Source organism: Vombatus ursinus, unplaced genomic scaffold (assembly GCF_900497805.2).
Source record: "Vombatus ursinus unplaced genomic scaffold, bare-nosed wombat genome assembly UNPS02014801.1, whole genome shotgun sequence".
Classification (NCBI taxonomy): domain Eukaryota; kingdom Metazoa; phylum Chordata; class Mammalia; order Diprotodontia; family Vombatidae; genus Vombatus; species Vombatus ursinus.
This window is the reverse complement of record NW_020954579.1, coordinates 14,641,158-14,710,961: the sequence shown is the minus strand read 5'-3', so window position 1 is coordinate 14,710,961 and position 69,804 is coordinate 14,641,158. Positions and strand designations below refer to the sequence as shown.

Below are 69,804 nucleotides of genomic sequence, written 5' to 3'. Positions count from 1 at the left end.
CCCACTTCTCAACTCACCACTGACATCCTTTCCAAGAATGCCTTTGGCCCGCTTTACTGTCACCTTCAGGCAAAACAAGGGCTTCTGGAAGGAGGGAGTTCGAGGGGGAGGCGCTGAGACCAGGAAATGGCTAGAGCCACCCAAACTCCCTCCCCCAGATGCTTCACCTCTCCCACCCCCCTTGCCTCCCTTACCTCAAGATCCTGAACTTTTCGGAGCACCTGTTGATGTACCTCGGGCTTCATGTGAAAGGCCTAGGGGGTTGGGGGAAGGTGGCCAGGGAAAACAAGGACATGAAGAGAGGGAGGGGAGGGGGAAGATGGTGGAGGCAGGGGATTAGCCACAGGGGAATTAGGAGACTAAGAGGAAAAACAGCCTTGAGTCTGTATCACTTTGGTATGGTGATGTGATGTACAAGTTCCAAGGCCAGGGTGGGGGGATGGGTGGGTGCAGGCGGCAGAGGGAGACACTGGGAAAGAAGGAAGGACAATGGGTCTTATGTCTCACCTCCTGTAGATAGCTCAGCAGCTCAGAGGATTCTGCCACATGTTTAGGCTCAGGTTGGCCTACCCGGTGCAGGACCGTATAGAGAGCTTCCTCGTAGAGCAGAGCCTGCTATAAAGTACCGAGGAAATCTAGTTCAGATACTCCGCAGGCGGCTGAGGTCCCTGGTTCCGCCTTATAGGATTCCTGAGGACCCCAATCCAACTAGCCCAGAACATTACTTCCAACTTAGTTCCTCCAACCCATCCCCAGTTCCAACTCTCTGAAGCCATTGCCCACAGCAGGAACAAGGCACCCTTTGAAATGGACTTTCCCCTGATGCCACCTGTACCGTCCACCTCTACCCCCAGCTATAGAAGGGCCTCCAGAGGACCTGGGGCTCTCCTTCAGGGCTCCTATCCTTTCTCTACACCCCTGGCTCTTACCTCCTCTGGGGAGAAGTGATGAGATGGAGTTTCCATCTAGGGAACAAGGACAGGAAGACCCACCATGTGAGCTCTGTGCTATGGCAAGAGCTGGATATAACAAGGATTAGACAAGGTCCACCCAGTGCTATCCAAAGGATGTCAGCACCTCCCATACAGCCTGAGAAATGGTTGGCCCAGGGTACGGCCTGTCAGGCAGCAGCTGTGAGAATCTTTCAAAGAAGGGAGCGTGAGGTCCTAGTGCTACTCACCCGCCGACACAACTGTTGATTTTTCTTCCTCCCCCCTCCCTGAATGGCACCATCTCCACCCCTCCCAGGAAGGGGCCAAAGCCAAAGTCAGGGTAGAGGAGCCCAGCTACCTCTTCACTGGCCTGGCCATGCCTCAAGCCTTCGAGAGGCTCACTGTGAGGGTCCATTGGGCTTCAGGGGTGCCTGCCCTCAGCTCTACTCTGTAGAAGCTAGAGATATATGCCTGCTTTGTTCTGCCCAGTTCCCCTTTCTGCACCCTGCCCCCCCCTTCCCCACCAGCGTACCCCAAGAGGAAACCACACTACTTATCTAACCTCAAGTACTGCCCTACTAACACATCAGCAACGGAAGTGTGAGGCCTCCTTCTGAGGACAATGTGAGTCTTGGGAGTAGTCAGGAGCTTAGGTGGGAGGAGGCTGGGGAGATAAATATGCTGAGGGATGGAATGAGCCAGCTCAAGCCCCTGGGTGTGTTCCTCTCCAGGGCACTGCCCGCTCTTAAGCTAAGGCGGTAGAAAGAGCTGGGGAAGGAGGGCATTCTCGCATGGGCAGGGAGGGGTTTGGAGTCTCTGGCTATTTACTCAGGTTTTGCTTGGTCCAGCTACAGAACTGTAGGGCCCCCTTCCAGCCACACGTTAGGGGAATTAGGGTCCTAGGTTTTAGAAAACACCAATAAGCACTAGAGAACCCACGAGCAGAACTCAGCTCCCAACACTGCCCTTTCTCTCCCAACTTTCTTCACTGGGATTAAGGAGTCCCAGACAAAGCTTCCCTTCTGCTAATGGGCCATCACCTTGGAAGAGAACTCAGCTGTTACCCAGTACTGTTTCCTGGAGCCTGGGAGCAGGGGCAGGGAGGGATGGGGACTGAGACTACAGATCAGTCTTCTCTTCCTCTGTCTCCCCTCTCATCCCCTGACCTTCTCTCCTCAATCCGAGCCCATGGGGGTGGAGCCAGCTAATGGAAATTTTATATCAGGGCATCATCCATATCTGAGCACAGCACCCTAGTCCACACACAAAGCTCCACCTCCTTCCCACCCTGGCCTAGCCTCTTCCCCCAACAGTTTTTCATACCTCTTGATTAGTTTGAGGGAGGGTTTCCAGCAAAAGACCTTTGGCCTTCTGGCGCCTTATCTTGATGGCCTGGCGCAAGAGAGGAAGACGCCGTAAGGGTTGAGAGAGGGGTGTCGCCATGGTGGCTACTTCTTCTCTTTCTCTCTGATAGGAGAGACTAGCCAGTAACACTGGGTTGTGCAAAACTGCTCAGGGTACCGTCACCCCAAGTGGGGTAAGGCTGGATGTATTTGGTGAGAAGGAGGCGGGGAAAGGAGGAAGAGAGGAAAGGAAGTCGAAGGGCCTTACTGGGTTTCACCATGCCTGCGTCTAGAGGTTGGGCCCTCAGGTCCTTTTCTTCTTCCTCTAGTCTGGATCCCTCCTTCTGGACTGTCCCTCCCTCTTCTAGGAGTCAGAAGCTGGGCCTCGTAGGAAGTAATCTGCTGCAAGGCACTTTGGGAAGGTCTAGCCACACTACCCTATAGTGTAGGTGTCTGGGTGTGTTTGGCCAACCAGCCTTCTTTCCCTACAAATCAGACACGGATCCAGGGAGGATGGTCTAGAGATGAGAAGCACAGATCTGACCTTCAGGTGTTCTCCTGGGAGCTAGTGTTTCACTAGCTCCAAGAAGCCCCAGGACTGCTTGAGGAGAGAGGGGGAAGTCTCTGCACCTTACCAGAATAGGTAGGTCTCCCTACACTAACAACCACGTGCAGGGCATACCTGGGAGTTTTATACCTAGCCTAGCCTGAATGTTGACATTCCACTGGGGTGATACCCCTGGCTCCACCCAAAGAAGCAAAAGAGAAATCTTCTTTGTTCTTAACCCCAGCCCCACCCAAAGCCAACTTTCCCCTTTCAAATGCACTAATAGGTGTGTCCCAGTCTGCCTTTTTTCCTCCCCTTTCCAGATACATTGGGAACCTAGTATAGGTACTGTCTAGTACGGGGATAGATGCATTGGAGTTGAGGGCAGAGGCTAATGTGACCACGTGTTTGTGAGAGTATGGTAAACTGATGACTAAGTTCATGAGAGTTGAAGGGGTAGAGAAATTGAGGGGCCTGAGTATTCGAAGTAGATAGTGATTGCTATGGGGAAGCCAACCATGAGCAGGCCACTGATCTTCTTGAGGACGGAGAGTGACTTAAAAGTCCATAGATAATTGCTGCAAGGCTCTGGACAGGATAGAGGGTTTTTGGCTTTTTTTTTTAATATGTGAAATCATGCAAAATATATTTCCATATTTGCATGTTACAAAAAACAAACAACCCCCCCCAAAAAAAACCCAGGAAAAATGAAGAAAGTGGGAGAAAAGCACTCAGAGTTCATCAGTTCTCTCTTTGGAGGTGGATAGCATTTTTCATGAGTCCTTTGGAATTGTCTTGGATCATTGTATTGATTAGTCTTTTACAGTTGCTCATTGCTACAATATTACTGTTACTGTGTACAGTGTGTTCCTGGTTCTGCTCACTTCACTTTGCATCAGTTCATATAGTCTTTCCAGGTTTTTCTGTCATTTCTTTTTTTTAGTTCAATTTATTTTATTTTATTCAATTGCATGTAAAGATAGTTTTCAACATTCTTTTTTTTTTGGATTGGGGTTAAGTGACTTGCCCAGGGTCACACAGCTAGTAAGTGTCAAGTGTCTGAGGCTGGATTTGAACTCAGGTCCTCCTGACTCCAGGGCCAGTGTTCTATCCACTGTGCTACCTAACTGCCCCTTAATATTCATTTTTGTAAGATTTTAAAATTTTTCTCCCTCCCTCCCTTCCCAAGACAGCAATCTGAAATAGGTTATACATGTACAATCATGTTAAACATATTTCCACATTAGTCACATTGTGAAAGAGAATCAGAACAAGAGGGAAAAACCACAAGAAAGAAAAAACAACAAAGTGAAAATAATATGCTTCAATATGCATTTAGACTACAGTTCTTAGTCTGGGATGTGGCATTTTCCACCACAAGTGTTTTGGAATTGTCTTGGATCATTGCATTGCTGAGAAGAGCTAAGTCCATCATAGTTGATCATCATAAAATGTTGCTGCTACTGGGTACAATGTTCTCCTGGTTCTGCTTACTTTACTCAGCATCAGTTCATACAAGTCTTTTCAGGTTTTTCTGAAATCTGCCTACTCATAATTGCTTATAGAGCAATTGTATTCCATTACATTCATATACCACAATTTGTTTAGCCATTCCACAATTAATACGCATCCCTAAGTTTCTGATTTTTTGCCACAACAAAAGAGCTGTTAAATTTTTGTACCTATAGGTCCTTTTCCTTTTCTCTCTTTGGGATACAGACCTAATAGCGGTATTTCTGGGTCAAAGGGTAAGCAGTTTTATAGCTCTTTGGGCAGTTTCAAATTGTTCTCTAGAATGGCCTAATCAGTTCACTGATCCACTGATAGTGCACTTAGTGTCCCTATTTTTCCCCATCCTCTCCAGCATTTGTCATTTTCCTCATCCCTCATGGTAGCCAGTCAATTTGCTAGGTGTGAGGTGGTACCTAGGTTGTCTTAATTTGCATTTCTTTAAATAGTGATTGAGAGCACTTTTTCATGATTATTGATAGCTTTGATTTCTTCAGCTGCCAGTTCAAACAAGTTGAAGGGATTCTTAATGGTGACAAAGGGAAGGTCTGAAAATTGCAAAGAATGTGCCAACTCCTGTTTCTGGCCCTAGATGTCTGGGGTTGTTAGAGAAGTAACAGTCAGCCTTGGAAAAAACTGATGAGATATGGTGTATGCAAGAGAATGACAGGACCATTTACCATGGTGGGAGGGCAGCTCTTGCCTCAATCCTGACTAATCTTGGCCATCTCCCATGGCACAAATCCCCAGGCTGGGCTTCTAATCCAAGTTGGGGGTGACGAGGGGAATATAACCTTCCAGATACCCACCCACAAGATTATGGAAGCACTAAGTCCAGGAGAAGGACGGCAGTGCAAGTCTGTGTACCATCCCCCATACCCCATGTCCCAGGGATGTCAGCATAGGCAGCACAGATCTGGCAGCTAGGGTGCAACTCTGAAGTCCAGGACTTTTGGCATGCCCTATGCTCAAAGACAAGGAATTAAGTTTATGGGAGTAGGGAAGTTACAGTACACACAGGGCTGAGCAGTTTTCAGAGAGCTGGACATTAACATAAGTCTACAGAGATTTGGTGAATTGGCCACATTAACAGCCCAGAGCCCCATGGTCCTGTTATACTGCAAAGCCCTCTGTAACTAATGAACCTCACAGAGGGGCAGAAGGATTGTGCCTGAGAATTTAATTCCACTTAGGAGTCCAAAGTACATTAGATGAGGAACAAGCAGACTGGCTTTCTTTAGCCCAAACCACATCCACAGCTGCATTCAACGTTTTTTCATTGATAGCTCTCAGCCTGGGATTATATTGCAAAAGGAAGAAAGGATTATCTAGAAGACAAACTGTAATGCTCCCACAATTCTTCAGCCCTTGGCTCTTACAGACTTCTGCTTGGGGCATTTTCTGAGCTGGGCCATTTTGGATCAAAAGCAGGGCTCAATCCTGGAGCAACAGAGAGGAAAGGTGACAGCATGAAGCCTGGTGAGAACTGGCACTTCCCACAGAGGAGGACTCACCCAGGCTCCCTGGAGCTCCTAATACATGGCCCCAGGTAGGTCAGGGATCCTCGCTCAGGCATCACACACACAGGTAGACAGGAAGGTCAAGCTACTTCATCTTTACTAGGTCAGTTTTGGCAAACAAATCAAGGTGCAACAGGGTTTATTTCACATTAATATATTAACTGGATTTTTGTTCAAATAAATAGGGAGTTCTCTTTTAAATAATGATCTTCTCACACTCTGGTCAGTCCAAGAGGAAATCAAAGGAAATTACTGCATCCAGGGAAGAATCACCAATCAGGCATGAAGCTTAAAGTGAAGAGATGATAACTGAATTGGGACTGACAACGGACACCTTTTTACTCAGGACTAAGCCAGGCCCCAAGATTCATGGAACACTTGGCCCCAGGTACACCCAATTTCCACCTAGCCAGGAGCCCTAAGGAGGGTGAGATAAGACGTGCAATCTTCAGCGCTGGGCCTAGGCAGCCCCTCTGGGCACAGGAGGGAACCTCAAGACCCCCCAGAAGCATGAGTTAGGAATACAAGGGAGCAAAGTCAAGCAGTCATTTGTATGTTCTCCTCTGAAGCTGAACAGTCTTCCCTTTATTCTCCCTCCACCAGTCCTAGGTATTGCAGTCTCACGATCAAAAACCACAACAAAGTGGTGGGGATATAAAAGTAAAGCTAGTAGGAGTATGAACAGGTGTGACACCCCAAAAGGGATGGGAATGGAAAAGATGGGACTCTCGAGGGCATGCCACCACCCAGTCTTATGGACTTCACAGCTGGAGAGAGTTTAGGGTGGGGATGGAATGCTGGGAGGGACTAGAAGGGGACCCTTGTGGGGATGAGTTCAAGCCACCTTCCCGGGTCTGGAAGATAGATACCTCTGCTGATCTGGGCTGGGAGGAGCCACAAACACAGTCCAAAATGAATTACAAAATAAGAGTGCTGGGTAGGAGCTGAGGAGCTGGTCAGGAACAGTCCCCTCCTTTATGGGAAACTGTGTTAATGCAACAGGAGTAAAATGGAAATGGCAACTTGAGTGGAAAATCCCACTGACGAAGGTGGAGGAGAGGTGTCAATGTCTCATGGAACTCTCCCAGGCTACCCCCCCCCCTTCTCTTCGTGCCTGTTACTGCTAACTACACACAGGCCTAGAGGAAAGGCCAGGTTTGACAAAAGCTTCCCCACCAACTCCAAACTCAGCTCTGGGGGAATAAGGGAGCAGGTGAGTGATGAGGAGACTGCAGGTGCATCTACTGGGTCTTCTTGTCTTCTGGGGGGTAGTATGGAGGTGGTGGGGGCTGGTCCTAAAGAGAAGAAAAAAAGAAATGGGACCAACTCCAAGAGTATAGAAGAAACTTCAAATGATCTCCTTCCCCTAACCCTCCCACAATGGTTTCTAGCTAGTGGTTTACCCAGAGAGGCTGCTGCCCTCCAACCCTCCCCCCACCCCACACTCACCGTGGGCATGTAGACATTATGGGGATTGACAGGGTTGTAGTAGGCGCTGGCAGCAGCTTCGGCAGCTTTTGCTTCGGCTAAAAAGAAACACACACATATCCCAAGCATGACTGGGTTATCATCCTCTCCCTTCTCCAAGGGAAGGAGCTCCTACAAAAGTGGGGTCAATAGTTCCTCTAAGCTTCACTGATTTTAATGTAGAAGCAGTTGCTGGTAGCCCTTCCCTTCCACTCCACCCAACTCCACCTGACACAGTGAAGCTGGAGCTGGATACCCTGGGAATTACTGATCTCAGGGGTCCACTGGTCCTCGAGAGGTCGCACTCAATCACAGAGAGGGGGGCGGGGGACGTCTACTTTTACTTTGTCAGGTTCTTTCCCACCTTCTAGGGTTCTCTAGAAATACCTGGAAGATGTACCCTCCTACTGGGGAACAATGCCCCAGCACTGCTAGCATGTCTGAGCTGCGTCTGGGGCACAATGGGTCCCTTACCTGCAGGAGTAGATGGTACATCAGGGCCACCAACGGGTGGCTCCATGGGTCCAGGATATGGAGGCGGTGGGGGCTGCATGTACCCTATGGCTCCATCCATCATGGGAGGTCCTGGATAAAACTCTGCTTGGCAAAACAAGAGCCAAATAACCACTCTGGACAGACGGCTCTCTACGGTAAACACCTGACCACTGAGTCGAGTCACGCATACAATTCAACTATCCTGTCAGCACACCCAGACAAATTTGAAATTTCTCTGTTAAACCTTAAATAAACTCCAAATTTCTAAACACACACATACGCCCCCACACCCCTCCCTTTTATGCAGGGACCAGCAGAAGCAAAACAGACTCACCAGGTGGAGGTGGCGCATAGGGATAGCCTGGAGGGTTTGGGTACATTCCATTGGCAGCTGGCATAGGAAAAGCATAGGCTCCATTGGGCATGTAAGAGTACCCATAAGCTCCATTGGGGACTTCACCTCTGGAGGCTGTAATCACAGAATAAAAGGGACAGAAGCCTTACTCAATCAGAGGACAACAAAGAGTAGAGGCTCCGATGAAGGGAATAAATATCATCCTCAGAATTTATAATTTTCAATCAACTCTTTTCTTTCTTTTACCTCTTAGAATGTAGTTCAGAGTTCCTGTTTCCTATATTTGAGATTCTGAGATCCTACCCCGCCCAGGATGCACTGATACAAACCCAGCCAGTCCTAACAAACCCTCTATCTTTGGTACCCAGCTTTTAGAGTCTACACACCTTGGGCAGCCACCTGTAGCATTCGCTGTCCAAACTCAATGGCGCCCCCTGCTGCAAAGGTCAATTTGTATACAGCTGATCCTTCCCAGCCACCTGGGGAAAGAAAGGAGGGAAGGGGGGAGGGGAGAGAGAGGGAGAGAGACTATGAACAAATAACTAGGTAGAAAGAAAGCTGGGCTGTATCTGAAGAGATGATTATTTGTCCTCTCTGGGACCCTGTCCAACTTCCCTGGAAGCCTGCAGAGAAAGATTTGGCTCAGCTGTGCAATCTGATCAGCACTTGTCCCTCCCTCATTGCCAAGACTGCGCCTGGACTCTGGCCCACACCAGGCCCCGGCTTAGCCGCAGGGCTGCCTTCTTCCCCCTGGCTCTGGCCATCAGAACAAAGAGCTTTTCCTGCAACAACAGAGCCCCAGGTGCTAAGATCCTTACTGGGGCACTCCAGTCCTTGCAGACAGAGAAATTTATCATTAGGCCAGTCAGGGGAATATGGAGAGAGGCAGGAAGCCAAGATCCAACAACAATGGAGACAGCTCTGCTTTGCCTTAAAGGCCAAGAGAAAGGGGCTCTCACCTCAGGTCTAGGCCTCAAAAAAGCCAACAATAACAGTGACTTCACGAGGCCAAGAGTCTTCAGGTACAGGGCACAGCTGTCAATAGCAACATTCTGCAAGTCAAAAGAGACCTAAGTCTTGCAGAAGGTTCCCCCAGCCCAGCTGACCAAAGAGAACCTGAGGGGAGACCACAAGGTGCCCTGAGGTCTAATAACAGGCTTCTGAGTGGCAGGACCTGCTCAGGTGAGGAAAACCAAATGAAAGCACAGTTTGCTAGAGCCAGAAGAGGGAGACTTTTAAAGCCCTCTCCCCTAGAAGACCTCTCTGCATCTAAAAAGGGCTCCTCTTTTGCACCCAGGCTAGAACACAAGGTCTCCTCTCCTAAGAGCATTTAAGGTTCCTTTTCACAGCTGAAAGTTTAAAAAGATAATCTCCAGGGACAGATGGAAAAATTTTGTTCTCATTGGCTTAAAAGACCCAAGATGTCATTTAAAATAGTAACATTTTATAGCTCTTAGAAAACAAATGTCCTTCTCTAGCCTACAGATCTCTAATTGATCAGTTAACTTCTCATGTTTTGATATGGGAATTAAATAATTAAATACAGAATTGGGAAATGCCCTGAGGGTAAGAAGGAAAAGAAGACAGAAGGGAGGAGCCAATACTCAGGCAAGACAAATGTCCCCAAGGCAACAGCCAACTGCAATTAAGAGTTCCTTCCAGGTAACCTTGTCCAAGGCCTCTCAGTATAACATACCTCCTGCTTCTGCCTTCACTGTTCCCCTGATGTAATTTGCACCAAACACAGGCTGCTTGATCTCATAGTCCTTCATTAGGTAAAATGGCATCATGAATGACTGCATGGAGTCCTTTCCCTTGGACAGAAAAATAACCTGTGGGAACAGACAATGAATAGCATCACTGGAGAGAACCTGAGGCTGTTTTACTAGGATTTCCTAAATTTCCAAAGATTTTTTCTGTTGTCAGCAAATGTACTCCCAATTTCAAAGGAGCCTCCATCAGTCTGCTTCATCATACTAGAGTGAACCTCTGGGGGTGATGGTGATGGTGTGTGTCTGAGAGTGAGAGTGAGAGAGTGAGAGAGAGTGAGAGAGTGAGAGAGAGAGAGAGAGAGAGAGAGTGTGTGTGTGTGTGTGTGTGTGTGTGTGTGTGTATGCAGTATAAAAAATTCTTATCTGAGGCGTCTACATTCACAAAAATTTCTTATATACTGGCTATGAGACAGACACTGTACTAAGCAACAAGGACTCAAAACTAGAAATGCAATAGTCTGTTTTCAAGGAGCTTATATTCCGTGGCAGAATACAAAACATACACGTGACCATATAAACAAATAAACAAAATACATGTGAAGAAATTAATTATGTGAAATGTGCAAGGCAATACACGCCCTGTAGGATGTGGCACTTGATTTGTCTTTTTTTTTTGGCTAGGCAATGGGGTTAAGTGACTTGCCCAGGGTCACACAGCTAGTAAATGTTATGTGTCTGAGGCCGCATTTGAACTCAGGTCCTTCTGAATCCAGGGCCAGTGCTCGATCCACTGTGCCACCTAGCTGCCCTGAGGATGTGGCACTTGAGCTGAGCTTTGAAGGAATTGAGGGAACTGAGAGGGAAGGGCATGCCAGGCCTTGGGGAGAGCCTCTGCAAAGGCCCAGAGACAGGAGATAATGGGAGACAGAGTGTGACATGTGAAAAATAGAAATAAGACAGTTTGGCCCAAACCAAGCATGTAAAGGGAAATAACATGTAATAAAGACAGTTAGGCTGGATTCAGGCTGTGTCAAAGAGGGAAGTTTGCATTTGCTCATACAGGCAAAAGAGCTATTCTTGTGCAGGGAAATGACACGGTCAGACCTATACTTCAGGAATGTAAATTTGGCAGCACTTTTGGACCATGGATTAAAGTGTGAAACTTTAGGCAAGAAGGCCAATTATATATGAAACAACAAAGCAACATATTTCTTGAGAAAGGGCCTATGGAAAACATTCTTACTAGACTAGATATAAATACAAGATAATATGAATCAGACACTTTTGAAAAGTATAAACTAATATACATTTCTAGATTACGATGATGCCATGGCACCTAAGTGTTTGGGGAACAGGGTATGGAGAAAAGCTTCTCGGAAAAGTTGAAGTAAACGTTGCATGTTACAGATATAGGGAAGAACATAGGCTGCTTAAGGGCCAAGGTGAACTTCCTAACCTCCTGAAAGCGAAGCAAACCACTCCAACCTCTCAACTGTCTTCCAGCCATAATATTCTGGGGCAATCAAGCAAATCACCTGGTAAGTCCAGAGTTTTAGAAATATATCTAAAATCCCTCTGTCTTGATGTGCCTATTTGTTTGGATGAAATTCAAGATGGTGACTCTGACCTATCAATACAGGGCCAGTTTATATGAAATCTTCTCCCCTACTCTGTTAAGCCATGACAATTAAGAATAACACAATGTCCCTTCCAAAAGACAACACAATTATGCCTCTTAGGCAACTAAAGGGAAGGAGTCTTTTCTAGGGAAAACCTTGTGCTTTCTCTGGGGCTAATGAAGCCCCAGTTTATTAAGCCTTTGGGAAGCAAGCAAGCCCCATTTTTGCAATCTGGTATTTCTCAGTCTACGAGGCACTGCTGGTCTATTTTCCTGGCTGGGACATTTGTTGCTGTGTCACCATATTCATCATTTTGTACATTTTGCAGAAGCTTCAGGCTAACAGTTGCTTTTGTTGAAATCAAAATGAAAAATACTCAGCCTACTCTAGGTCTATGTCAATCCAGCAGCACTAGCCACCTGCACACAAATGGAAGATGGCAGTGTGGGAGTTTGTAGAAACTTACTCAGGAGCTGTTAGTTCAGCTACCTGGAGACACTGGAGACTCCCAGGGTCCTGGAAGGAGCTTATGACAAAGAAACACCATGGGAGATGGGAAAATAAAGTCATTAATGTTTCAGGGACCTGTGTCAGTGTTGCTAGAAACCTGAGTCACTCTCCTAAAATGTCAGGCCTAAAAATGACAGGTAACTTACTCTGTAAGGAGTCAAATAGAGGCTGCCTTTCTTGGTTCCTTTGAAGGCATCTGTCATGTGATCCATGTCACTGAAGGAGAGCTCCACATGATCATAGGTCATTAGAATGCTATAATGGCAAGGGAGAAAAAAGGTTATGATAAGGGAGATTGGAGATATGGCTTGAAGTCTGGATAAAAAGCTGTGTAATTCCTACAGTCTCTCCTCTTCTCCCTCTACATCCACTCCCCCCCACCCCCACCACTACCCCTCAACAAGTGGTCTGCAGAATCCCAAACACACTGCAACCAGCTCTGTCTGGACTAAGTGCCAGATGAGGAAGGGAAATTCCAGTTTGCAAGGTTAAAGCTGACATCACCAAAAACAACTCTTTCACTCTCATCTTCAAAGGCAGCCCGGAGTACAACTTATTGTGTTTATTATAAAAATATTATATTATAAGAGTAAGGATTGGACTAGATCAGAGGTGGGGAACCTTCGGCCTCAAGGCCACATGTGGCCTTCCAGGTTCTTGGGTTGGGCCTTTTGACTGAGTCCAAATTTTACAGAACAAATCCTTTTATTAAGGGGATATGTTTTTTGAAGTTTGAATTCAGTCAAAGAGCTGCACTTAAGGACCTTGAGGCCACAGGTTCTCCACTCCCAGGCTAGACCATCCACGAAGTCCTTTCCAGAAACTCTGTAATTCTATGAAATACCTAATTGCAGGTATGACCACTTAAAAGAAAATGTAAATGAGAAATTATGAAATGATGATTAAAGGATTCATTGAAGATTCCTTTAAATAATAAAAGTACAAAGGAGGTTCAAATTTTAACTTCAGTTTATATACCAATTTCCTGGAATGAAACTAAAGAATTTATGCGAAGCAAGGCACATCCTTATTTAACAGTCACAGAGCATTTAGAAGTGTGGGAGGCAAAGCTAGAGATAGTCCTTGTCCTAGAAACTCCCACTGAGAAAGAATGAAAAATAGTCACAAGAGATGATACTGAATGACAGCAACAGTGTTTCCTTGTTCCAAGAGCCTGTTTGGACACAAAAAGGTCACAAACCAATGGGTATCATGGGATATCTCTGATTACAAGGTAAAAATCAAATAACATTCACAGGGGCTGGGTCTGTCTTCCTCCCACTCCAACCAATTAATCTCTGAATATGCATTTATTAAGCACTTACTATGTGCCAGGGACAGTGCTAGATGCTGGGTATATACAGACAAAAATGGAAAAAAAAAAAGTTCCTGCCCTCAAGGCATTTATATGTACATATCAATTTACAAAATTATTGAGATAATTTGAATACTAACAGATTGGGGAAGGGACATTCAGGAAAGACTGAATTTCTGTTGACTTCTGAGGGAAACAAGTGATTCTAAGAGAAACTGGGGGGGGGGGGGGAAGGACCACCATGTAAGAGCATGCAGAGAGGAGTGTCCCGGATGAAAAACCTCAAGACCTATGCTGAAAACCTTTCCACTTGAAAGAGGATGGGTGGAATAGAACATGAAAACAAATGCAGGCAGAGAAAATAGGTTAATTACTAGAAACAGGATGAGCCTGTTAGATACTGTGTAGGTAAGAAGGTGAAGAGGTCATATTTTTCAGCTTTAAACTCTAAGCTCACACTTGAGCAAATTTGCTTCCCAAGAGTTCTGGTCCCTAAGTATTTCTTTCCTGTTAACTGGCACAGTGGTCCTTTTGACTTTGTGGGGACCCTGAGGCTAGCAGAAGGCAGGCAGCACGACACACGTGAGGAGTAGCATCCTCTCCTATGTTCAAGTAGGTGGGGGGGGAGAAACGGTACTGAACACAGAACCTGGGGAGGGGCACTATCTTTTATTGCAATATCATTTATTGCATGACCACCCTAGCCTCCTCCCAAAAGGAGGGAGTATTCGAGGAGTTTAATGAGCATCCATCCACATGATGAACGCAGTGGGTAAAGTCTTAGCTACCTCTCCCTAGCAGTGTAAAAAGTTGTGGGTTTTAGAGAAGAAAAGTGGGGGTTTGTGTTTTGTTTTTTAATAGGATGGTGGGTAGGAAGCCAGGAGTCTCCCAGTCTTTCTCTCTCTCTCGTCAATTTCCCTTTTCTGGGTTTCATAATCCTCCCTCTGAAAAATGAGGAAGTTGGACCAGACGACCCCCAATGTTGCTCCCAGCTCAAACGTCATTCTCCCTCGGCTACATCAACAACCAGGCTTTGAGGGTGGGGAGGGGAAGGTTGCCTCAGCTGGGCCCGCAGGTGGGGGGGGAGTTAAAGGGGATTCTAGCACCAAATGGGTAATGTCCAACCCTAAGATTCTCGGACATCTGTGAGGCCACAAGACCCAGTCCAACTTTCTACCACATCTCCTTCGGGGATACCCTCCCCCCCAACCTGATGCTGTCCTTGGTCCCTAATCCCTCCCCAACTACCCCCACCAGGAAGCTCTCTCAGTTCCCTCCCTCCCCCGCGCTGCTGCAGTCCTAGGCCCCTCCTGCAGCTCCCTGGTGGGGTATGTGTTGGGGGGGCGTCTAAGATTGCCCGCCCTCCCCTTCCCCTCCCCTGGCCGTTACTCTCCCCGCCCCTCCCGGGTGTTCGTTTCCCTTTCTCCCCTGTCCCCACCTACCTCGACGACTCGCCTCCACCCCAACCTTCCCCCCTCCCAGTGGCGCCACTCACTTCTCCGTGTTGTTGACAATCACTCCGCTTTCCGAGTGGTTCCTGTTAAGCGCCATGGCCGGGTTGCACAGACGCCCAGCTCCTCAGCCTCGGAGAATAGTGCGCCTGCGCTCTGTGCCCAGCCTCCCGTGTCGTCGTTCGGAATTAAGGTCCAGCCAATCACAGGGTGTGTATGTGGGGGGTGGGGAGAGGGGGGAACAACCACCTGACCCTCGAGTCACGTGAACGCGCTCGCCACTCGTTTCTCTCCCCCTCCCCCCTTTTTCCGCCTTCTGTCTCTTTCCTCCACCCCCAAGACGTGCTCTGCTTGTAAGGGCTTCATCACAAACAAGTCGGAAGACTGCAATTCCCGGCGTGCGATGCTCTGGCCTCGCCCTTGACTTAAGGAGCTGATGAACTTCCGGAGTACCAAAGAGGTGTGAGGCCTAGAATTCTTGGGTTAGAAGGATGCACGGAAGGAATTGGGAATTTTCAGTTCCACGAAAAGAAAACTAGGGAGGAAACTACCATCCCCGTGCCCCAAAATCTCAAATGGTTCCTTGTTTCTTGTAGGGCAGGGGTTCTTTTTTTTTTTAATTGTTTTTTACAACACCAGAATTTCAACCACTGGTTCTCTCCTTCCTTCCTCCCAGGGACCAATATAATAAATACTGTTTTTTAAAGAAAAAAAGATGAGACCTCACTCCCCCCCCCCAAAAAAAGAAACAAGCAAAATCAATACATCGAAAAAGTCAGAAAGTATATGTAAGTATCTGTAATGCAACATTCTCAGGGATTTTGCATCCTTGCAAAGGAGTGGAGTAGGAGATGTAGGACGAGTTCTCTTAACTTTCTGTGTATGATGTGGACCCTTTTGCACTGAGGAAGCCCTTGGACTCCTCAGAAGAGTGATTTTAAATTCATAAAATGAAATACGTAGGATTATAAAGGAAATCAATTATGTTGAAATGCAGTTATCAAAATATTTTTTAAATCAAGTTTGCTGACCCCAGATTAAGAATCCCTGTTCTAGCATAAAATAAAAAAAATAAAAAGTTCATCAAGCTTTGTGGTTAAATCATGTGGCAATCATCCACTGATTTTATCTTTTCAGGAAGATTAAATACTCTCTTTCATGAAACCTTTGGTCCAGCTAAACAGACCTCCTCCTATTTCTGTGCCTTAGCAGAGTTGATGGGCTCATGGTCCTGGAATAAGGGAGATCTGGGTTCATATTCTGCCTCTCTGGTCCTCAGTTTCCTCATCTGCAGTATGAGAGTGTTGAGGTTTAGGGGTGCTAGGACGCCCAGTCTCCCAGTTCTTTGTTACCCTTAATTGAGCCTAGAGGGCTACTGTCTTCCCTCTGGATGGCCCTCAGACACTTCCCATCCTTGATCCTATCTAGATCCCATTCAACCTCCCAGTCACTCCCATCAAGATCCTCCCTAGATCCAGTCACCCCAGCTTACTGTCCACTTCCATCAAGATACCCCTTCTCCCAGACCCGTCCTCCAGTCACCCCAAACTACTTGGCCACTCCTAGATCCCTCCCACAGTCTTTCTGTATATAAGATCCATCCTAGCCACCATTTAGGGGCTGTGACTACCTCATGCCCGCTGGTCTTTACAAGCGTCACAAATGTTTAGATTCCTTAAGAGGCTGGCCAATATGGCTGATCTTTAATAAACCATGTCTTTGGTTGAAAGAAGGTTTGGGTCAAATTCATTCAGGCAGGACCTGCATGTCATGATTTTGGGGTCCCAGCACCCCTAAGCCTCCAAACCTCAACAGTTGTAGGAAAATAATTCTCTAAGGGTGTGTTTAGTGATTGTTGTTCTGTTTGTTGAAGCAAACTGTAAACTGAACATTTACCTTACCTTGAACTCTTGTAACTATGTTTTATCATACTAAGAAATGTTCCTTTTTCAAGATTCCTATAAATTGTAACTTCAAAATGACTTCTTGTAGAGAGCTATCTAAGGGCATGAGGAAACTGTCAGTTTGAACATTTCTTTCTCTAAGCAGAAAAAAATGCTTAGATTAGAATAATCTTAATAAAAAACTGTTTCTAGAAGACTTGTGCCAATAATGCAGAGCACAATACAGAATTTTCTGTTAGAGAGCTCATATATCCTTTTTTCTGGTTCAGGATGTTGTCTATGGAGGCCCAAAACTCTCTCACAGAAAGTCACTTCCCAATATAAGAATTCCCTGAAGATTAAGTCCATTGTGAGGTCCCTATCTCTCACTGAAGGCACACACCTCTTCAATCATGGAAGTAATCTTTAGTTGAATCTCCCCACTGAGTTGAGACTCTGTTTCATTCCCTCAGATTTAATCCCTCCATTATACTGTCTTGATATACTCCTATAGCCCCACTTCTTTTTGAGATGTGTAAGTATGATATAGGGGTAGGTAGGTAGCCCAGTGGATACAACACAAGGTCTAGAGTTAGGAAGACTCCTCTGACCTCAGACATTTACTAGCTGTGTGTCACTGGGCAAGTCATTTTATCCTGTTTGCCTCTGTTTCCTCTTCTGTAAAATGAGCTGGAAAAGGAAACGGCAAACCACTCCAGTATCTTTGCTAAGAAAATCTCTAATGCGGTCATGAAGAGTCAGACATGACTGACCAACAACAAAAGGAATAATGCTCTCTTAATTTTTAAAATCATTGACTTGGCAGGGTTACATTACTCGTTCTTCTCTACTGCCCACTTTAGTCCACAGTGATTGATTTCTGCTCTTCTACCTTCACTTCTATTTCTTTGTAGTTCCACTTTCATCTTTGTCCCATTTTGTATTCTTAAAACTTTGATTGACTCCTTTTTGTTCTTTCTTTTTTAAGCCCAAAACATAGGGTAAATTATGTGATAAATTATTTTATTACTTATTATTTCCTTGGCAATTGTGCTTATTTTCTTTTTTCGTGTTAATATTTTTTGGGGTGTTTGCAAGCCAAACATTCTGGTCATGTCTGATTTTATTTTTAGTTTTGTTTTTGCTAAGCAATGTTGTTAAGTGACTTGCTCAGGGTCACACAGGTAGTAAGTGTCAAGTATCTGAGGCAGGATTTGAATTCAGGTCCTCCTGACTCCAGGGCCGGTGTTCTATCCACTGTGACACCTAGCTGCCCCTCTGATTTTATTTTTGCTCAAATGCTTCAAATACCTCTCTATGTGTACAATATTGATATTTTTTTCATTGATAATTTGGCTCAGGTATGCAGGCTATGTCATTTTGTGATGCAGCTTGGGCTTCTTTGCTTTTTGGAATATACTATTGTTCAGTCATTTTAGTTGTGTCTGACTATGACCCTATTTGTGGTTTTCTTGGCAAAGATCCTGGAGTGGTTTGCCATTTCCTTCTCTAGCTCATTTTATAGATGAGAAAACTGAGGCAAACAGGGTAAAGTGACTTGCCCAGGATCACACAGCTAGTAAGAGTCTGAGGCTAGATTTGAATTCAGGAAGATGAGTCTTCCTGACACCAGGCCTAACATTATATCTACTTCACCACCTAGCTGCTCCTGGGATTTCTCATAGTTGCCCAATAATCTTGTATTATTGGAATTTCCAGACCTTTATATTGAAAGATCTTGTTCCTGGCTCCTATCATAATTTGTTGTTTGCCATTGGAATTGTTAAAAATATTTAAAAATATCAGCTATGCGCTTTGGTGTTTGAGGTTTTTTTCCCCCCTTAGCTTTTGTTTGTTTATTTGAGGCAATCAGGGTTAAGTGACTTACCCAGGATCACACAGCTAATAAGTGTCTGAGGCCAAATTTAAACTCATGTCCTCTTGACTCCAAGGCCTAGCTGCTCCTTTCCCTTCTTTGGAATCCATTTATGGGTTCTTTCAATTGGTGCTTTGTTTTCTACATTCAAAATTTCTGGGCAGTCTTTTTATATCATTTCCTGCATTGTGGTGTTCAGTTTTGTTTTGTTTTTCATTTGTCACATTTTTCTGGGAGCAGTATGATCCTTATGTTATCTTTTCAAGGTCGACTGGTTTAGCTTGTGTAGAATTCATGTGTCCTTTTGTGATTTGCTTTTCTTCTAGATTTTCCTCCATTCCATTATTTTTGTATTCCAAATTTGTTCATCTCTAATTTCTTTAGAGATGCTTTCCATTGTGGATTCATTTTTTCTAATTTTCAAATGAAGTTTTAAAATTCTCTATTGATCACTGTGTTCTGACATATTCTTAATTTCTTCTTCTATAGTTTTTCTTTCTTTTTTATGCCATTTTAGCATTTTGTTATTGTTGTTGCTAAACCATGCTTTCTTGGGAGTCCACATTCTGCATTTCATCAGTCATTGATTCCCTTTTCTTTGTCTTGTGATCTTTGTTGAGAGTTTGTGTTCTCTTTGAATGTTCACTACTCATCCTTCCTTCTGGTTTAAGTATCTGTCAATTTGTCTGCTTGTATTGTGGGCTTTTATTAAGAGTTTTTCTCTTTGAACCTTTGGTCCTTCAGCCTTTTTTCATATTCTCCCATCATTTACTTTCTGGCTCCTCCTCCTTTGCTGGTGAATTGTTATTTCTTGTTTATCCTTCTTTCTTGAAGAGGACCAAGGGACTTGGCCTGGACTTGCAAGTGAATTGGATTTAAGTGAGGCAGAGCTGTGCAAAGTCATCAGCCTCACTCTTTCCTCCAGAGCCATCAGAGTCCAATGACAAGACGCAGGTCAAACTGGTAAATCTATCCTCAAGACTGGCCCACAAAGTTATCTCAGACTACATGAGTTGAGTTCACCAGCCTGTCCTTTCTCCAGTACCTTCCGGTGGGACAGAAATGTTTCAGTACTGTTTCGATCAGGCCCAGCGCCGTGGTACGTGTTGACCCCTGCCCCAATTCCTCCCTCAGAGCTCCCCCTTTTCTTCTCACAGTTTAGCAGAACTGCCATTTTTTGAAGTTTGAGGTGGGCACAGAGGGTTTTTAGTCAGTCTTTGTAGCCTTGGAAGACCCTAACTTATGGATGGGCCACAGCAAGATGGCAGCACCTCCTCTTGTGGTAGAGAAGAGTGAGTGTCTGCTGCTTGTTGTATCAGGAGCCAGATGGCAGCTTGATGTGCTAGCATAGTGTCTGCATCAGGGGTGGCGGTCCCAGAGCTAAGCCCGCCCTTCTAGGAACATAGAACTTCATGGGGAAGGGGTGTTGAGTGAAAACTATAAGGATTTTACTTTGTTGGAGTTCTTGTTTCTCTGTCCAGTGATAATTATTCCACATCTGGTGCATGATTCCTTTTTTAATTTTTTTTAAGGGTTAGAAAGTTAAAGAGGTCTGGGGAAAGCAATTAATATTGCCATCTTGTTGGTCACATGACCCATAAGGTTGGCTGTGTCATTTTAACAGCAGCTTCCAAAAGTGTAGTAATGTGAATATAGTTAATGTTCTGAAGTGACCGCCCAACTTCATCCTAACTGATCAGTTGGGTCTCCAGAGATTGGTTACTAGGTCCTCTAAGGGCTCTTGAATTACTTCCTGAGGAACTGTATTGAAGTTATGCTGACTCAGTGATCCATTGTTCCCATCCTGCTTGTTAATCACTGTTGGGAGAGCCTCTGTTGGGGGGAGTCGTCACCCAGTCTACAGTATTTGTATTATCTGCTATCTGTCTCATACTAGGTCACTCCTAACTATTAGCCTGCACATACAGGCAATTGGGGAGTAGCTGAGATGCAATGTTCCATCCCCATTTGCTGACATGGACCTATCCAAATTGTCTTTATGTCATTATGAAAGTTATCAATAAAAGCTGACTCCATCTTGAATCCCTTGCTGATCCCCAGTGATCAGCCTGTCAATGTATTTTAATAAACTCTTTTAATTCTTTTTTCCCTGAATTTTGTCTTGTCATTTAGGGCGAAAGCCTGAACAAAGAATTTTCCTTTTGACAGTTGGGAATATCTTTTTTTTTTTTAATGAACTTACTTATTTTTTGTTTTCAACATTCATTTCCATAAGATTTTGAGTTCCAAATTTTCTCCCCATCTCTTCCCTTCCCCCACCCCAAGATGGTGTGCAATTTGATATAGGCTCTACATATACATTCATATTGAACCTATTTTCATATTAGCATGTTGCAGAGAAAAATTAGAACCAATGGGAGAAACCATGAGAAAGAAGAAACAAACAAAAAAAGAGAGAGAGCAAATAATATGCTTTGATCTGCATTTAGACTCCACGGTTCTTTTTTCTGATGTGGACAGCATTTTCCAAAATGAGTCCTTTGAAGTTGTCTTGGGTCTTTGCATTGCTAAGAAGAGATGAGTCTATCAAAGTCAGTCATCGCACATTGTGGCTGTTACTGTGTACAATTTTCTCCTGGTTCTGCTCACTTCACTTAGCATCAGTTCACGTAAGTGTTTCCAGGTTTCTCTGAAGTCCGCTTGCTCATTATTTCTTATAGCACAATAGTTCACAACTTGTTCAGCCATTTCCCTACTGATGGGCATTGAGGATGTCTTTCTAATGCTATATATACCTCAAGAAGGCTCAACCGTGTGCTTCTTATCATGATTATCAGTTGAAAATCATGCCAGTCATCTAGTCAGCTTTTAGAAAGGAGTATTTACTAATTGTATAGTTGATACAAAACACTCCCCCAAAGTATATGGCTCACTCTTCTACAAGTATCTATAGAATCCAGGGGGAAATGAGCTCGGGCTTAGAGATCATATGTGGCAAAGAGGTAACTCATCTCCTGGTTGCTAGGAGTCCTTTTCTCCCATTTGTGGGGTGATGAAAAAGTTCACTTTTGGCATGATGTAGCTTCTTCACTGGGCTCTTTGCCAGGTGACGAATCTGTATCCAGTCTGACCTTGGCTCCCACTGCAGATGCTATTTGCTAGCTGCTGCTGTCCTGGCACAATGTTTAGGTGTGTATGGGAAGATGTGAATTTCAAAAGCATTTAGACTTCTGAAGCTTGCAAGGTCCTTCTCCTGCAGATATTCAATTAACTTGGGTTCTGAACTGGTCTTCTTTTCTATAGAAGACCCAGAGGACATGACTAGATTTCTTTTGCCACTCCAATTTATCCAAGAACTTTTTACTTTTAAAGTCTTTGATTTGATTGGTTAATTGAGACTTGTTTTCACTTCATTAAGGCATCTTATTTTAATGGGGTGGGGTGTCTTGATTGGTTTGCTCAATCTGTTTCACCCTCATACAAATAAACAACTAAAGAAATAAAATATCCAAATGTCAACTGCATTGTGCAACCAAATGGGAAAAGATATCTTTCTTCCCAGCCATATCTCCTGTCACTGGGTTGGATAGAAAACAGGAAGTAAGTAGTCAGAAAGGTAAATAGAAGACAGCTTTCCAATCTCCAGGGATGGCAGTGAAGAAAAGTGGTGTTCTTCACTTAGGTTAAGTATCTCATTGGCCATATGCCTGTTTTTTTTGTCTCGATCTGCTCTCAATTATTTGGCTTCAGTCCCTGTCTTGGCCTCATTCTCCACTGTCCTCTCCTTGTGTTCTTTGTGTGTCCACAGTTGGATGATCTAAATGGAGTATTGGAAGGCCCAATGTTGATGCTTCATCAGTCACACATGGCAGCCTCTGTTTCTATCTTGCTCCTCCATGTGGCTTTATTTGTGGAAATTACTTCAAGGGCAAAAACCATGGGAACTTGGAAAACTCTAGGTAGCAGATACTTCCACCCTACCAAGTCTCAATGGTAATGACTCAATAGGAGGGGCAATCTGTGTTGAGACAAGAGTATAATAATTACAACAACACCTACAATAACTTTTGTATAGCATGTTAAGGTTTGCAAAACACAGTATATAAAAACATTTTTAAAAGAATTTTACCTTCCTCCTCTAAGCTGAGGGAAGAGATAGGTTAATTATAGTTGTCCAACAGAGCTTATATATTGGATTTTGTTTAACTACATTGCTTTGTTGTATGGGAGGATTCCATTCGGGTGGGAAGGATTTTGGTAAAGGACAGCAATATCTTTTTTCTTTTTTCTTGTAAACAGTATTTTTTTCCAATTACATGTAAAGATAGTTTTCAACATTCATTTTTTCTTTTTTTTATTCATTTATTTTAATTTATCAACAATCACTTCCATAAGCTTTTGAATTTTAAATTTTTCTCCCCCTCCCACCCCACCTCCCTCTCTAAGTGCACAATCTGATATAGACTATACATATACATTCCTATTAAACATATTTTCACATTAGTGATGTTGTGAGGAAGAGTTAGAACCAATAGGAGGAACCACAAGAAAAAAAAATAGCAAATAGTATGCTTCAATCTGCATACAAACTCCATAGTTCTTTCTTGGGATCAACATTCATTTTTCATAAGATTTTTGAGTTCCAAAGTTTTCTCTCTCCCTCCCTTGCGTCCCCCCTCCCCAAGACAGCAAGCAATCTGATATAGGTTATACATGTTCAATCAGTTAAACATATTTCTACATTAGTCATGTTGTGAAAGAAGAATCAGAACAAAAGGGGAAAACCATGAGAAAGAGGAAAAAAAAACAAAAAAGGTGAAAATAGTATACTTCAATCTGCTTCAGACTCCATAGTTCTTTCTCTGGACATGGATAGCATTTTCCATCATGAGTGACAGTAGCACTTTTTAAAAGCATCAATGAAACATTTAACTTTTTTTCATTTTAGTTTTCAACTAACAAGCATGTCTTTCCTCTCTCTCCCATCTTTCCCCCAAGGCAGGGGGGTGGTGCTAAGGAATTCCAGGTGTCAGAGTTGTGACCCTTTGATACACAAATCAGAAGGCATTCTTGGTGGTAAGCAGTCCATAGTTCAAGGCTTGATAAGGCAATGTCTCCAAAAACAGGATATTCCTAGAGAGAGCCCCATAACTAAAATTAGGAGAGTCTCTAGAGATAAGCTTGTCTCCAAAAAACACAAAACAGGATATGTCCATAGTCTCATAATCTGCAGTCAAGAAAGTCTTTGAAGATAGGGATGTCTCTTGAAGGTCCATAAACCACCAAAGGCTCAGGGTCTGCCTCAAAACTGGTATGAGCTTAATTGGTTTCAAAGTTGCTGATTTTCTGCACATCCAGCTAGGTTTACTCTAGGTCCCTGCAAAGGATTGTTGATATGTCAAGCCAATACAGCTAATCCTCATGCAGTTTTTCTGGTTACCTGGATAATGAGGGATGGGAGTGAGGAGGAGTGGGCCTCAAGCAAATTAAGGTATCCATTTTCCCAATATTCTTAGTCAAACAAAACAAATTTCCACATTATCCTGAAATAGATGCCTCATTCTGCATCTTGACTCTTACATCTCTTCTTAACCAGGAGGTGGCTAGCATAATTCATTATCAGTTCTCTCTCACTATAGTAAGTTATTTGCATTCATCAGAATCTTTTAAAGTTGCTGTCTGTACAATTTTGTTATCGTAAATTGTTCCCCTCATTCTGCTCACTTTACTCTGCATCAGTTCATACAAATCTTTTCAGGTTTTTCTGAAACCATCCCTTTCCTCACATCTTATGGAGCAATAGTATTTCATTACAGTCACATATTTGCTTGGCTACTCCCTGGTTGATGGGCACCTCCTCCATTTCTAGTTCTTTGCACTTCAAAAAAACTTCTATAAATCTTTTTGTATGGGTAGATTTTCTTCTTTCTTCAATCTCTTTTGCAGGTTTTACAGAACATATCTTTTTATTAAGGGGATTTATTCTGTGAAGTTTGGATTCCGTCAAAGGGCCGCACTTGAGGACCTAGAGGGCCAGAGGTGGCCTTGAGTCTTCAGGTTCCCCACCCCTGCTTTATGGTATAGACTACTTGTGGTATTGCTGAATCAAAGGGTGTGCCCAGTTTAGTGACTTTTGGGGCATAGTTTTAAATTGTTTTCTTGAATGAGAAGACCAATTCACAGCTTTACCATTACTGTGCCAAACAGTTTTTTTTTTTAATCAGTCCTTGGACTTCCTCAAAGAAAACAGGTCAAGATCCCTCATTCACTGCTCTAAAATTCACATCTCTTGCTAAGTGTGAATAAAACACATGGCTTACTTCAGTCGATGGAGTATAGGAAACAGTTCAGCTTATTCAAACCTGAGGCTTTTGAAAACTCTCTGGGCACTAGGCCAACCCACCTTGATGGTACTTAAAAAAAATTTAAAATGGTACTTAAAAAAAACTTAAAATGGTATTTAAAAAAAAACAACCCACCACCTGATCTCTATGGGAAGCTGAAGAAGGTGGATAATTGAAATTTTGCTACCTAGACTAATAGCTCTAAAACTTTTGGTCTCAAGACCCTTTTATACTCTTAAAAATTATTGAGAACCCCAAAGAGCTTTTGTTTACGTGATTTATATCTATCATATTAAATATTTATGTTAAATATTTAGCATATTAAATTTATGTATTCAATTAATTATTAATTAAAATGATAAATTAAAATATAAAAATTATCGTATTAGATTACATATTTATCATAGTAAAAATTAAAACTGAAAAATTTTATAAATTTTGATTCATTAAAATAAGAATATAAATCCATTACATTTTAACTTAAGTAACATATTTCTATGAAAAATAATTCTATATTTTCCAAAACAAAAAAATGAATGAAAAGAATTACACTGTTTTGCATATTTTTGGCAAATCTATTCACTGTCTTCCTTAAAAGAAGAAAGCTAGAGGGCAGCTAGGTGGCACAGCAGATAGAGCATCAGTCCTAGGAGGACATGAGTTCAAATCGGGCCTCAGACACTTACTAGCTAGCTGTGTGACCCTGGGCAAGTCACTTAACCCCCCTTACCTCAAAAAAAAAAAAACCAACCTGCAAAAAAAGAAGAAAGCTAGATTCTTACGTTCATTTTGAATTCAATTTGTTGCCATTTGTGCTTTGGTTGACCTTGCACAGATATGTAGTTGGAAAAGGATGGAGTATTTTAATGGGCAAATAAATAGTTTGATCTTATGGATTCCTGAAAGGGTCTTGGGGACATGGGGTGAGAGGTGCCAGAAATGATACTTTGAGCACTTCTGTTCCAGAGGACTAGGCTGCAAAATGAGAAGACTGAAAACCTACTTCCTGATAATAATAATTTACAACAATAATAGCTAACATTTCTATAGCAAGTACTATGTGCCAGGCACAATGCTAAATGCTTTATGATTATTGTTTCATTTGATCCCCACAACCACCCTGGAAGGTAGGTGCTATTATATCCCCATTTTAGAGTTGAGAAAACTGAGGCAGACAGAGGTTAAATGACTTGCCCAGGGTCATACAGCTTTGTCTATGTCTACGGTCACATTTGAATTCAAGTCTTCCTGACTCCAGGCCTGGCTTGCTATCTACTCCACCACCTAGCTGCCTCCTGCTGTGGAGATGATGGACTCAAAGTGTAGACTGAGATAATTTTTTTTTGACATGGCAAAAAATTTGTTTTGCTTGACTATGTATGTTTGTGATAGGTTTTGCTTTTCTTGCTTTCTCAAAGGAGTGTTGGGGTGAGAGGGAAAAAATGTGGACCTAAAAAAAAATAGAATTAAAAAAAGAAAGTTTATTGAGCTTTCAGAAGATGAAGAAAAAAGGAACAATCAGAGAAGAAACTTTCTTCCACTCCTTCTGTCCCTCTCCCAAGTCCAGTGTGATGGAGGAAGGAGAGGACACAGAGAATAGCATAGGCATTCTCTAACTTACGATTTGATTTGTAAGTAGGTTCTTTGAAACTTGGAAAGCATTTTTCTTGTATAAATATTATAAAACAGTGCACAGTTCCCAAAAATCTGTTTTTAAAAAAAATATGTAACTAACTTTTGGCAGGGAGCTCCTCAGAAAACAACTTAGGAGCCAGCAGACACAGCTGTCTGTGAGCAGGGAAGCTCCCTTTCCTGGGCTCTCTCAGCTCTGAGGGGTTTCAGATTTAACTTTATAGCAAACTGCCCAGAGTTCTGGTTTTGACTCTCACCTTGAAGGGGGCTGGCAGATAGAGAAGCCCAACAAACAAGCAAGAGAAAAAGATGGAAAGGAGAAGGGAGAGGGAAGCAAAGAGAGGGGAAAAGAGACTGACCTAGTTGACAGATGAAGAAAGATAGTAATTAGGTGCCAGCTCAGTGTGAACCTGCAAACACTCAACTGCACCATCACAAGCTGAGCTGGTGATACCCAGCATACCCTCCCAGGGACTGAATCCAAAGAGCAGCCGGAGACTTTCAGGGATGCAGAAAGCTGTGGTGAGGCTGCCTTTTAGTTGGCTGGGTTATTCCCTTGCTTTACACGATCCCCAGTGGAGAACTGACTGGAGGGGGACCCCTCACTCCTCAGTCCCATTCCCTACTCACTTAAAACAACAGCCCAGGGCAGCTGGTAAGACTGCCATATCTGCACGCCATATGGCTTTAAATACTTTCTCAGTGCATGTGGGTGTACATAATGGTCGCTGAAGCGGTGCCAATTCTGCTCACTTGAATGCTAGCAATGACCGTGGGAACTGCGGGAGTCCGAAACCCAGGCAGGGCAGCAGATTTCGAGTTCTGGGTTTTGTGTCTAAGTTAACACCGCCAGAAAAAAGACTTCTGGCTGAGGATCCAAGCATTAAGAGGGACAATAGTTCATTTGAGAAAGAACCAGATACTTCTAGGACACATGGGCCCAGTAAAGGGGAGAGCAGTAACAGGATATTGGGAAAGAAACTGACATCTCTTGCCTTTGCCCAGAAAACCCCAGCTGGATTCAAACCGAGGCTGAAGAGAAGGGAAGGAGGGGGTGGGGGGGAATGGTTGAAATGGAAATCCATTTGAGCATGCTCAATGGGCCTCGGCTTAATGGATGAGTGACAGCTTAGGCGACTGAGCTCACTGGCACCGCCTGGTGGTTATATATAAAACTGGAAGTAACTCGATTCAACCCCTTCATGAGTCAGTCAAGCATTTAAGTGTTTATTATGAGGCCGCTAGGTGGTGCAATGGATAGAGCGCTGAACTTGGAGTCAGGCAGACCTGAGTTCAAATTTGACTTGACACTTACTAGCTGTGTGACCCTGGGCAAGTCACTTAACCTGTTTGCCTCACTTTCCTCATTTGTAAAATGAGCTGGAGAAGGAAATGGCAAATTACTCCAGGGTCTTTGTCAAGAAAACCCCAAATGGGGATATGATTGAAATGACTGAACAAAGAGCCCTAGGAATTAGGAGACCTGGGTTCTGACACTACCCAGCCTTGCCCGTCTGTTAAGCCTATACAGCAGCGGTCTGTTCTGCTTTACATCTTACTCTCACTTATGAAGGACTCACTCCAGGTATTAATGCAGAGTTATTTCAGGGGGCCAAGTAATATAACCAGGAGTCGAACAGGGCATGTTCAAAACTTCAGGTTCTCCTTCCTCCAGGCCTTTGAGGACGATGCCCCTGCCTGCTTCTGGTGACTCAGGACCCAAGGACATTTTCTTCTTCTTGGCAGGAAGAGCTGATCACTCAACGGACCTTTCAGAAAGGGTGATTCCACCCCAGCTCTCTTCCCTGGACTCTCTCCATGTGGCAAGGGGCTCTCCAGGAGAGGCCCTTTCCCTCCATCCCAGCAGAAATGGGCAACGGTAGAGAATGCAGCCATTAAAGCATGTACCTTGTCTGGGTGTCGGGTTACTGCTTCTACGTTTCTTTGCCCGATCACTTGACTGAACACTGATCTTGGGATAGATGTGTTCAGTCCCAGAGAAAACCGAATGGGTTCAAGAGATCTAGAGATCCTGGGATCCACTGGGTAGGGCTTTACTGGTGGCAGAGAAAGTTTCTGCATTAGAGAATATGACCACTGACAAGAAGAGAACCCCGAGCCCTGACCTGGCTACCTGGCTGCCTGGCAGACATGGACTTTGAGAGGACAGCACGGAGCCTCACAGTGAGAAACACAGCAATGCCTACTCAACAGTCAGACAAACTGGTTTAGGGTGCCGTGGTATTTAAGCTCACCCTCCCAGAAGAGTATAACAGCAGTTACTATTGACACTTGTTTAGTCAGCTTAAGTTTTTGACAATGTGTACTCATAAGAGCCTTTGGCATTAAGCATTTCTTGAGTAAAGGAAAAAAATATCTGTCCCATACCTGATTTACATTGTAATTGAGTACATTTTACTCTCCATCCAGCGTACTGGAGTGGGAATATATTGAGCTAAGTAGTGTGAGAAAGGGGAGCCGAAGGCCTCCTGTTATAGGCCAACCCTTCCCAGTCTCCTGGACTGCACGCAATGGATCCAGAGAATACAGGATACTTAGTGGAAAGGGAGTGGGAACAGCGCCCCAGGCCCTTGGTGCAACAGCAGTTTTCATTGGTAGAGTAAGAACATGGGGTTGCCAAGGGAACCATGTTCAGAACCACTGCAGCAAGGAGCAAGGGCGCCCCCACCCAAAAAGACAACATCCGGTGACTTAGGCAAGAAATGAATGGCTGGGAATGCTGTAAGGGGAGCTATTTTTAGCCGGAAGGGAAGCACCAGGACTTGTATGGCCTTGGTGTGTGTCTCTGCTCTGCATAGCCCTGCTAGTGTCCTGTCTGACCTTAGTGGCTGGCACGGGTGAAGGGGCCCAATGGCTCCCCTTGTCTCTTGTTCCTGCCTGGTGTTGCCCAAACCTGCATCCAGACATACCTACTATAATGTAGTATATATGGAAAGGCTGGGTAATGGAGTTAGGAATTCTGGCCACTTTCACCTCCTTGGCTCCAAGCAATACATTCTTTCTTTGGAAAAAAAAAAAAGAAAGAGTGCATAGTGCTCCAAATATGCAGAACTCCCAGTTACCTCTATTGGTGAAGCCAGGACTCTCTGGACACCAGGATAAGAGAGGTAAAGACAAACACCAAGACCGTACTTCCCTTTATTGTAGATACACATTGCTACTGATACACAGGTTGTCATAGGCATTTCCCTTGGGAAGCTGTGTGCGTGTGTGTGTGCCAGGTTGAGCAGCAGTCTCTGTCCTAGCGCTTGGGGCACATTTGTCCACAATAGGGTGGACTTTGACCAATCCCAGGACAGCCCAGTTTCCAGAGGCCCATTTTCTAGCTATTGAGAATGGCGTCTGTGTTTGATTTTGGGCAAGGGCAAGAGAAAGGTTCAGAATTATGCTATGGCAACAAGGATGAAAATAGCTGGTGGGAACTCAACCTTTCCAAAGCAAATACTCTGAGTGCCCAAAATGGATCGCTGTGGTCAGGACCCAGGGAGAGGGAGGTGGGGAGCTTACCTCTGGCTGCCCCTGCCCAGAATTGCAGCTGGAGAGAATGGAGACAGGTAGGATGGCAGAGAAATTTCCCCTCTCTTTTCCAGGTCCCTTATGTTCCTGAAGGGACATTTTAGGGCCATAATTCTCTCTCTCTCTTTCCTGCTCTAAGGGCAGGCTCACCAGACAGAGCTCAGCTCTGTCCCCTCCCTCTTCCTTCTTCCTAAGCACAGCATGGTGCTAGTTGTCTTGATTAAAATTCCAATGGGGAAGGCAAATAGTAACAGAAACAAAGATAAGAGCTGGTGGGAGTCAGGAACGTTGTTGGAGGGAGGGAAGAGGAAAAGTAGAAAGGAATCTGACAAGGAAAGTTTGGTCTCCCAGGGTCACTTCTGGCTTAGGCTGAAGACTCCCACAGTGATAAAGGATGAGGGTAGACAAGGTCACTTTGGAGAGTTAGATAAGGCTTGGACCATGTCTAATGGCCACATGTTGCATGATGCTAGCCACCTAATGTCCCAAGGGAGACTGTCAGTGGAGGTGGTGAGGGACAGAGGGAAGGTAAGGACAGGGGTATAGGTTGTATTAAATATAACATTGGCAATTTTCCTGGGGAATCACCAGGGAGTGCTCAGAGCATCCTCCTGGGAATGAAAGGAAGAGGGGAGTCCCTCTTTCCCAGCATCACCTCCTCTTTAGTACAGAGATGCATGACTTCTTGAGGGGCCCAATCTGCAGGTGTGCATCCACACTCTCCAGAAAGAAAGCTGGCTTGAGCCTGTGGGTGAACAGGTTGGGAAAGTGATTGTCCAGCCTGCTTTGGAAAGGGGATGAGGGGGAGGGAGGGGACCCACCTCGGCGGGGCTTAGAGGCCCGCAGCCTCTGCAAGAGGCTCACTTTCCCATCCTTCACAGCATAGAAAGCCAGGGCCCGGTCAGCATATTCCAGGCAGACCCCCACAGTGGGGCAGAAAGGGTGAGGAAGGGGGGCCTCGAGCCCGTAAAACCAGACAGAAAAGTTTCGGCCATTCCACTGCAGGCAGCTAGAGTAAGCATTTCGGCCTAGCCGGCCTCGATCGTAGGGCTCTCGGGGAGAGAAGTCCTCAGCCATGATGCCCACGCTGACCCATCCCTCAATGATCTCCACCTCCCAGTAGTATGTTCCTCGGTCCAGGCTGCCCTCTCCCAGCACCTGTTCACAGTGGGTGAAGCGCATGGGAGACTCGGGGTAGCTGATGGGGCACAGCACCCTCTTCACGCCCTTTGTCCCAAACAGCTGCAGGAACTTATCTGCTGTGTCACTGTCCAGGTCTACAATGAAGGCAACTGGCCCCCAGGGAAGAGAGAGAGACAGACAGAGATAAAGGCAGGGAGCCAGAATCAGGTTTTCCTCTTCCAATATAGCAGGGATTCAATCCCCCATTTCCACCCTTCAGACTCATGAGGATGATAGGTTATCTCCACCTAACTCTCTCAACACCTTAGAGGGGGCGGGGATCTACTCGAGACAAGCTGCCCTCTGAATCAGTAGCAGGACTAGGCTTGGGAACCTTGTCAGTAGGACTCCAGAGCCCCAGAACTACTCCTAACACTGTCCAAGCGATGCCACAGGTTTCTATGGGAGCTGGGGGATGTTTCTGTGATTGGCCCTGGGGAATGTGGAAGACCCACGAGTAATAAACGCCCCAGGGGTCTGGCGCCAGTCAAACACTCACACTTAAGAAAGTAGTCTCTTGACTCTTCGCACACCAGACCATTGGTGCTGTCGGGATCTTGAGATTCTGCATCAGCTACAGGAAAAAGAACGTGAAAGAACGTTTGGTCCAAGACAACACAGTAGATAGTGGGGAAGTGGCTTGTGCAGACACTCCCTCAAATGCTATTTTGGTCAACAATGACTAAACCACAAAGGAACCAAAATCCAGAGAAGTTCCGTTTCATGCTTAATGATTGACCAGCTGGCTGATCTGCTGGTTGACTGTTCTGTCTATCTGACACACAACCGAGAGTCAAGACCAGGATTATTAACTAAATACTCTTCCTAGACTGGGTTGGGTAGACCATTCCTTTTCTGAGCCATTTTTTTTTTTAGGCAATTGGGGTTAAGTGACTTGCCCAGGGTCACACAGTTAGTAAGTGTCAAGTGTTTGGTTTGAGGCCGGATTTGAACTCAGGTCCTTCTGACTTCAGGGCCGGTGCTCTATCCACTGTGCCACCCAGTTGCCCCTCCTGAGCCACTTCTTAAGGTATCTATTTGATATTTAGAGCAGAGGTTCCCAAATTTATTTGGTCTACCATCCCCTTTAAAAAAATTACCCAGGGCTCCCCTGGAAATCTACTAAAGAAATGGTTTTTTTTTTAATTTGTGTCATTTCAAAAAAATTTTGAAATGACACATTTTAAATTTAATAATTTATTGTAAATTTGTGAGTTCTTTTTCCTGCCTTGATATTTTGATGATGCAATATTGTGTCATGTAACCGATAGCATCATATCGTAAACAAGTCATTATACGCACATATTCCTGCCGATGCATGTTAGCCTGCCAACACTTGATTGATGCCTGTTGGCAGACTTCATTTTGTGTGTTTATTTGGAAAATAATGTAATTGCTACGACATTAATTCTGTTACACAACAGATGAAACATGGATGGACAAACGGTTTTTCAAAATTTTCTTCTCTTCTCTTCTTTCCTTATGTTTCTTTTATTCAACGCCCCCCCCCCCCCCCCCCCCCCCGGGCAACTGCACTCGAGGCTACTACTACCCACCTTGGATCATTCTAGCATCCCCCAGGGCAATATTGCCCACTTTGGGAACCTCTGAAGAGGGAAGCAGGAAAGAAGGAAAGAGAGCGAGATGGAGGAGTGTGTTGTTACAAGAAAGAAAGCAGAATAAAGAATACTGGATTTGGAGTGAGAGCACCTGAATTCAAATCCTGACTCTGCTGCTCTACCCCTGTGTGACCTTGGGTCAGTCACTTTCACTTCTCAGGACCTCAGTTTATTCATCTGTGAAATGAAAGGGTTGGACAGCTAGGTAGCATAGTAGGTACAGCGCTGGACTTGGAGTCAGGAAGATCACGTTCAAATTCTTCCTAGTTGTGTTTTTCCCTGGGCTTTCCTTCAGCTTCAGGTTTTCCTCTCTCTCCCTCATAGGGTTGTTGTGTGGATCCAATGGGATAACACATGTTTTTGTTTTTTGTTGTTGTTGTTTTTTTGGCTAGGCAATGGGGTTAAGTGACTTGCCCAGGGTCACACAGCTAGTAAGTGTCAAGTGTCTGAGGCCAGATTTGAACTCAGGTCCTCCTGACTCCAAGGCCAGTGCTCTCTCCACTGTGCCACCTAGCTGCCCCTAAATGGAATAACATATGTAAAACACTTTGCAAACCTTAAAGTGCTATATAAAGTGCTAGATGATGATGATGATTATCATCATTATTACATGATCTGTAATATATCTATAATCCTATATCCTATAATCATCCTATGACCTTAGCAGATGAAGTGTCCTTGTTGAGGCTATATAACCCCTGCTGGAGCCCAGTGGATGAAGTTTGGATTCGGTCAAAGGGCTGCACTTGAGGACCTAGAGGGCCACATGTGGCCTTGAGGCTGCAGGCTCCCCACCCCCGGGTTAGGACAATCCTTTCTTGCTACTGAAGAAGGAGTTCCATAGAGATTAAATTTCCTTTAAGTAGTTCCTGTTGCTACCCCAGCCAGTCCCTCCCTTGGGGGCCGATCCCCATTCTGTCATTAGCCAGGGATAAAATTCCAAGCATAGCCATGGCTCTGGCTCCACCCTGTACCAGGGAGAGTTTCCAGTCTCAGCGCCTGGGTGGGCACTAAAGACTGGAGGGGAGGGAGGCTGGAGAGGGAGAAGAGAGGAGGTGAGTCACCTGGGGCAAGGATGAGTAATGAGTCACCTTGGGCGAAAGACACTCACCTTCCAAACCCAGTTTCTGTGAATTGTCTGTATCCCTTTCCATCCCCCGTAGAAACTCCCACTGGTTAGCACAGGCCAAAGTCAGGAGGTCTCTAACAGCTTTCACAGCTTGGGACGACTTGGTAAAACTCAGTTCTTTTGGGGGGCCTGACCCAGAGCCACCCCCTTCCTCCAGTGCCAACTTTAATGCCAGAAGCTCCTATGCCAGGGTAGAATGCCAGTTACCGTGGTTAGGACATTGCTTACCACAACCCCTCCCTTGCCCAATCCTCCCACAACTAAGATGGATCAGTCTTTACCAAGAAACTGGGTGCAGCCCAAAATGCCAGGTCACTGGGTACAGTTCCAAGGGCATGTAGTTTTACAGCTTGCTTATTCCTGATTTTGCTATTCAGGTAGCCCAGATTCCTTCCTTGGTCTCTTACCCTTTCTACCCAGAATGGTAACAGTAAGTTAAAATTACTCCACAGTTCACTGTTCTTAGGATACCACTCCTTCCAGGCCCTGTTTCCTCTTCCCAGAACTTCCATCCTTTATTCCTGACCTGCCCCTCCTCACCTGGAGAAAACTAATGGAGTCGATGTCAGGGCCCTGACTCAGGTTCTGTCGGGCGGAGCTCAGCCGGGCTCTCTGCTCCTCCTGCTGCCGAAGCTCCCCCTGGGCCCGACTTAGCATGGCAGCCTCCCCTTCAGCAATGAAGCCCATCACTTCAGACTGGAAGCCCTGGAGGGCACCTATTGCCTCTATAAACAATTGGCTCACCTTTTCCCGCTCTGTCAGTGCGGCACTCTGCACAGGTTGGGGGGGGGAAGGGAAGGAGAAGAGGAAAGTTAATCTGTGGCTCCTCCTTCTCTAAACTAGAGCTGTCCTAGGGCAACTAGGTGGCACAGTGGATAGAGCACCAGCCTGGAGTCAGAATAGACTTGAGTTCAAATCCAGCCTCAGACACTAGCTGTGTGATCTTGGGCAAGTCACTTAACCCTTATTGCCTTAAAAAAAAATAGAACTGTCCCCAAAATACAATGAGTTCTACCATGAAGCAGTATCACCTTTGAAGATGATGAAACAGAGCCTAGATTGCCACTCAATGGGCTAGGACAGATGAAACATATATTTCTGGTAGGGGATTGGAATAGATCATTTCTTTTTTTTTTTGGTTAGGCAATGGGGTTAAGTGACTTGCCCAGGGTAACACAGCTAGTAAGTGTTATGTGTCTGAGGCTGAATTTGAACTCAGGTCCTCCTGAATCCAAGGCTGATGCTCTATCCACTGTGCCACCTAGCTGCCTGGAATAGATCATTTCTAATGTATCTTTCAACTCTATGAATCTGTGACTTTAAGATTATTTTTTGCCTTCCTACTATGCATAGACTTGAACCCATACTTCCACACTGAATAAAACAGTTAAGCAACATACATAGAAAGGCACCAATTTTGTAACTCTATCCTGGATCAGACCTAGGTGGGAGGGCATATACCTGGGGAAAATCTATGCTATTTGTACTTGGGAAGAGGGAAAGAGGGTTGCCTAGTTAGTGCCTTAGTACCACAGAGATCTGCCTAGTTCACTTGGCAAATCCCACCCAGGATACTGTCCATGTCAAATAAAGGAGAAAAGGTAACCCAAGCCCTACCTCCTTCTCTCCAGAATCTGAATGTCCCAAGGGACTTAGGCATCTTACCTTTATGAGGGCCACCGTACGTCTAGACTGTGCGATACTAGCACCCAGCTCATCCAAGCGGTCCTCTGCAGCACTCAGGACCTCGGGGCTCTCAGCCTGAGGGGCAGAGAATCCAAGTCAACTCACCGAGCTAACACAGACTTGGTCTTCCAGGGGTCCAGAGGTGAAGGTGTCTATGGCTAGCTGGGTGAGGTAATTCTAGAAGGAATTCTAGCAGTGCTTCTGCTTCAAAGAATATATATAGATATATTAAGTGTCTGAGGTCAAATTTTTGAACTCAGGTCCTCCTGACTCCAGGGCTGGTGCTCTATCCACTGTACCACCTAGCTGCCCTTCCAAAGAATATATTAATGAGTTAGAGGGAATCATTCATGTATTACAGCTAGAGGAGAACAACTAGGAGGGTCAAAACCATGCTGTATGAAGAAATAGAGGATATTTAGTCTGGAGAAGAGAAAACTTCGGAGTCTTCAAATATTTCCTGTATTTGAAGGAATGTCATGTGGACACAGAGAATTATAGATTTGTTTTGCAAGTACAAAATGTAAACTAATAGATGGGAGGTGGATTTAGGGTCATTATTTAAAAACAAAAACAACTTTCTAACAATCAGAGATATCCAGAAGAGGAAAGGGCTGCCCTACCTTAGTGAGACTAGAGGAGGATGGTGAATTTCTGTTTCTTATCAAGCCACACTAGATATCTATGGGAAAGTTGTCAAGGCAATCACATTTTGGTTACCCGTTGGGCTAAATGACCTTTGAGGTCTCTTCCAACTAATTCTCTGATATTCAAGCTCGGCCCAAAGCAGCAGCAAAAAGCATCCAGTTGTCAAGTCCCTCAGCTTCCTCTCAGCCTAATAGCTGCCGACCAGTCAGTGGTAGGTAAGGGGGCAAGTACGAGGCAAGAGACCCAGTCTCATTTAAACTCTATTTGAGGGTAGGAGGAGAAGGACGGTGGGGGGCAGCACCGGGCAAGTTGTCTTGAGGGAGAGGTTTACTATCCTACGGGGTTGGTATCCCCAACCAATTCTACAAACAGGGAATTCTAGGCAAAACCCTTGGGTAGCATGAGTCACTCCCTCCAGGCTGGAGGTGGTGGGCGCTCCAGGGAGGAGACGGAAAATCCCGAGGCCTGAGGCGCCAAGCCTGGGACTGAAGCCAAAGGAAACGGTCGGGATTGGAGGGGGTGGAGGGAGAGGAGAGTGCAGAGAGGCGCTCCGAGAGGGAAGAAGAGAATGGGCGGGGTTGTGCACATGCTCCCGCCAAGAACCCCAAGGACAGCTGGACAGAGGATCTGTGAGCTTGACATTGCCAGCTAGCCAGCCACATCCCATTTCCCCCAAGCCCGCTGCCCCTGAGAAGCAGGAGAAAGTCTGATCAATTCAGGCTCCAGGTTCTGGGACAGAAAGGACATCGGGAGCCTGGGCTGTGCAACGGTCCTCCAGACCAGTCTCTGGGAGTTGGGGTGGCTCAGAGATGTGCAGGGAGAAGAAAGCTGGAAGCAAGACCAAGCCTCCCTCCCAGCCTTTCCCACCAGGTTGTATGAGGGATCCAGGTGCTCAGGCCAGCCCTCTCCTACTCCTGGATCTCCTGCTCCCCTAACTTATCTCTTAGAGGTCTGCCAAGCTTCCGTTAGGAGCTTTTCCTGTGCCACCCGGCGAAAAAGCGCTAATGTACCCTCTGGAACTTCACTTTCTCCGCTCAGCGCTCTCAACCTGCTTCCTCCCAGAGAATTAAGCCCCGTACACTTTACCTCTTGGAGAGCCCTCTCTTGCTCCAGGGAAAGTAGCTCATGTCCTTGATGTTCCTGGGCCGCACAGGCGTCGCACACGCAAACTCGCTCAGTTCGGCAGTAGCGCTCCAGGGGCCGCAGGTGTCGGGCACACAGGCTTTCCTCGAGCCGGCGCAAGGGAGGTACGAGGCGGTGGCCGCGCAAGGCTGGGCTGCGCTCGTGGGGCCTCAGGTGGGCAGTGCAGAAAGAAGCCAGGCATGAGAGGCAGGAGCGAGCCGCAGGAAGTGCCGCGCCCTCGGGGCACGCGTCACAGCGCACTGGCTCCTCGCCCTCCGGCCACGGCTCTGGGGCGCAAGGCGCCGAGGGCTCCGACGCCGGGGCTTGATTTGGGGCGGGGGCAGAGGCTGGGGTCTGGCTGGGGCCAGACTGGCGCAGCTGCAGCAGTTCGCATAGCGTGTGATTCTTGCGCAGCTGCAGCCCGTCGGGGAAAGGCTCCTGGCACAGTGGACAGCGGGCAGTGGCACTGGATCCCCCGGGTCCCCCGGGTCCACGGTGCGGCCAGAGCGCTTCCAGGCAGGCAAGGCAGAAGTTGTGACCGCAGGGCAGCGTCACGGGCTCCCGAAGTGGCTCTAGGCAGATAGGACAGCTAAAGGGACCGCTCACGTCCATCGCTTCCGAGGGGCTCCGCCTGCACTGCTCCAGCCCAGGAGCGAGCAAAGCGCTGTAGCTCAGCAGCACCGCCCCTTTGAGCACTGCTCAAAGGTTCAGCCCCCTCCCGCCCTCACAGCTCGCTCGGACCGCCCTCCCCCTCCTTTCCCCGCGGTCCCGCCTTCGGACTCTTCAGACCATAGCCCTGAGCCTGGCCTGTGGAAGGTATCCTGCCTTCACTAGCTGAACCTTCCCAGCTCTGTTTCAGGTAGAGCCAACAAGTACCAGACTTGGCATTCCCTTTGGAGGACTAACAGTCCTCCTTATCTGATGGGATGCGCCTCAAGGAAAGAACGATTATGGACTATTGAGGGTGGAGAGGAACTGCCCTAACAGATATGTCTAAGGGCATCTCCCTATTCTGAAGTTACTCTATCCAGGACCCTCTTGGATTAGCATTTTTTTTTTTTTCATTATGGCACTTCCTCCAGCCTATTATTAAAATTCTTGAATTGCTGACTCTGAGGACAAACATTTCTTACATCCTTCCCCTTTCCGTTCTTGATTTAGCTCAGGGGAGAGGAACTTTTGTTTAGACCTGCCTCTCTTTCCTCTCTGCACTACAGGTAATGAATAAATCGTTGCTAGTACCTCCCACCCTGCCAATCTATACTCCCACTTCCTTTACCTGTTCTCCATAGTTTCTGCTGTTGCACTTGTTTTAATGTTTCTTACTCTGGTAACTTCCCTACATCTAAAAATATTTCCCTTCTTTCTCATGGGCTGAGAAAAAAAAAGGAAAAAAATAATTCCTTAGTTTATGGTTTACCCCTTAGTTTCATACTTAATGAGGGAACTGTTGGTGGCCTCCTTAGATCTTGATTAGGAAGCTGACCTCAGCCCACTGTGAGGGAAAACCCCAGGAAGGGAGGGATCAGTGCATGTGACTGAATAACTCTCTCATTTGTCTTTGCCTCCCATGGGCCCCAGCCCCACCTGCTCTTTCTGGTAACTTTGGCTTTGGCCAGTTGTTACCTGACTGCCCCCTTTACTGTGTTTCACCTAATCTGTCCATCAGTTTATGTGTGTGTGTGTGTGTGTGTGTGTGTGTGGGTGTGGGTGTGTGGGTGTGTGGGTGTGTGTGATTCCAAGCTGGGTATCAACTGCCACTGTCAGAACTGCTCCCTTGGGACACTGTGATGACCCTCCTTGCCCCCTTGGGACACAGTGTGAATTGGCCAAATCCCCTTTTTACCTTCAATTCATCCCAGACACTGATGCCAAGAAGAGGAACTAGGAATTTAATATCCAGAATATGTATAGTGGAGGCCATTTATAACTACAGTGAAACTTCAGATAATGATGCTGTAAACTCTAATTGTATAGGTATTTTTTTTTCCATTTTTCAGTAAAATTTCCCTTTGAAAAATCCTTAGGGGCAGCTAGGTGGCACAGTGGATAGAGCACTGGCCCTGAAGTTAGGAAGACCTGAGTTCAAATCCAGCCTCAGACCAAACACTTGACACTTACTAGCTGTGTGACCCTGAGCAAGTCACTTAACCCCAATTGTCTAAAAAGAAAAAAAGAAAAGAAAAAGAAAAATCCCATCCTTCTGTCAGCTGAACTTAAGGGAAAAAGGATTTATTCATGCCTAGGTCAGGAAGGAGAGGTGAATGAGAATGACCCAAAAAGTCAGGCATGCTGGTGGCAATTGGTGGTACCCAGCATGAGATAACAGAAAAAGTGGATGGTGCTAAATTTAGAAGAAAGGAAACAAGCATTTATTTGGCACCTACAATGTGCTAAATGCTTTACAAATATCTCATTTGATCTTAACCACAATGTTGCCAGGAAAAGTGCTATTATCCTCATTTTACAGATGGAGAAACTGAGGCAAATGCAGTAACTTGCCCAAGGTCACACAACTTATAAATGTCTGAGGCTGGATTTGAACTAAAGTCTTCCTGACTCCAGACTCAGTGAGCTTCATCTGTTGCACCATCTGGCTGCCTCAGGCTGGAAGGAGATGGAAGAGAGGGAATTTTGCCTTTCAAACTCCCAGTCAGTTCTACATGAGAACCCAAAGAGGAAAGTAAGATATTTAGTCTGGTGGAGGAGGTGAGAGAGAATCAAGTCAAGTCAAAAAGCATTTTTAAAGTTCCTACTGTGTACTGGGCATTGTGTAGCCTTAGAGGGATGTTCTTAGCAATGACCTTCACTTCAATTCCATGAGCATTTATTAGGGGTCTACATCTGGTAGGCATTGTACTCCTATGGGGGATAATTAATACAATGACATTACAGTTTCTGTAGGCAGATAACCCTTGAGTCACCCAATAAAAAGGTCCCAGTTTGAAGAGCCAATGTTCAATGTTACAGTGTTATATGCAAGAAGTAAATATGGAGTCATTCATGGGCATGTGGACAGTACTAACTGTAGGAAATCAAAAAGTCACCTGTAGGAGGTGGCATTTGTGCTGAGCCTCAAAGGGAGCTAGGGATTTTGAACAGTAAAAGGGAGGAAGAGGGGCAGCTAGGTGGATAGAGCACCGGCCCTGGAGTCAGGAGGACCTGAGTTCAAATCCAGCCTCAGACCAAACACTTGACACTTACTAGCTGTGTGACCCTGGGCAAGTCACTTAACCCCAATTGCCTTAAAAAAAAGTGAGGAAAAAGAGCATTCTAAGCATGGGGGGCCCCCCTGCAACTTGTACAAAGGTCCAGGGGCCAGATATGAAATGTCATGTATAAGGAGCAGTAAGTAGATCAGTCTGGCCAGACTATAGGATGTATAATGAGAATTAATATAAAATCTGTTTAGAAAAACAGGATAGAGTCAGGTTGTAGAGGGCTTTAAATGCCAAACAGAGGCATCTGTATTTTATTCTAGAGGTTGTATTGTATCGTGAAGCTCTTTGAGCAGTAAAGTGATGCCTGTACTTTGGGAAGATCAATTTTATATCTTTGTGAAGGACAGAGTAGAGAGGGGAACAACTGAAGGTAGAAAGGCCAATTATCAGGCTATTACAATAGTCCAGATGGGAAGTGATGGACTGAAGTAGGGTGATGGCTGTGTCAGGGTCAGGGGAAGGGCGAGATGCAGATGTGGAGGCAGAATTGTCAGGATTTCATAATTGATTGGATATCGGGAGTGAGGGAGAGTGGAATATCAAGGATGACCCCAAGGTTGTGAATCTGGGTGACTGGAAGACTGGGAACTTAAGGAAGAGTGTGAGTTTGGGGAAAAGAGAAAGAGCTCCTAGTTTGGACATGCTGAACTCAAGATGTCTATGGGACACTCAGGCAGAGAAGTCCAGCTGGCAGCTGAACTCTATAGGTCTGGAGCTCAGGAGGGAGAAAAGGGCTGAATATATCTCTTTGGAGAGTCATTTGTATAAAGATAATAACTGAACCTGTGGGAACTGGGTCCAACAAGAGAGAAAATATACTGAGACAAGAGAAGAGAAAATAGGAGAGCCCTGTAATATACCCATGCAAAGAAGGTGGGATATTGATGACGATCCAGCAAAGGAAGCTAAGAAGAAGTAATCAGATGGGTAGAAGGAGAAGCAAGAAAGTGAAATGTCATGATAACCCAGCGAGGGGAGAGTATCCAGGAGGAAGGGGTAGTCAACAGTATCAATATCAATTTCAGATTGGTCAAGGATGATGAGGATGGAGGAAAAAACTTTGGATTTAATTACTAAAAGGTTATTGGTTACAGGGGAAATTTAGACAAAAGATATCAACAAGATTTATTTTTTAAAAGGTTATTGATAACCTCAGAGAAAAGTTTCATCCAAGTGTTGGGTTTAAACACGAGAGTCAGGTGAGGAAGTGGAGGCAATGAGTGAAGATAGCTTCTTCTAGGAGTTTGATAATGCAAAGGATGACTGGCATAGGATGATGGCCTGAGGGATGCAAAGTAAGGTTTGTTGTTTTGTTTGTTTTTAAGGATCTAGGATACCTGGCTTGTTTGTTGTCAAGAGCAAGAGGACAAAGAGAGATTAAATATTAGAGAGTGAGAGGAAGTGATGGAAAAAGCTGGATAAGGAGGAGATAGAAAGAGATGGAATCAATGGCATACCAAGTCAAGACAACTAGCATTTATTAAGCACCTACTCAGTGCAGCTAGGAGCACAGTGGATAGAGGGCTGCGCCTGAAGTTGGGCCTTATCTTCCTGAGTTCATATCTGGTTTCAGACATTTACTAGCTATGTGATCCTGGACAAGTCACTTCACCCTGTTTGCCTCAGTTTCCTCATCTGTAAAATGAGCTGGAGGGCAGCTAGGTGGTGAAGTGGATAGAACACCTGGGCCTGCAGTCCAGAGGACCTGGGTTCAAATTTGGCCTCAGACACTTGACCCTGGGCAAATCACTTTACCTTGTTTGCCTCAGTTTTCTCATCTGTAAAATGAGCTAGAGAAGGAAATGGCAAACCACTCCAGTATCTTTGCCAAGAAAACCCCAAATGGGGTCATGAAGAGTTGGACCCAATTAAAAAACGACTGAACAACCAACAACAGCTCATCTCCAGGCACTGCTAAGGGCTAGGTTTGCAAAAAAAAAAAAAAAAAAAAAAAAAGGGCAAAAATAGTCCCTGATCTCAAGGATATCAAAGTCTAATAGGAGAAATAACATGCAAACAACTCTGCACAAATAAGGTATACACAAAATAAATTGAAGATAATCTTAGCATAATGGCAGCAGCATCGAGGGGGAATCAGGAAAGTAAGTAGAGAGATTTAACTTTGGCTAGAAGAAGGATCACCTTTTCCTCTGAGACTGACGTGAAGAAGGAGAGAACAGAGACTGTTATCGAGAGAATGTAAAGTACAGAATCAAGGAGAAGGAGCTGACATTGCGTGGCCTCAGCTCTCTTGACAAAGTGTGAGGTGAGGTCCTTTGCTGAGAGGGAAGAGAAGTATTGTTTTGTTTTGTTTTTGTCTTTTAGAATTCTCTGGAGTTTTAACCTGGGATGGAGTTATAGCCAGAGAGTGACTATGTCCTTTTCTGGGCTCAGGCTACCCCCTTACCAAGATGAATCCAGGTCCTTATGAGCCCAGAGCCCCTGGGAGGGGGTGAGCTAACCCCGGGGTCCTGAGGAATTATGTAATGGAGGCAGGAAATGAGTTTCAAAGGCTTGTCTCCAAAGCATATCTTTCCTGTCGCCACTAGCTTGGTCCCTAGCAGATAGCTGAAGGGATTTTCATGTTCCTCCCTAACTTTCTGGTCTAGGTGTCAGACAAGACTTGACCAAGGTTAAAAAGCTTTTAAGAGGGAAAGTTAAAATACACACACACACACACACACACACACACACACAGAGCATTACCAAGTGATTCCCTCCCTAGTTTAACTCTATTTAGCCCTCTTTAGAGACCTGTTCTTACTGAAGTTTATCGTTGAGATGCAGAAGTCAGCATGGGTTCCTGAAACGGTTCACCCAACCAAAAAGACTTTGAATTTGCACCTTGTGACAATCTTTGTTGTCTGATGACTAGCTTTGATGAACATAGAAAGACTTCACCATCTCCTTGGCTGCTGGGGGCTACCCCAAAGTAGCTCTCAAAGAACATTTATCACATTGGAGAAGAGTTTCAAACCATGTAGGTAGAAGAGAAGTACCCTATTGGAAATAACCTGGGTTACCACAATATTCTTATTACCAACAAGAATGGGGACGGGGAATAAACAAAGTCAGGAAGCTACCCAGGGTTAATGCTCTGGGTGTGTGTGTGGGAGAGGGGGAGATTGAGAAGGGTGAGAAGTTGGAATATGGTTCATTGACCTAGAAAAATATCAAATGACAGCTAGCTTTGTGTGCCTGCTTTATGAAGAGTCCAGCTAGGTTCTAGACTATTCACTAGAGGGTTGGCCTCCAAATGAAATGAGAAATGAGAAAAAAAAAATATATATATATATACACACACACATATATATGCACACACATACATGCATATACATGTACACACACATATACATAAATATATAAATTCTGGAAAATCTCACTCCATATCAACACATAGACATTTATTTTGTGATGTCAAGTGGCAGAGTAAGTTGAAAGCATAAAGTGGAAAAATCACACATTTTCTTCTCATTAATTTTTTTTTATTCTGAATTAGCCAACATCCCCTAAAAAGAAAATTTCCCTAGGCAAAATAGAACAAAAAAAGATTATATGTGAAACCATGGATCCCTATTATGTAAGCTTGCTTTTTAAAAAGCATATAATAAACCCCACATGTTCTTTTCCAAGCAATACTGCTTATCTGTATTTCCTTCTGAATCTCCTTCTCTTCTCTATGCAGTAGAACAAATGCTTCAGTGAAGAGGGGCGTTGTCTCTTTTTCTAACTTTTTCTCTTTTTAAAAAATCCTCATCCTGAACAAACACACACACAGTAAAGCATTTCCATATTCACAGAAGAATATAAAAAGGAAATTATGTATGAAACCATAAATCTCCATTTCACACTATTTGCTTTAAAAAGTAATATATGCAGTTTATTAATTAACAATTAATATTAATAAATTCAACACATTTTGGACATAGTCAATATGGGAATTTGTTTTGCTTGATGAATATAACAATATTTGCTACAAGGGTTTTATTTTTCTTTTTCTTTTAGTTGGTGGGAGAAGGTGGGAGGTAAAGGAAATAAATGCTTGTTACTTGAAAAAATTAATTAAATCCAATTTAAGTATACAGTATATGCATTACTTTCAAATCTATCCTCCTTGGGGCAGCTAGGTGGCACAGTGGATAGAGCACTGGCCCTTAAGTCAGGAAGACCTGAATTCAAATACAACCTCAGACCAAACATTTGACACGTTCTAGCTGTGTGACCTTGGGCAAGTCACTTAACCCCAATTGCCTCACCAAAGAACAAAAAACAAACAAACAAAAAAACCCAAAACAAACAAATCTATCCTCCTCTTCTGTGCTTCCTTCTAAACTTTCTTCTCTTCTCTCCTGTTCATTTAAAAAAACCTTTCAATGTCCCTTTTGGGAGGCAACCTTATTATTAACCTCTATTATAACAGACCTGTTAAAAGGTGCATATCTCTTTCTGCCCCTTGTGTCCATATATCTCTCTGAGGAGGTAGGTAACATGCTTCCTTATTCTGTCCTAGGAAGACATAGTCGATCATTTTATTTGTAGCCAATGGGGACATCCTCATCACAACTCCCTACTCTCCCACTAACCAGTTGGGTTACCAGAACTTGGCTGGTTTATATACTCTTTAGCGTTCTAGAAGAGAACTTGAGAAACCAGGGTATGATTCTCTAACGCTATTGACTCAACCCTCCACAAATATATTTCTCCCAAAGGTTATCATTTGAGAATCATTTAGTCAACCCACGTTACGTAGCTTTTAGAAAGAGTGATTGATAAATCTTATAAGGAAAGATCTTCCATGTCCCCTGTATGACTCTAAACATTGGGCTATAAGCCAGAGTGTGGTTATCTATGTTGACCTGAGAATTTAGCCAGTTCTCAGGAAAAGATGTGCTCTGGGAACCTGGCCAGTTCATCAGAACATATCAAGTTAGTTAATATTCCAAGATGTTTTGCTTGCTCCGGGAACTTGGCCAGTTCCTGGACCAACTGAAAACATCTACTAGAATCATGGATACCTCTGGCACAGGGCCTTTTTTGTTAGAGGCCCTGTTTAAATCTTAGTTGGGAAAGCCATCTTTGGATTCTCACTCATGGAGAGGACACTCTGCCTGGGACTTTTCCAATCGGGACCCTGAAAGTTGTACCCTGGGAATCCCAAGCTCAGACTCAGGTGTGTTAGCCATTCTCCTATCACCTAAGAGGCTATCGGAGGTATCCCTTAGGTTTTAGTTATTTCTTTTCCTCCCTCCCCTTTTAATTTCCCCATTAGGCATCAGGGGTGTAGGGGCTGTTCAGGGAGCACCAGAACCTTTGGTGTGAGAGCTTCCTGAGCCCTTTTCAAGGCTGCTCATTCACCTTTGGTGTCTATCTGTCACCCAAGAAGCTAAAGCATGCCCTAATGGCCACACCTCGGTAAAACTGTCTTGACAGTCAGGCTAAACCAGGTTGAGGGTAACTGACAGGCCTTCATACCCTTTGGTGAGTTAGGGGGGTGTCTACCCCAAGCACATGAAGACTGGGCCAATGAGAACAACTTAATCCAATGGACATGAAGCAGGTGCTGTGGAGCTTAGCCAGGCATCGAAGATGGCAAGGTCATCCCCTGTATCCTGGGCCATTGACCGTTGCCTTGACTTTTGTTCTGCCACTGGACTCAGATGACCTTGAAAGGGAGAGTTAGGCTGAAGACTCTGCCTCACTTAAATTCAATTTGCTGGCAAGTCAAGACATCACCCATGATGTCATTGGTCTTTTTGAAAAACAAAGGATGAACACTATCAGGAAGTTTGTTATGCTTATGGCTAGATGGATACACACCATCCCTGGCAAAGGTGTCCTGGAGACAGCTCTTACCAGTTAAATTTTCAGTGTGAGCATATATACCTTGGAAATCTGCTAGTACTACAAATCAGGGCTTGATGAATGGTTTTGTGGATTACCTAGGCTTTAGAAAGAGATGGGGGAAAAAATGTTAATAATGCAGATTATGTTTCATGGAGTTGGTTTTTCTCCCAGAGAATTTTTTTCACTAGCATACACCTGCTCTCAGATATTATCCTCTCTTTTAACACCCCCTCCCTCTAACTGCTATCCGCCACTGGTTTCCCTATTGAATGTGTTGTTGTTTTGGAGTGCTGGCTCCCTTCAGTCCATCCAAAGACCCCAGCCTCTTTGATATCCTGTAACATTCTTGTTTTGTCCTGGTGTCATTTTTGTAAACTTTTTTTTTGGAGGGGAGGCAATCAGGGTTAAGTGATTTGCCCAGGGTCACACAGCTAGTAAGTGTCTGAGGCCATACTTGAACTCAGGTTGCCCTGACTCTAGGCCCAGTGCTCTATCCACCTAGCTTCCCCTCCCTATTGAATCTGATGTATTTCCATACTAAACTTTGTGTATGTGTCCAGCCCTCCTTTATCTGTTTCAGATAAGAGTGAAGTTATCTAAGGATGCTCACATCCTTATCCCTTCCTCCATATTTGTATACTCTTCTTTTCACACACCCTGATTATAAGAAAGAGCACATTTCATCCCCTCTTCCTCCTTTCTACAATAATCTATTCCTTTTATCCTGGGAGCACAGGGAAGGTCATTTTCGTACCTCAAGTAGGGCACACAAATAATGTTCTAGGTTTGGCCTCCAATCAGAAGCCTGGCATATCCTTAAGTATTGATAAGTCTAGTTCTTTCCTAAGGTAGACTTAATTCCATGAGCTGTAAATTAGCCCAATTTGTGCAGATCTAATTGACCCCTTTAAATCTAATGTTCCCCTTTAAAGCTGGGGAACCTTTTTATTCCTCCACCATGTCCCCAGAACTCAGAATCAACTCTCTTCCTTTTCACATTTAAAGGCTAGTACCTTCTTCCGAGTTCCAGCTTCTAGCTTGAGACTGCTTCCTCCAAGTATGAACTTTCAAGTCCATTTGCCAAGTTGGAAAGAGTGTCATTGGGTCCAGATGTTTGTAAGTTGATGAATGAGCCATTAATAAGCTCCTGCCTGGGGTGTCATTCACCTCATATACCCTGCCTTCTCCATCCCCTCAAGTGGTCAGTCAAAGCCCTATCATACAGCCTTAAATGTCTCAATACTTTGAAATATTAGAGTAATAACAATTCCTACCTTTAATAGGACAAGTGTTCTTACTTACAACATCACTAATGTGAAAGTATGTTTAATGGGAATGTATATGTATAGCCTATATCAGATTGTGTGCCGTCTTGGGGAGGGGGGTGGGGAGGAAGGGGGAGAAAAATTTTAAACTCAAAATCATATGGAAGTGATTGTTGATAAATCAAAATAAATTAATAAAAAAAAAGTAGTGTAAAAAAAAATAAGACAAGTGTTGCTTCTGTCCCCTGTGAAGGAAACAGAAAGGCTGGGGCAGAAACATCCATGACTTTGAGTCCCCCAACCAGTCTTTTTATACCTTACATATCCACACTACAATCCAATGACACTGGCCTTGCTGTTGCCCGAACAAAATACTCCATCTCTCAGCTCTGGGTTATTTTCTCTAGCTGTACCCGTGCCTGGAAGCCTCTCCCCTCTCATCTGGTTTCCCTGGCTTCCTTCAAGTCTCAGCCAAAATCCCATTTTCCACAGGAAGTCTTTCCCAATCCCTCTTAATTCTAGTGCTTTCCCTCTGTTGATTATTTCAATCAATAAAAAAAGATTTATTATTTCTCATTTATCTTGTGTATAGCTTGTTTATACATACTTGTTTGCATGTTGTCTCCTCTATTAGATTGTGAGCTTGCTGAGGGCAGGGACTATCTTTTTTTTAATTTTTAAATTTATTTTTTATTTTCAGTTGCAAATTCTTTCTCTCTTTACCCTCCTCATCCATCCATTGAAAAGGCAAGAAATAACAGGGACTGTCTTTTGCCTTTCTTTGTACCCCCTAGACACTTACTACAGTGCCTAGCATAGTTTTTTTGTTGTTCAGTTGAGTCCAACTCTTTGTGACCCCATTTGGGGTTTTCTTGGTAAAGATGCTGGAGGGGCAGCTAGGTGGTGTAGTGGACAGAGCACTGGCCCTGGAGTCAAAAGGATCTGAGTTCAACTCCAGCCTCAGATACTTACTAGGTATGTGACCCTGGGCAAGTCACTTCAACCTGACTGCCTTTAAAAAAAAAAAAAAGGCAAAGATATTGGAGTGGTTTGCCATTTCCTTCTCCAGCTCACTTTATAGATGAGGAAACAGAGGCAAACAGGGTTAACTGACTTGCTGAGGGTCACACAGCTAGTAAGTGTATGAGGTCAGATTTGAACTCAGGAAGATGAATCTTCCTGACTTCAGACCTGGCACTCTATCTACTGTGCCACCTAGCTGCCCCGACACATAGTAGGTGCTTAATCAATTCTTATTGACTGATTGACAAGGGACTTAGGATACAATGGCAAGGCCAACAAAACTCTTTAAATTTCTGCAATGCTTTCCATAATGTCTGATCTATGTTGTTCTAGATCTCTTTCTTGTTATGTGTGTGCATAAGGATATGATTCTGCATCATAGAATTTTGCAAAGAGCTAGCCTTCCTCCCTCTGAGGAATGTGAATGAATATTGCTTGTTATGCATGTTTATACTACATTAATAAGGAAGACCTTAACCCTCTTGTTAGGATCTTTGTGAATTGTACAAATTTATTTCCTCTCCCCTAAGGAATCTGAGTTAGCATTTCACAAGTAGAATCCTAAGGGGAAGGGGGAACTAAAGCCTTTGATTCCTCCCTTGAGAGGACAACCCAAGGTCATTCTCCTGACACTTGCCAGAGAGTTGGCATGTATCCCATGTGAGCTATTCCTTGTTTTTTGTTCTCATCTCTAAAACTAGCCGAGAAACTCTCCTCTTTACCCATTCATAACTTCCGAGATAAGTGTCCATCTGAGCCCAAAGACCCATAGCCTCTAGCATCATAGATAATAACCCTCTATATCCCCCTAATTAGCCAACCTCCAGTAAATCAGAAAACATTACACTCCTATCCCCTTCAATCAATTACTATGCTCTAATATCATAAACCAGGGGTGGGGAACCTTCAGCCTTGAGGCCGCATGTGGCCTTCTAAGTTCTTGGGTGAGGCCTTTTGACTGAGTCCAAGTTTTACAGAACAAATCCTTTTATTAAGGGGATTTGTTCTGTGACGTAAAGGCAGCAGATAACATTGCTCCCCACCAATAATCATCCTGGAAGCCTCCAAAGGGAGGGAACATCCCTAACATACATCAGAGATGGGAATTTTCCAATACCAAAAAGAAAGATGGGAAAACCATCTTTGGAACTGCCATCATTCCCATCAGAACGGTGATTTGGAGGCTTGTGTCTTCTGTCTCCAGCTAGTGTAAAGAGTAAGATTTAAATGATATTTAAAAAAAAAAATGTTTTAAATTGGAACACTAGTGCATTGTTGGTTGAGCTGTGAACTGATCCAATCATTCTGGAGAGCAATTTGGAACTATGCCCAAAGGACAATCAAACTGTGCATCATACCCTTTGACCCAGCAACAGCACTTCTAGGGCTGCATCCCAAAGAGATCATAAAAATGGGAAAAGGACCCACATGTACAAAAATATTTATAGCAACTCTTTCTGTGATGGCCAAGAATTGGAAATTGAGGGGATGCCCATCAATTGGGGAATGACTGAATAAGTTGTGGTATATGAATGTTATGGAATACTACTGTGCTATAAGAAATGATGAGCAAGCAGACTTCAGAAAAACCTGGAAAGACTTGTATGGACTGATGTTGAGTGAAGTGAGCAGAACCAAGAGAACCTTGTACACAGTAACAGCCACATTGTGTGATGGCTGCCTTTGATAGACTTAGCTCTTCTCAGCAATGCAAGGATCTAAGACATCTCCAAAAGTCTCATGATGGAAAATGCTGTCCACATCCAGAGAAAGAACTATGGAGTTTGAATGCAGATCTAAGCATACTATTTGCTCTTTTTTTTTTCCTTCTGTTTTATTTTGTTTCTTCTTTCTTGTGGTTCCTCCTATTGGTTCTAATTCTTCTTTACAACATGACTAATGTGAAAATATGTTAAACAGGAATATATATGTAGAGCTTAGATCAGATTGCACGCTGTCTTGGCAAGGAAGGGAGAGAAAACTTAAAACTCAAAAGCTTATGGAAGTGATTGTTGAAAACTAAAAATAAATTAATAAAAAATGTTTTAAGAGATAACTTTGGGGAGGAGAGAAAAATCTCAGGACTGTAAAAATGAAACAAATCCAAAAAAAAAATCTACTTGTGAAAACAAATCTCTTTTGAACATGGAAGTCTTATGTGACAGTTTCCTTTCTTCCTCTCAAATGTCAATGGTTTACTACAAAATTCCTCATTTGAAGAGGCATTTGCTGCCAAATGAAGGAACAGAACTGAGAAGAAGAAACTGATCAAGTCTCCTCATTTTTAAATCCCACAAACTAAAGAAGCTTTCATTCCAATTGTGGCAAGAAAGGGTCTTAATTTAGGTAGCTAGGTGGCGCAATGGCTGGATCAGAAGATAGGAACACCTAAACTCTAATCCTGATTCAACATTTACTAACTGTGTGATCTTCATTAGGTCTCTTAGCCTCTGGTGACCTCAGTTTCCTCACTTGTAAAATGGGGAAAATAGTACCTACCTTCCAGGGTTGTCATGAGAATAAAGTGAGATAATTGTACAGCACTTTGCAAACCTTAAAACACTATATAAATGCTAGTTATTATTGTTGTTGTTATTTAGATACTTCAGATCCCAAATTGGTAGGAACTGAGTCCCTGGCTCTGGAAGATCCCTTGGTCTCCAAGAAGCTCCCAGTCTGTAGAACTGGGGTTGGTACCATTTGACCTCATTGTAGGAAATGCAGACAGTTGCCCCATCTTTCCCTCATCCATAACTGGTAGGTATAGAGAAGCAAAGCCAGACCATGAGAGTCTTACCAGATGCCTAATTAAGCTGGATGAGGTCTATGGGGCTAAAGGAGTCAGGAGGGACACCGCGGCACACCAACATGGGGCAAGGCAGGGTGCTCCTTCACACACTTTCCATTTACGCTCCAGAATCAGTTTCTTGGTACATCTACCCTGAATGATCCCCTCTAGCCCCACATCACATTCACTCCACTTTACTGAAATGTTTAACTCATACTACAAAGTTTGCACGGTATTGACTATTTTGGGGCATGTGCTGCTGTGTAAACATTTAGTTTGGGGGATAGTGGGGAGAAACAGGACAGCCTTTGTTACCCCTGGACAGAAAGGATTCACAGGAGCCCATAAATAGAAACTGAAAACACATGAATCACTCAGTACTTCTTTTCAGAAACACCCTGTCCCAGGGTTACCATGAAGGCAACATCCCAATACCCTGAGGAATCCCTAGCTCTTTAACAGGGGTCCTACACAATCTGCTCTGGACTTGTACTGCTTCCTGTGGTTTGTACTCCCCCCAGAAGGAACACTCATGGTGGAGCTGCTGGAATGGCATCCTTCTCATCCTTCCCTTTCCATCCCACTTGGCCTGTCTTAATAACTCACTATAACCTGGTGGTCACAATGTCTGGATCTCCTGTTTCCTCCTCCAGAAAATCCACTCTCCTCACCTAGATCCTGGCTGTGCACTCTTATCTGCAGAGATTATGGTTGCTCTTCTTTTTCTCTAAGAAAGACACTGCTCAGGACCCCCATCCCCACCCCACACCCTATTCTCTTATTAGGGTAAAGAGAATTGTGATTATTTTTGTGACACAAACCTCTTGAGCAATCTCAACCCCTTTTTGGAAGAATGTTTTTTAAAATGCACAAAATAAAACTCATAGGATTATAATAGAAACCATCTTTTTTAAAGTTATCAAAATAAATTTTTTAAAAGGTCATAGACTCAAAAAACAAAAAAACAAACAAACAAACAAAAAAAGTTCATAGGCTCTCAGGTTAAGAATCCCAGCTCTAGAAGTTTCAATCCCTGAACTTTCAAATTTGAGCTTACTCCTGAGGTAACCCTTAAGCCTATGTGTAAACATTCTTAATGTGTGTATATGTGTGTTGTCTACTCGCTCTGGAAAGTCCTTACGGGTACTTCTCCTCCATCCAGTATCCATTTTGCTACACTGAGATTGGGTGGAAAGAGTCAGGGGAGCTGGGTGACTTCAGGAAGCCAGTTCCTCTAGGCCTTAACTTCCCTCTCTGTAAAATGAAGGAGCTGAACCTGATGGCCATCTTGTCAGCTCCCAGCTCTAAATCCTATGATTAGTGTATGAGGTTGACTGTTTCCTTGCAGTCCCCACTACTCCTATATTTTATTCTCTCATCGTTTCCCTGTCATCCTATGAATGTCAGATGGAAAAAGCAACAATCCATTTTATAACACAAAGTAGCCAGAGAGGTCATATGTTTGGGATATTCCCTCATTTCTCTAAGACTATCCAAACTTGAAGTAGGCCTCTTCTGTGCTCCAGGGACAGGCTCTGGTTGTTTCTGGTATTTAAGTATCCAGTATGCTCAGGAGAGAGGTGTGGGGTAGAAACAAATATCCAGGCATCACTAATGGAGAAACTGAGGCCTCAAAAAGAGAAAGGATTTGTTAAGCATTTCCTGAAGAACAGAGCACTGCCTGTAAAAATTATTTCCCAGCTTTCTGCTTTTTTTCTAATCTGGGACACAATTTTTACAACCAGTGTTTCTGATAAAGGCCTCATTTCTCAAATATATAGAGAACTGAGTCAAATTTATAAGAATACAAGTCATTCCCCAATTGATAAATAATCAAAGGATATGAACAGGCAGTTTTCAAATGAAGAAATTAAAGCTATCTATAATCATATGAAAAAATGTTCTAAATCACTATTGATTAGAGAAATGTAAATGAAAACAACTCTGAGGTACCACCACACACCTATCAGATTGGCTAATATGACAGAAAAGGAAATGATAAATGTTGGAGAAGATGTGGGAAAATTGGAACACTAATGCATTGTTGGTTGAGTTGTGAACTGATCCAACCATTCTGGAGAGCAATTTGGAACTATGCCCAAAGGGCAACCAAACTGTGGATACCCTTTGACCCAGCAATACCACTACTAGGTCCATATCCCAAAAAGATCATAAAAAAGGGAAAAGGACCCACATGTACAAAAATACCTGTAGCATCTCTTTTTGTGGTGGCCAAGAATTGGAAATTGAGGGGATGCCCATCAAGTGGGGAATGGCTGAACAAGTTGTGGTATATGAATGTGATGGAATACTATTGTGCTATAAGAAATGATGAGCAGGATGCTTTCAGAAAAACCTGGAAAGACTTACTGACACACAGTAAAATGAGCAGAACCAGGAGAACATTGTACACAGTAACAGCAACATTGTATGATGATCAGCTATGACTGACATAGCTCTTCTCAGCAATACAATGATTCAACACAATTCCAAAAGACTCATGATGGAAAATGCTGTCCACATCCAGAGAAAGAACTATGGAGTCTGAATGCAGATTAAAGCATACTATTTTCACTTTTTTTGGTAGTTTTTCCTTTTTGTTCTTATTCTTCTTTCACAACATGGCTAACGTACAAACATGTTTAACATGATTGTACATGTATTAACTATCTCAGACTGCTTGCTGTATGGGGGAGAGGGAAGGGAGGGAGGGAGAAAAATCTGGAATTTAAAATCTTACAAAAATGAATGTTGAAAACTATCTTTATATGTAATTGGAAAAAATAAAATACTATTAAGTGGGATAAAAAAAACAGGGCACTGGGCCCTGGCATCTGCACCCTCAGCCCCTGATGCCTCTTAAACATAACCATTATTTTTCTGGGCTCCCCCACCCTCTTTAGATTCTTTTCAGCTGGGAATGAGTGATTCTTCCTGGGGCCCAGAATAAGGCTTGGCCCCTGGCAGCTGACAGAGGGTGACGGTTCTGCCTTCACAGAGCCAGAAGACAGGATAGAGGGGCTGGGTGAAGACGGCGTTGAAGACATGCAGGAGCTGGATCTGAGGCTCCAAGCTATAGAAAGAGAGACGTCCAACAGGCAGGTCCAACTCCATTCCCAGGAGGTGTCCGGGTTTGCCCAGAAGCCGTTGGGCCTCCCCATTGTGCCAGGCCTGGTAGCCATCCTCCTGCACCCGAAGCCCCCAGGAACAAGAGTTTCTCCCAATGTTGTCTGTCTGTCCGGGCAGGTTTTGCCGGGCAAGCCCACGGTAGGTGACACCCAGGGTCACTGAATGGTCTGACACTTCTACCTCCCAGTAGTGCTTTCCTGCTTCAAAGCTCTGGGTACACAGTACTTGCCATAGCTGAAACCTCCCAGGCTGGGTAGCATGCTGGGCCCTGGAGCCATGTTTTACCCTCTGGTTTTGGCAGGATAGATAAAGGTGGTGGTTGGCGGTGTCAGGGTCAAAGGTGAGGTTGCGATAATCTGTGAGAAGAGGAATATGCACAGGGGTGAGGGGCTGTGGGGCTGGCCACTTCACTGCTCTATGGCTATCCAAGGTGTGACTTCCCTACCCCACCAGTGGAAGGGCTAAGACCCTTTCTGTCTCTGGGCTTCCCGGGATGCTCCTTCCAATAGCTGAGGTCCCTGAGACCCAAAAACTAACCTCAAAGAGACAACAACCAGCATAGACATATATGTAGACTGTACATGAATGATACCCACATCTATAGATACACACAACATATACATGGAGCAGGCTTACTCTGTTTCAGTTCCTTCCTTAGAGTGCTCATGGGTCTTGGGACTGATTCCAGGGGTCTTCTGCACTCTAGAATAAGAGGATGAGGTGTTGTGGAGGGGGACTGATCCCCTTTTTTTGGGAGATCCTTTACTTACTATTCTAAGGGTGATGCTCTGTGGGGAACACTCAGCTTGGCCTAAGGCTGGGCAATAGGGAGGCACTATCACTTAGGGAAATAACTTTGGCCTGGTTCCCGGGGTCAAGAAACAGTCCGTCCTAGACTGTGAGGGAGGAGGGGCACTGGTAAAGGCTATCAAGGGTAGGAGGTCAGCCTTACCCTTGAGGCCAGGATCAGCATCTCCAAGACTCACAGGGCCAATCTCATCCTTCATCAGGAGTTGATAGATTTGGTCTAGTGTCTTCTTCAGCTCCTTCAGCTGACCAGCATCTTCGTCCCACGTCAGTGAGGGCACTGGTGCCAAAGACCCAGGGGGTATCAGAAGTAGAGCCCTCTGAACCATCAGAGACACGGGACCGTCACTCGGGAAGGAATCCTTCCCTCCACCAAGTCTTCTTCCCTTCCATCTGTGATTTCACCCTCCCCCCCCAACTTCTCTCACTACCTCTGGGTACCTGGAGGAAGTTCATGTCATCGGGACAGGTCAGCAGCTCTTGGATCTGCTGGGTGTGTTGTGCCAGATATTCCAGGTGGTCCTGAAGCCACTTCCTGGTCTCCCTGGCCTGTGCCAGGGCAGCTGCCTTTTCCTGCTCAATGCTCTGGAGCGCCTTATCCCGCTGTGCTTCGAGGGCCCGCAGCAGGCAAGTGACTTTTTCCGAGACAGCCAATGCCAGAATGTGGACTGAGTTCTGGGTGGGCGGAGGAGGCTCGAGTTGGGAGCAGTGAAGGTGGGCATAGACTGACAAAGACAGCCCTGGAGCACTAAACAGAGTGGGGTCAACTCTGGGAGAGGTGGAACAGGGCAGTGACAGGCTGGGTTCCTGGCAGATTTGTCCAGGGGACACAAGTACTTCTCCTGTCTGCTGAATTAAATACTGGCCCCTCCTACTTTAAGATTTGCAGAGTGCTTTCCTTATAACAAACCTATAGGGGTATTATTATTCTCACTTTACAGCTGAGGAAACTGAGGCTTGGAGTGTTGCTCATAATCCCATTAAGGGAGATAACATGGTTAAGTATGAAGAGAAATCTATTGGAAGTCAGACCTCAGGGTTCAAATTCTAGCTCTGCTACTTATTAACTGTGTGATCTTAGGTAACTTACTTCCCCACTCAGGGCCTCTCTTTAATAATAATTGGTAGGATTTACCTAGACCTTGAAAGTTGTATTTATTTTTTTGGCAAGGTAATTGGGGGTTAAGTGACTTGCCCAGGGTCACATAGCTAGTAAGTGTTATGTGTCTGAGGCTGGATTTGAACTCAGGTCCTCCTGACTCCAGGGCCAGTGCTCTATCCACTGCGCCATCTAGCTGCCACCTAGCTGCCCCCTAGACCTTGAAAGTTTGTAAAGCATTTTACATACGTTATCTCATTCAATCTTCACAACCACCATGGGAGGTAGGTGCTATTATTATCCCTGTTTTACAGATGAAGACACTGAGGCAGACAGAAGCAAAGTGACTTGGCCAGGATCACAGAGCTAGTAAGTGTCTGAGGCAGGATTTGAACTCAGGTCTTGCTGATTCCAATTCCACCCTCTACCCACTGTACCACCCACCCGCCTCTTTAACTTTAACATGAGGGGGGAGGGTGGATTAGATTATCTTTGACGTCCCTTCCAACTCTAAAGCTATAATTTTATCTTTCCATTAAACCAGGCTACCTGGAAATCAGCCTTTTCTACCAGTGGGTAGACTATGGAGGCAGCCAGAGAACCACTGCTTATTTAAAGCCACAACTCCAAGGGGTAAAAAGATGCTTTTGGATTACATCGCCAAGTGTGAAAGGGGTGAGGTTGAGCAGCCTGCTTCCTTCTCTCAATTTGCCCCTACCAATCCAGCCAGCCTAGTGCCAGAGGCCACATGGAGCAGCACTCCCCAACCTCACATTTCAAGTAAATATGACAATGTGAAGGTTGTAGAGAAACTAGCCTTCCCAACCTAAAGAAAAAGAAATGAATAACAGAACTCCAGTCATGAAGGACACAAAAAGACAGCCAAGACACAGTGGAGACTGGAAAAGAATTCAACCAGAGAAGTCGGTGAAAGAGCTGGCAAATGGACCTGAAGCCTGGGAGGGCTGAAAATGGAATCATGCCAGGGAAAATATAAGTAAACAGAAGAAAACACTAAACGCTGTGAAGAAATACTAAGGATTAAGAGAAAGCCTTGAGGTAATCCTAGATGAAAAGAGTAATTGCATAACAAATACAAGCAGAATCCCAGAGGGGAAAAAAATGGTTTGGCTATGAGGATCACAAGAATTTCTGGATGAAATAAACAAAACCAAAAGTAGAAAGCCTTACCCAAATGATGGACTCTGAAAAACAGAACAGAACGATCACAATTCAAGACTCCGTGAGACAAGAAATATTAGAAAAAAGTTAGATTAAATGAGGTAATACATGTAAAGCACTTTGCAAATCTTAAAACCCTCATATAAATGTGAGCTATTGTTAAAGTCAAAGAAATTAAAAAGAAGAAGAAAATGGAAGGTATCTACAAAAACAACCGATCTGGAAAAATAAGTTGAGGAGAGCTAATTTAAGAACAATTAAACTCTCTGAAAGCCATTACCAATCAAAAACTCTGCATATTTTATTTCAAGAAATCATAAAACAAAACCAACGCATTAGAACCAGAAGACAAAGTATAAATAAGCATATAGCACTTACCTCCAAAGTGAGAACACCCAAGAATGCCTTTACCAAATTCCAAAGCCTTTTAGTCAAAGCAAAAATATTGCAAGCAGCCAGAAAAATTTCAAGTGCCAAAGAACTACAGTCAGGATTATACAAGACTATGCTGTAACTATTATAATGTGAAAAACTTGGAATACAATTTTCCAAAAGGTAACAAATAAAAGAGAAACTTGGGCAGACTTCGAGAGATAGTAAAAGATAGAAAGGCCTGATGTGCGCTATTCCATGGAGTCACAAAGTATCATAATAACAGAGATAAGAGGCTTGAAAACCAAGGATACTGTCCCCTGCAAAACCAAGTCTCATCCTACAGGGGGAAAATGGGCCTTAACTAGAACAGAAGACCTACAAACATTCCTGATGAAAAGACCAAAGCTGGGTAGAAACTTTAAATGCAAACACAGAAGTAAAGAAAAACCCACACTTAAATAACTGGAAGCAATGCAATCATGATGAAGTTCTTTCATTCTAAAAAGGGGAAAAGGAATAAGTGTCCCTTTAGAATACTCCAATTTTCAAGGCTCACAGATGGTGTTAAGATATACACAAACACAAAGGTGTGAGTGTTATTTTGATGTTTTTAAGAAAGGAAATAAAATGGAGGGATAAAATGAATAAACCAGGAAAGACATGAGAAAGAAAGGTAAGGAACCTACTATTTTGAGTAACTGGGGTGCATCAAAAGAAAATCATGCAAACATGGAGGAAGGGGCAGGGACGAAGATCTTATGATGCTCTTACCTGAACAAAAGAGTGTTGAATGTACATACTCAAAAGTTTGGTATAACAGGCAGCTAGGTGGCACAGTGGATAGAGCACCAGTCCTGAACTCAGAAAGACCTGAGTTCAAATCTGGCCTCAGATACATAACACTCACTAGCTGTATGACTCTGGGCAAGTCACCTAACCCAACTGCCTCAAAAAAAAAAAAAAAGTTTGGAATAGAAATAAATTAAATTCAACTAGGAAACAAGAAGAGACAGGGAAAAGTAAGAGTATGGTTCAGGAATGATTAAAAAGAAAAAAACATATAGCTAGCATTATCTATAACTGATAAATACTACATACCTTTCCCTTAAGGGGCAAAGCAAAGATTGTTTATAAGAGGTAGTGATGGTGATAGCAAAAAGAAATTCATTACCACTATTATTTGATATAGTTCTAGAAATACTGGCTATATCAAAAATACAAGACAAATTGAGAGAATAAACATAGGCAGAGGAAACAAAATTATCCCCTTTGTAGATGTAGGTTTACTTAGAAACCTCTAAAGATTGAACTAAAAATATAATTGAAACAATAACTTCAGGAAAGTAATTATATAAAAATAAATCTACAAAAACTATCAGCCACTTCCCTGTATGCTACCAACCATAAAGGTTATACCCAGTCATAAAGGTAGAAAAAGAAATACCTTTAAAAATAACTAAGCTATATATAAAATATCTGGGAGTCAACCTACCAAGACACACAGAAATTATAAGAATATACTCTATATAGAAATGAAGACAAACTAAAGTAATTAGAGAGATCATAATTGCTTATGACTGGGATGTGTCAATAGAAAAAAAATGACAACACTTACTAATTTACAGATTCTATATTATACTAATCAAATTTCCAAAGAGTTACTGCATAACACTAGAAAAATAACTTTAAAATTCATCTGGATGAACAAAAGAATATCAAGGGAAAAACATGAAAAAAAATGTGGGAAAGAAAAGTACCTAAAATCACCAGATCTCAAACTACTCTACAAAAAGAAGTAATCATCAAAGTTCTCTGGTATTGATTGAAAAATCAGAAAAAAAATTGATCAGTGGGAAAATAAGATACACAAAACCCAGAAGCAATTACATACGGTGTTTGATAATCAATCAATCAACATTTCTTAAGTATCTACTATGTGCCAGGCACTGTGCTAAGGAAGATAACTATAAAAGACTTAAGACCTACAATTGATGCAATGATCAGTCACTATTCCAGAGAACCAATGATGAAGCTAGCTTTCTACCTCTTCTACCTCTTAGCAGAGAGGTGATAGGGGAGAGGTTCAGAATGATCGATACCTTCTCAAGCAAGGCCAATGCGCAAGATTTGTTTTATTTGCTTACACTTATTTGGTACAAAAGAGGGTTTTCAGCATGGTGATCCTCAGTATCTCCCTCCCAGAGAGCCATCTCATGTATCAAATAGCATTTTGTCAAAAATCAAAACAAAACAAAACCAGAGTAACTAATCCATACCAATGAAAAAGTATGAAAACACCTGCGATGTGTAACACCTGAGGACATCCCACCTCCATGAAGGGGTGAGTTGGAGATGTCTTCTCATGTCTTCATTTGATGCTTGATCTTTATAATTTTGTTACATTCACTTTTGAATTTTGAGTGTGTGGTTGTTCTTTCCATTTACACTGTTGTAGTAACTATGTTATTGTTTTCTTGGCTCTGCTTACTTCACTGCAACATTTCATGTGGATTTTTCCATGCTTTTCTGTATTTATCACATACATTATTTCTTACAGCAGAGTAACATTAAAATTAAATTAATGTACAAAAAAGGAGGGGGAGATTTTTTTGGGGGGGAGAATTGGGGAGGTAGTGATGGTGATAACAAAAAGAAAAGAAAAAGAAATTGTCAGTTAAACAATGTAAAAAATACATTAAAAGGAGGAAAAGGAATTTCTGAAGGGGACATGGGCAAGCAGGACAGTGTTGGAAGGTATGGTCTTAAATTTAATCTATATTTTAAAGAAACAACAAGCTACACAAAGTATCATAAGTAATCCTCTTTTTCTGTTCTCTGTATAAGGAAATGTCCGTGATTGTCATATTCATGATTAAAAAGAAAACTTTTTTCTTTCTCCAATGCAAAGGGGAGTGATTCTGGAGGTGTGAGGAAGGGCTACGTTACCTGGATCTCGTCACTTCTCTGCTGCAACTCCTGAAGTTGTTCCTCAGCCTGGACTGCCTGCCTCCAGTTTTCCTCCAGCTGCTTTTCCAGCCGTTTCTATGACACCAGTGAGATAAAAAGGCAAGAGAGGATCCAGGGATAGGGCATAGATCTGGAACCCTCCTTCTACCCTGTGCCAATATCATACCAGGTACTTTGAAAAGCACTAGCACGGGAATCAGAAGACCTGAGTTCTGCCACACACATTACATGTGACCTTGGTCAATTCACTTCCTCTTTTGGACCTCTGATTCTTCATCTGTAAAATGGGGATAATAATACCTCCTATACCTATCCCTTAGTTTTACTGTGGAGATCGAAGCAAGCTCATGGCACCTCTAAAGTGCTAAATAAGAGGTTCTTAACCTGGGATCCACAGATTTCAGGCAGTCCATTAACTTGGATGAGAAAAAAAAATGACATCTTTATTTGCATTAAAAAACATTATTCTGAGAAGGGGTCTATAGGTTTCATCAGATGGTCAAAGAGGTCTATAACAAAATAAGTGGTTAAGAACCTTGTGCTAAATATATATAAACTATCTCTATGACTTCCTAACCTCAGCACTAGATCTAGGCAAAAAGAAAGAAAGGTTCCTGGTTCCTCTCTTATCGTTTGTCCCCCTTCCTAAGCCCAGGCCCCAACATTCCCTGAAGTTCTCAATAATTATCTAGAGGTATCAGCACAGACAAACAGATTGACTAACTTGCTATTCCCTGAACTCACCATTCCACCTCTTGCTCAAATGCTTTCTAATAGTTTTCATAATCACTGATTATGTGGCTCATTGTTGAGGTCTAGATGGCTTTGAATGAGTGTAAATGGCAATGGTCTTCACCTTCCAGACTGATCTCTTTGTAATGGTAAATTGGGCTATCTTTTGTCTCGACTCTCATCCCTTAGACATTGAATGGTCATGGCCTCAGACAAACTGAGACCTGGGAAAGATCTCAATTTAGAAAGGCCAAGGTTCTCGCACTACATTCTGGGCCAGTAACAGTCACCTAGACCTTTGTCTTGCCACTAGACTTTGATGATTCTGGAAGGGAGTGAGGCTGAGGATTTTGCACAACCGCCTTATTTAAATCCAATTCGTGTGCAGATCAAGAAATCACCCTCTGGGATATCACCGGTCCTCTCTGAGAAGGAAGGATGAACACCACCACCAATAACCATAGGCTCTTCCCCATGCCTGGAAAGCATTTCATCCTCACCTCAGCCTCTTAGAATCCCTAGCTTCCTTCAAGGCTCAGCTCAAGGGCTTTGCTGGTCTCCTGAGGTGTTTGTGGTTTCTTCCTCCTCTTCATACATATCTATATCTATCTATCCATGTAGCTAGCTAGATATAGATATATAGTTAGACCTATTGATAGATACAGATCTTTATATATATAGAGAGAGAGATATCAATATCAACAGACATCATTATATAAATATAGATGTGGGTAGATATAACTATATATAGGTAAGTAAGATATATAATAGAGCTAGATATTCAATATAGATATAGATATATAGATATCTATCCATAAAATATATATCTATTAAAATATATATATATAATATATATCTATCCATATAGATATATAGGTATACATATAGATATATCTATCCATATAGATATATAGGTAGATATCAATATGGATAGATATATAGATGTATATAGGTAGATAGATATACAGATATCATTTTCGATAGATATATAGATAGCTGTACATATCAATATAGACAGATATAGATATCAATATTGATAGATCTAGATCTACCAATATATGTCCATCTAGATATATCGATCTAGAGATCTAGATATATATGTATAGATACACACATAGAAGTGTATAGCTGTATAGATATAGATAGATATATACACATATATGTATACATTTCTATAGACATAGAGATACAATACATATGTATGTTATATTTGGAATTCTGGCCACAAGAAGACACATATTTAAAAGAAAAATAATTGTTTTTTCTGAGCAACATTTTTTCTTTTATTATACATTTTGCCTGTACGAATGGTTGTCACTGAGCTGGTGGGCCAATTATCCCACCCCACTTAATGTCAAGATATTAAGCCCTGGTACCTTACCCAGGTGAGAACAGTTATCTATGAGAAAACAATTATAGGTTTTAGATCAAGTGCAGAAAATATTCTGGATCATTATGGATGTCTTTGCAAGTCACTAGATGAACTGGAGAAGCATCAATAGCCCTTACATATCCAAGGGTGTTTCTAATTTGTTTTTATGGATTAATCCCCACCCCAAAACAAACAAACAAACAAACTTTAAAATGTAATGTAATCAGGTAAGCTTTTTGAAGAGCAGGTATTGTTTTGTGTTGTCTTCCTATTTCCAGCACCTAGCCCATTCATTGTAGGTCATTAAGTAATAACGGTGTTTATACATGTTACATTTCATTTTATCTACAGAATAACAGTGTGTGAGAGTGTGTGTGTGTTATTATCACCATTTCACAGATGGGATAACTGAGGCTGAGACTGGCTAGTGACTTGCCCCGAGTCACACAGCTAGCCAAGTGTCTGCGTCCAGATTGGAACTGTCTTCCAGACTCCAAGCCTTGCGCTCCACTATCCCACTATGCTCCCCAGCTGCCTCCACAAGCTGGGTCAGGGTTTAATTGGGAATGGACTGGCTCCGTGAAGCCTCGGTCCAGACTGTCCTGCACCTGCCCACCCCTCCAGCTCCCTCACCTCCTGCTCCTTGCGCTCCACATCGGGCATGACGCGCCGGTGGTCCTGGCACTGGTCCACTGTGCAGGCACAGCAGATGCACAGCTTCTCGGTCCGGCAGTAGAGCTCCAGGGCTCGCCCATGCCGGGGGCATAGGGCTGCCCGGCTCGGGCCGGGTACTGGTTTCACCGCGGCCAGCTGCCTTTCGGCCGCCCGCAGGGCCTCCACCACTTCACACAGAGCCCCGTTCTTGTGCAGCGCGGGGCGCTGCGTGAACGGGGTCCGGCACTGGGGGCAGTCCACTTCTTGCCTGCGCCAGTGGTCTTCGATGCATGTCCGGCAAAAGTTGTGGCCACAGGGCAGAGTGACAGCTTCCCGGTACAACTCCAGACAGATTGCACAGACCAGCTTCTCCTCTAGTTGCAAGGCAGCCATTCTTTCGCTCTGGCCAGGGGAGGAAGAAGCTGCAGGACCCAGAAAGGGAAGTCTAGGGGTTGCAGCCAGGAGCCTGCAGTTTCTCGAAGTGTGGAGAGAGAGAGAGGGGTTGGCCCGACCCTCCCGGACTCCTCCCCTCCTTTGAATTTTAGGCTTGAAGGATGACACTGAACCTTACGAAGGATCTCTCCTCCCACTTGGGGTAGGCGTGGGGGAGAGGTGGGAGGCAGAGTCATAGGGTGGAGAACTGGAGCTTGCAGAGTGTGCTTTCAGAGGCCACCACACCCAGGAGTCCAGACTAGACACTGAATGTGACCAAATTTCTCTTCTCCCAAAGTCTTGCTGCTAAACTTCCCCAGTTCCCCACCCACTTCCTGTTTGTCTCCTTGCTTTGCTCCCGCCCAGAGCCCGGTCTTTCCTCTTCTGCTTTATGTGCCTCATCTTCCTCCCTGTTTTTCCTGTTATTCAGACTTGCCTCACCTTGGCTGGATGGTTACCCAGGCCTAGTGACAAATGGTAACTATCCCTGTCCCTGCTCTTTCTGCAGCTATTTATTAAGCACTGTATGCCTAGCGCTGAAGATACAAAGAAAAGAGTAAAACCTTCTCTAGCCTCAAAGAGGCTAGAAACAGGGACACATGCACGTATAGTATAAGAATATACAAAACAGACCCAAGGAAATGGGGGGGGGAGTTGTAAAGGAAGGCAATAGTAGCTAGGGGCACCCAGAAAGTCCCTTGACGGATAAAGCTTGAATTGAATCTTGAAGGCAACAAAGAATTCCAAAACGCAGAGGTGAGGAAGGAATGAATTCCAGGCATGGGGTACAGTTAGAGAAAATATCCAGAACAACTTTCTAACAAATTACATACAACAAAATAACAAAGCATACAGATATGTATTGATGAAATACTTTACATTTTCACATTTATAAAATAATTTTTGTGTTCTAAAATAAATACGCTTCATCTTTATTATTAAGAAAAAAAGGCAATTTCTTCCTTTAGCTCAAAACATCTGTTATGAGAATTTTTTAAATTTTCTTTTATTACTTTTTATCATTTGGGGCTCAGGGTCATTCCTCTTGCATCTTTTGGTTAACTAGAAGCCTGTCTTCTGTTAATATTAACTTCACCTGACTAAAACTTGATTCATGAAATGATAGTGTTAAAAACTATTTGACATTGCTCAGAAGCCAAAGGGGAGTTTGACCTTCCCAAAGTGACATAGTTATTTGAAGAAGAATCCCAACTGTAGTTGACTCCTTGGTTATCTTGGTGACACGTAAATCCCTTTCTCCTCAATCAGTCCATTGTGAACTTTCTAAATGTAGTTTAATCTAGAACCTAACTTAGTTTACCCATAGAGTGTGTTTAACTAGGTTTATTTCCTTAGGGAATGTATGAGATTATGATTCTGCATAACAAAATTTGTTCAATGTTATTAACATTGAAGGAAGTATGGGATTATATAATCTGTCTTTTTTATCTTTTATGGCCTTGAGATTGCAATAAGCAAAAGAATTATTTTTTCTGTCTCTCTAATGTAATTTTGTCTGTAAAAACCCTTGTTAGAATCCTAATATTTGTTCAAGGTTATCTTTTTTAAAAATTCTGAACCTGTGCGTAAGCATAGTAAAGCCTAGGGTTTTGCCTCTATAATTTCTGCACTGCAGTAGATTTATTTCAGTAGCAATAACCTAACACACAAATTCATAGAAGAGATATTTCTCCCATAGCATATCCTTTGAAGTGCTTTGGCACAAGGAAGCTGGAGTGTTTTGTGATTGTAGTGCCCTTTTGGAAATGGATACCCGCTGATACAGAAATCCTCATACGGTTTCCCTCTTCAGCCTTCACAAAGTGAATCCTCACGTAAACTGATAAGAGCAGGCTATGACTGATCAGTGAGACTTTCTCTCCAGAGGGAAAAGAAGGAAATAGGCACAGCCCTGGGGTCATATAAGGGATCAGAAAGGCAAATACAGGAGAAATAGTGGAACAGGAGGTATCTTAGGAAGCTGTATTTGGAAACCAGGAAAGCGTAGTGTTCGTCATCATTGAAATGAAAGCTAGCTCAACAATTTTCAATTCCTATGGCGTAAGAAATATTTAGGTAGATTCTGTTTAGCTGAGCTCAGGCAGAAGGATAGCCCCTATATCTGATGATTTCTCTTTCCCTCCCTGACTAGGGAGGGCAGAAGCATGGTAGGAAGAAAGTTACTCAATCTTCTTAAGAATTTGTTTTGTTTTCTGTTTTGCCATTTGTTTGAAAAGAAATCAATTTCTCTAATACCTCATGGTCATTTATTGAAGTACTAATGAGTGTGTATCCTTGAGAGTTGGAATATAATTGAGAAAGGGTGTAGTCTGTGAAAGAGCTCCATAGATTTTACTGACACTGGGACGCATTCTCCAGATAAAAATGGAGCAAGAAGAGAGATTTTATTGACACATGCTCGTATAGCTTTCCCAAAATAGAAAAAGCAGATCTGGGATAATACCTAGGCCCAGGGAGCCTGAAGCAGTTTTGGTGAGGGAAGGCAGATGAGCTAGAGTAACCTTCAGGGGCAGTTTCCTCAAACATTCTATTCCATGCATTCTTCTTCTGGTGTGTTGGAAAGGTAAACTGTAATTAGCAAAGAGCTAGAAACGAGGATGATGCTCGTCCATTGGGGAACAGGTAAACAAAGTGTGGCATATGAGTATGATGGAACATTACGAGGTGTAAGAAATGATGAATAGAGGGAAGTATGGAAAGACATGGACTGATGCAAAGTAAGCATTAGCAGGATATAAGCAGAAGCAGGAGAACAGTGCATGCCCAGGCTATATCTATGTAAGTGGAAAGGACAACAAAACAAGTGAAAGCGAGTGCTGCAAAGTTAAGAATGATGGACTTGGCCCCAAAGAAGAGATGGGAGAAGATTCTCCCGCATGCTGGAGAGAAGTGGCAGAGCATGGGGTTGGGGTGCTGTATGTTGATGGAGGTATGGGCCCTGGAAACTCCCCCCCCCCACAGAACTTTCCGTTTCCCACATGGCCTGGCATTAGCCTGAGGCTATGATCCTTTCAACTGTCCTTGCATTGTGGCTTTGACTGGTGCCCCAATCTCCAATTCTCTGTTACCTCTAACCTAGCCCAGCCCTTCTTTGTCTATCACCTCTGGATCGCCCCTGGCCCCTGGCCACTTCCTACCCTTAACTCCATCTAGACCCCTTCTCACAGGCACCTCAGACTACTTGGCCACTCCTAGATCACATCCAGATCTTTCCACAGTCTTTTTGTGTATGTGTCCATCTTGCCCCCCATTAAAGGGCTCAGATTCTTAAAATCTGGCCAATAGCGCAGGTTCACTAGGAATCTTGCTCACCCCAATCAGTGTTTTAATAAACCCTGTCTCTGACTGAAAGAAGGCTTGAATCGAATTCAATCAAGGCAGGACCCGTGTCGTTTGCCCTTGAATTTCAGGGTTCCTAGCACCCCTAGACCTCAACATATGTAATACAAAGCTTTTTTTTAAAATATGTTTTTTAGTTTTGTGAAGCTTTTTCTTTCTTTTCTTTTTTTTTTTTTTCTGGTGAGGCAATTGGGGGTTAAGTGACTTGCCCAGAGTCACACAGCTAGTAAGTGTTATGTGTCTGAGGCCGCATCTGAACTCAGGTCGTCCTGACTCCAGGGCTGGTACTCTATCCACTGCACCACCTAGCTGCCCCTTGCTTTTTTTTTTTCTTTCTTCATACTTTGTTTCAATGAATGGCTCCTTGGAAGGAAGTGGAAGACAGATACATTGGTAAATGTAAGTAATGTAAATATATATATGTGTATATATATATATATATATATATATACACACACACACACATACATACATATATATACACACACATATATATGCATATACTTAAAATTTTATTAAAAAAAAAAAAGGCCAAAGCATACCCCACAAGGGTTGGAGTCAAAGACATTACCAAGGAGAAAGACCACATAAGGTGCCAGCCAAGAGAGAGTAACTCGCACTACTTACTAACCTTTCATCTTTTAACCCATCCTCCCTCCTTCCCCCTATTTTTGTTGTTATTCAGTTGTTTCAGTTATGTCCAACTTCATAACCCTGTAGCTACAGACCCTTTGTCCATGAGATTTTCTTGGCAAAGATACTGGAGTGGTTTGCTATTTCCCTCTCCAGTGGCAAACAGAGGTTAAGTGACTTGTCCAAGGTCACACTGCTGGATTTGAACTTAGGTCTTCCTGACTCCAAGCCCAGTGCTCAATCCACTTTACCACCTAGCTGCCCCTCCTTCCCCCTACACACACTTCTAAAAGTATTAACGCCCTCACTGCTGGACAAGAATATAGAAAATTCCTATCTCCTGCTTCCATAGCGTCACATATAGCTGTTCTCATACTGGACTGTCTTTATTCTCAAATGCTTAACTGTCTTTTAAGAGCTAACCAGGGGCATAGCCAACCGTTATTTAGTCAATGGTCAGGGTCCCTTTCTAATTTTGACAATGAATTTGTTCATTCTTCATAAAGGGATGATCAGGCATTTTACAGTTAATTTAGTATTATTATCAGCCACTTATTTTTCGGCCTTAGATCCTTGGTTGGAGGGTTGGTCAGCTCCACTACACATATATTAACAAATATTTTAAATATAAAGCATTTTGTAGAACTGTTGAATGGGTATCTCACTTTTTCCTCTTTCTATGCAATTCACAAGTCCAGATCTCCTAGCAATCAAGGGCTTCGGGTTTTTGGTTACAGAATCTTCCTGGAATGATACCGGTTCTTCCCTACAAGCACTGCTATTATAGAAATCACCTCCTTCTGGCTCAGTCACCTCCTGACTCTGAAATTCCCAAACGCTTGAGCTCACTAGGTAGCTACCATGGTTAGACATGCCCCTATTAGGATCACTCTTCAGTCACCTGTGTTTAGGGATAGACACACAAAAGAGAAGCAGCAGCCAGGGACTTGAGGTACATAGACTTTACTAGGTAAGCACATATTCTTGCTGCTGTGAGCATGTAGCTGCCATAGCTACTGCCTCGTGGGAGGTGGGGAGAGAAATCTTATAAATGCTATAAACTCATGTCACTGAGGAATACTAATACAAAATGGTTTTTTTTTTAAACTTATTAAAAGCATTTAATTTTCTCTGGAAAAATTTTCTTGTCAGTGTGGAGTCAAAGAGAAAGAGGTCCTATGTTTTTCTTTTCTTGGCATGAGTAACAACTTCAGAACTAGTCTCCATGGTAAATTGAACAATCAGCTCACTTTGTATTTTGGTTTACTTCTGGCACAGTTTACTTACAAAGCTAAAGGTTACTGTTATAAGAATATAATTTGAAGAAAGGGCATACTAAAATCTAAATACTAAAGTCTCCCTAAAAATCTAAACTGCTAAGACTTTCATAATACATTTATTTATTTATTTATTATAACATCATTGAATTTCCTGCTCGTAGCAAAGAACTAGGCAATAGGGTATGGTAAACCTTTGTCTGAGACTATATACTCTTTTCATCATTCATTGTATGGAACATTGTTACCT

The 69,804-nt window shown here is 43.6% G+C and overlaps 4 protein-coding genes across 12 annotated transcripts in view; all 4 read right to left on the bottom strand.

Moving 5' to 3' along the window:
• UNC13D (unc-13 homolog D) overlaps positions 1–2,866 on the bottom strand; it is a 21,803-nt gene extending 18,937 nt beyond the window's left edge. For 2 of the 5 annotated variants that reach the window (XM_027872711.1, XM_027872713.1), the window contains exons 1-5: positions 2,256–2,507; positions 930–965; positions 508–615; positions 195–254; positions 18–84 (exon numbers count right to left, since the gene is read on the bottom strand). In XM_027872711.1, the coding sequence (XP_027728512.1) occupies positions 18–84; positions 195–254; positions 508–615; positions 930–965; positions 2,256–2,375 (391 nt within the window). In that variant the 5' untranslated portion in view covers positions 2,376–2,507. Of the gene's footprint in view, positions 1–17; positions 85–194; positions 255–507; positions 616–929; positions 966–1,290; positions 1,402–2,255; positions 2,512–2,543 lie in introns of those variants that run through there. The other 3 variants (XM_027872714.1, XM_027872715.1, XM_027872712.1) reach the window with 3 other exon arrangements.
• Positions 2,867–5,930: 3,064 nt separating this feature from the next.
• On the bottom strand, positions 5,931–14,937 carry WBP2 (WW domain binding protein 2). The gene is made up of 8 exons (XM_027873149.1): positions 14,820–14,937; positions 12,156–12,264; positions 9,865–10,000; positions 8,555–8,647; positions 8,148–8,282; positions 7,793–7,915; positions 7,301–7,377; positions 5,931–7,146 (listed from the first exon to the last, which is right to left on the bottom strand). Exons 1-8 carry the CDS (start codon positions 14,873–14,875, stop codon positions 7,093–7,095), a joined length of 783 nt encoding a protein of 260 aa, XP_027728950.1. The 5' UTR covers positions 14,876–14,937; the 3' UTR covers positions 5,931–7,092.
• A 6,242-nt stretch (positions 14,938–21,179) lies between these two features.
• Positions 21,180–38,038, bottom strand: TRIM47 (tripartite motif containing 47). 3 transcript variants are annotated; one of them, XM_027872989.1, is made up of 7 exons: positions 37,359–38,038; positions 35,604–35,699; positions 34,479–34,709; positions 33,921–34,119; positions 31,690–31,764; positions 30,830–31,300; positions 21,180–22,513 (listed from the first exon to the last, which is right to left on the bottom strand). In XM_027872989.1, exons 1-7 carry the CDS (start codon positions 38,004–38,006, stop codon positions 22,497–22,499), a joined length of 1,737 nt encoding a protein of 578 aa, XP_027728790.1. In that variant the 5' UTR covers positions 38,007–38,038; the 3' UTR covers positions 21,180–22,496. The 3 variants fall into 3 exon arrangements, with proteins under 3 accessions (XP_027728790.1, XP_027728791.1, XP_027728789.1); XM_027872990.1 differs by lacking the exon at positions 21,180–22,513 and adding an exon at positions 23,416–23,872; XM_027872988.1 differs by lacking the exon at positions 21,180–22,513 and having other exon boundaries at positions 29,613–31,300.
• A 16,244-nt stretch (positions 38,039–54,282) lies between these two features.
• Positions 54,283–64,550, bottom strand: TRIM65 (tripartite motif containing 65). Of its 3 annotated transcripts, XM_027872586.1 has the most exons (7): positions 63,832–64,550; positions 61,074–61,169; positions 57,762–57,775; positions 55,913–56,219; positions 55,617–55,791; positions 55,301–55,366; positions 54,283–55,020 (listed from the first exon to the last, which is right to left on the bottom strand). In XM_027872586.1, exons 1-7 carry the CDS (start codon positions 64,243–64,245, stop codon positions 54,446–54,448), a joined length of 1,647 nt encoding a protein of 548 aa, XP_027728387.1. In that variant the 5' UTR covers positions 64,246–64,550; the 3' UTR covers positions 54,283–54,445. The 3 variants fall into 3 exon arrangements, with proteins under 3 accessions (XP_027728387.1, XP_027728388.1, XP_027728389.1); XM_027872587.1 differs by lacking the exon at positions 57,762–57,775 and having other exon boundaries at positions 55,913–56,146; positions 63,832–64,548; XM_027872588.1 differs by lacking the exon at positions 57,762–57,775 and having other exon boundaries at positions 63,832–64,031.
• Positions 64,551–69,804: the final 5,254 nt, after the last annotated feature.

Excerpts from the sequence above, each read along its gene's own strand:
- WBP2 (XM_027873149.1), bottom strand. The coding sequence starts at position 14,875 with ATGGCGCTTAACAGGAACCACTCGGAAAGCGGAGTGATTGTCAACAAC. Across the intron at positions 12,265-14,819 it reads ATTGTCAACAACACGGAGAA|CATTCTAATGACCTATGATC; the intron begins GTGAGTGGCGCC and ends TTGCCATTATAG. Across the intron at positions 10,001-12,155 it reads TCTATTTGACTCCTTACAGA|GTTATTTTTCTGTCCAAGGG; the intron begins GTAAGTTACCTG and ends CTGTTCCCACAG.
- TRIM47 (XM_027872988.1), bottom strand. The coding sequence starts at position 38,006 with ATGGACGTGAGCGGTCCCTTTAGCTGTCCTATCTGCCTAGAGCCACTT. Across the intron at positions 34,710-35,603 it reads GTACGGTGGCCCTCATAAAG|AGTGCCGCACTGACAGAGCG; the intron begins GTAAGATGCCTA and ends CAACCTGTGCAG. Across the intron at positions 31,765-33,920 it reads ACAGAAACTGGGTTTGGAAG|CTGATGCAGAATCTCAAGAT; the intron begins GTGAGTGTCTTT and ends TTTTTCCTGTAG.
- TRIM65 (XM_027872586.1), bottom strand. The coding sequence starts at position 64,245 with ATGGCTGCCTTGCAACTAGAGGAGAAGCTGGTCTGTGCAATCTGTCTG. Across the intron at positions 61,170-63,831 it reads TGGAGCGCAAGGAGCAGGAG|AAACGGCTGGAAAAGCAGCT; the intron begins GTGAGGGAGCTG and ends CTGGTGTCATAG. Across the intron at positions 55,021-55,300 it reads AAGGAAGGAACTGAAACAGA|ATTATCGCAACCTCACCTTT; the intron begins GTAAGCCTGCTC and ends CTCTTCTCACAG.